This window comes from Metopolophium dirhodum, chromosome 5 (assembly GCF_019925205.1).
Source record: "Metopolophium dirhodum isolate CAU chromosome 5, ASM1992520v1, whole genome shotgun sequence".
NCBI lineage: Eukaryota > Metazoa > Arthropoda > Insecta > Hemiptera > Aphididae > Metopolophium > Metopolophium dirhodum.
The window spans coordinates 8,302,554-8,374,642 of NC_083564.1; the positions used below are offsets into that span (position 1 = coordinate 8,302,554).

The 72,089-nt window shown below is 30.5% G+C and overlaps 2 protein-coding genes and 2 long non-coding RNA genes across 6 annotated transcripts in view; all 4 read right to left on the reverse strand.

Annotated features, from left to right (window-relative positions):
* Nucleotides 1-12,698, reverse strand: part of LOC132945781 (uncharacterized) — a 13,697-nt gene extending 999 nt beyond the window's left edge. The window contains exon 1 of the long non-coding RNA XR_009664596.1: nucleotides 12,642-12,698. This is a non-coding gene — a long non-coding RNA (uncharacterized LOC132945781). The remainder of the gene's footprint in view (nucleotides 1-12,641) is intronic.
* A 17,858-nt stretch (nucleotides 12,699-30,556) lies between these two features.
* On the reverse strand, nucleotides 30,557-40,520 carry LOC132945895 (uncharacterized). The gene is made up of 3 exons (XR_009664615.1): nucleotides 40,463-40,520; nucleotides 33,991-34,117; nucleotides 30,557-30,698 (listed from the first exon to the last, which is right to left on the reverse strand). It is a non-coding gene; the product is annotated as an uncharacterized LOC132945895 (long non-coding RNA).
* A 2,086-nt stretch (nucleotides 40,521-42,606) lies between these two features.
* LOC132944594 (dedicator of cytokinesis protein 1) lies at nucleotides 42,607-59,667 on the reverse strand. 3 transcript variants are annotated; one of them, XM_061014029.1, is made up of 33 exons: nucleotides 59,233-59,667; nucleotides 57,897-58,077; nucleotides 57,741-57,837; nucleotides 57,535-57,680; nucleotides 57,224-57,347; nucleotides 56,916-57,158; nucleotides 56,618-56,832; nucleotides 56,430-56,556; nucleotides 56,153-56,362; nucleotides 55,803-56,078; nucleotides 55,559-55,730; nucleotides 55,311-55,498; nucleotides 55,128-55,228; nucleotides 54,926-55,057; nucleotides 53,929-54,108; nucleotides 53,658-53,832; nucleotides 50,656-50,766; nucleotides 49,051-49,206; nucleotides 48,618-48,811; nucleotides 48,110-48,342; nucleotides 47,818-48,008; nucleotides 47,587-47,715; nucleotides 46,723-46,836; nucleotides 46,398-46,652; nucleotides 46,003-46,339; nucleotides 45,714-45,807; nucleotides 45,410-45,637; nucleotides 45,013-45,352; nucleotides 44,830-44,933; nucleotides 44,341-44,677; nucleotides 44,156-44,279; nucleotides 43,945-44,090; nucleotides 42,607-43,856 (listed from the first exon to the last, which is right to left on the reverse strand). In XM_061014029.1, the coding sequence occupies exons 1-33, from the start codon at nucleotides 59,282-59,284 to the stop codon at nucleotides 43,764-43,766; spliced, it is 5,805 nt and encodes a 1,934-aa protein (XP_060870012.1). In that variant the 5' UTR covers nucleotides 59,285-59,667; the 3' UTR covers nucleotides 42,607-43,763. The 3 variants fall into 3 exon arrangements, with proteins under 3 accessions (XP_060870012.1, XP_060870013.1, XP_060870014.1); XM_061014030.1 differs by having other exon boundaries at nucleotides 42,608-43,856; nucleotides 43,945-44,087; nucleotides 59,233-59,666; XM_061014031.1 differs by lacking the exon at nucleotides 50,656-50,766 and having other exon boundaries at nucleotides 42,608-43,856; nucleotides 59,233-59,666.
* Nucleotides 59,668-64,018: 4,351 nt separating this feature from the next.
* On the reverse strand, nucleotides 64,019-67,966 carry LOC132945307 (UBA-like domain-containing protein 2-B). The gene is made up of 4 exons (XM_061015017.1): nucleotides 67,208-67,966; nucleotides 65,603-65,680; nucleotides 65,435-65,543; nucleotides 64,019-64,748 (listed from the first exon to the last, which is right to left on the reverse strand). The coding sequence occupies exons 1-4, from the start codon at nucleotides 67,313-67,315 to the stop codon at nucleotides 64,645-64,647; spliced, it is 399 nt and encodes a 132-aa protein (XP_060871000.1). The 5' UTR covers nucleotides 67,316-67,966; the 3' UTR covers nucleotides 64,019-64,644.
* Nucleotides 67,967-72,089: the final 4,123 nt, after the last annotated feature.

A 72,089-nucleotide genomic window follows, 5' to 3' on the forward strand; every position in this document is an offset into this window, starting at 1 on the left:
ATTATCAATTATTTTAAATAATATTTTATAATAGCTGGTATTATTATTATGTTATTAAAACATCAAGTGAATTCTATGGAGTTCTATTAAGCCGATTTTCATGATTATATTTTTAAACAAAAGCGTTAAATTTAAGCCAAAAACTGTGAAAAAAAATTACGATAGTATTTATTGGATTTTTTTCTACCATATTTTAGTAAATAAAGTCTCGTGCGATAAGCATGTTTCTCAAGACGTTAAGATATGTGGAAAAAAATATTTTGTATATAATTATTGAACAATAATAGTATCTTTGTTATTTGTTTCATTGCGTGTATTTATATAAACTGTATATAATATACTCAGTTTTTAGACACATAAATCCGATGTAGAAAATCCAAAACCCAGTACCTATAATTATTAATTATTTCATGAATTTCAATGTACTATATATAATAGATTATACATTCTTTAGTATAATTTATGATATAATTTGTAATTTAGGTATTAATAGCCAATACATGGTGAACGTGTGAAAGCATAAATAACAGGAAGCCTAGATTAAAGGTGAAAACAAGTTGATTATGAAATATTGGAACGAATTCAGCTTAGCTCCCAAGTAAGTTTTGTGAATTTTTTATTTTTCACGCTTAATATTTATAATAGTAGGTACTTTAAAAAAGTCGGTCAAATTTTCTTAGGTGGTTATTATCAAAAAAATTCAAAACTTCAAAATCTTGTTTTTACGTTTAAAATACCAATAAATAGTTTTTTTTCGCAAATGTGAGTTTTTTCATCCTTAACATTTTGGTGGAATCAGATATTACATATCATACTTACATTTTATTTTATTGTTAATAAAGTTATTTAATTTAAAAAAGACCCGTCGACGGGTGGTAATACGCAAAATCGTGGACTTCAAAATTGTATAACTATGAAACTAATTCCGACCGACAAATTCTGATTGCACCATGATTGTTCTAACACATTGAAATATATGTGTAAGAAAAAAATTTTTTAAAAATCGCCTGGGAGCTCAACCTGCACAGTGCACATCAATGCCAGTAATTAATAGTAGTTATAGATTTACCTTACATTTTAAGATGTGACTATTTTTTTTGAGGTGGGAAAAATATGTTACCCCGGGTTGCAAAATATTTAAATACAGCCCTGTACAGACCAGCATCTCTACTAAGCCCATTATCCCCCCCCCCCCCCGTACTGATGATTTTACTATTTATATAAACGTATAACAAAATTTAATCTTATAATTTTGGTATGGACTATACAGTATTGTAAGGCCAACATGATGATTGACAAGACACTGTATAATATATTAATAAAATAATATTTTTATGAATACTTTTTCGTGTTCGATGAGTAACATTCTTATCATATCGTATAGCGACAACCAGGGGTGTATTTATGGAGGGGACAGAGGGCACATATAAAAATTTCAAGTTATAACTCATATTGTCCATCTAAAATTAATGTAATAAAAAACTATAAAATACGGTGAATGGTTTTGTGCCCCCCCCCCCCTCCTTGAATACGCCCCTGTCGACGACTCAGATAGACGGATAGACTTTTTAATATTATATTAACGACTGGAATATAAATGTCCACTACTAATCCAAAAAATTAAAAACAATGCTATAGTTTTTCCAATTAAACTGTAATATATGAATAATATACTTTATGATATAAATAAATTGTAAAACTATTAATATTTCCAGTACGAGTATATTTGAGTGTTATAAACATAATTATTAAAATTAGATTATTTCACAATAATAACGAATATAAAGAAATTAACATACATTTAGACTTATATCATATCACAGTCATACATGGACATTAAACACCAATAATCAATAATATGAATAAATCAATAATCGTCCAATTACAAAGACATAACAGTTTCATAGAAACACACAAGAAAATTTGGATAATGCGCAACAAAAGTGAGGACTCGTGCTCTCATTAGGATTGTTATTGTCACTCTATATCTTGTTATTGTCGTATTGTTGTTTAACGGCAGCGAAATGTCAATACTTAATTTCTTTATAATATTTATCATTACCTATCGTGAAATAATTTAATTGCCTTACAATTTATGAATATTGTGAAGTATATTATTTATATATTACAAGACTAGGTAGAAGTATTTTTATTTTCATTAGGAATTCCTTGCATACAATATGTAATAGTACAGTACAGTAAAATTGTATTGTGACATATTTTTAGAATTTGTTTTAATAATGTTGACAAAAAATATACATACTATAAAAACGTATTATCGACCTTGTTAAAATTAATCATGTAGTGTTAGGCCCAAAACTGTGATTGACAGATCACAGAATACAGATCATTAAACAAAGATTGCATTTATAATTTAAAACGTAAACCTTATACTTGAATTTCATTAATTTTAATTTTAATCTTAGATGTAGAGTATAGACATTGTAAACTAAAATGTAAATCGCCAAAGAAGTAAGAACTAATAATACTTATATAGACAATAAATAACTCAAAAGCAAGTTCAACGATGAAAAAATGTCCATCACGCAATAATAAAAAACACACATCGTTTGTTTCAAGCCCAGAACTTGTTAAGTTTCATATAGAAGTAATGATAAGACAAAAGAAATAAAATTCGTATTGCCTATATAACGGCATTGTTTTATTTTAAATTGTTGATTTGATTTTGAATTCGCGTTGAATGAGTTTCCATACCCCTACAAACAATATATATATATATATATTAGACTCCTCGAAATGACGTTTTGGAAAATCAAGTTGTTCCAGTAAACATTTTCAGCGACTGAGAATTTGATTTGATATAAGTACTTTTTTGATATTTTGGACCTTTTACTTTTACTTTTCTCCCCCAAATTTACTCAAGCGCATTTCGAACCGCAACTTAGTGACTTAACACCATAGAAAACTCAATCGAAGTTAGTTTGGTCGGTGACGTCGTAACATAATCTGTTACGCACTTATGCTTACGAAAAATTACAAAATAAATAAGTATCTGCGCTTGTTCATTTTTAAACAACCTAAAAAAAAAAAAAACCGAAATTGGTTTTGTCAAAAACTTTGTTTGCTTCAAAATATTCCCGTTTTTCCGTATAAATTAATTGTTAGTTTTAACTATTTTAAGTTAAATGTTAAAATCAATGGAATTCTTTTACTATTGACCATATTATAGTGCTAACTAGAGTCTAGGCCACATTTTCCCACCAGTTCTAATGTTAAATATTGAAACATTTTTACTGTTAAAGGTAACGCGAGACACAAAAAAATAAATATATTATAGTAATACAATCAATCGTCGATGTATTTGGATGTTGAATATTTTTAAAAAGTGTATAATAATTAATAAACTATATTATAATTTATAAGCAATTGCAAATTTCAATAACATCAAATGATAAAAATTAATGTGCAACAGGTCCAACCGTTTACGAGCGCCAGTAGTTCTCCGTCGGAAGTCGGGACGACACCATTTTTTTATACACAATCTTTTATCAATCTCTTATTCACATCTGGCTGTACATAATATAATACCTATAAAAATATATATATCTTATTATAGTAATATTGACTCGCGCCCACACAGCCTACATCGGCTAGCACATAACTAACATTTGTAGCTAAAGTTAGGTTTTTCCATAATATAATAGTACGAGTGATGTATTGATTAATGCGTTTGTACGTCTTTATCTTTATATTTTATTATTTCAAATAATTTTAAGACGCATAAATTATAAAAACCGATAACAATTTATATTGAATATCATTATATTGTGATAGTCGTTGGTAGTACAGTACACTCAGCCATAGGTTAATTAGGACGAGCTCTAAATCTGGAAAATTAAACGTTTGTATCTATATCTATTATCTATAGCCCCGTGTTCCCTATTATTATTCAGACTACATTCGTCAAAAATCAGTGAAATTACTATTGATCAATTTTTTCGCTAGCAAAAATTAATTGAATATGTACTTTTTTATTAAATACTATAAAGTTTATAGTGTTTCTAAACTTTTATTTACGATGACACACTATTAATTTAGATCCATAAATATGGTGACACTCTTAAACAATTAACGGATTTTTGAAAAAGTATAACAAATATCAACCTATACGTAAATTGAGAATATATTTTTCACAAATTTTAATTATCTGTGGTTTTAACACCATGATATTGTCATATATTTATATTTTGAACATGTACAATATAAATGAACAATTTTTTGGCTACACGCATTACGCGTTTACACGAAACACTAGTGTGCCCGACACACCGTCTGGCTAGGAACCACTGCTCTATATTATATTGTACTGACTTTTATTTTACACATATATAACGATGAAATGTCATGTATTAATTGTTGGCTGTTAGCAATGCCACCCGCAGAAATTTTTTTTTTTTGGGGGGGGGGGGGGGGGGCAGCAAAAAAATAATACACTACTATAAGTTTTTATAAATCACATCGTAAAATAAAATTTACAATTTTGTGTCACCTTATCAGTTATCAGTTCTCCTGATCGCCCTCCATACTGCTATATAAAATGCAAATAAATGCAATAAAATGCTATACAAATTATTCTAAATGAGCTAGGGGCCGTGTCCCCCCCTCCCACCATGCGGGCGGCTTGGCCGTTAGTGGCGTAGATATAGACTTATTACAGTTGCAATGCAACAAGATCTACCAAAATATGTTTTCCCCATTAAAATGCTTTTGAATGAAGAACCAACGTTATACAATATCTACGGCCACTTTAGTATAATTTTGACTTAATTTGGAGGAGGGATTTTTAGTTTTTTTTTATTTACGAAAATACAAGCAATACCAATAACATCAATACACTTTTATTATTTAAATACATAAATTTAAAAAAAAAAACCATTAAATATTTAATTCATATTTTGTATTATGATCATTGATCATCGCCTTTTAGTTTGCTATTATCGTCTGCTCCAAGGGAAAAAACTAGAGAGCCTTTATATATTATAATCTTTATTATCTAGGCTCTCTAAAAAATACCATACATCAAATAAAAGAAGATTTTCAAAATAGGAACGCAATAAAATATGCGGTTTTTGTATCCAAATAAATATAAAAATTAATAATAATGTTTATTTGTTTTTAATGCAAAAATGTTAAACATGCATTGTATTTGTATATATTCATTTTCTTTGGTTAAGATTATTGTTTGAATTTATTTGGCTTCCATGGTTGTTTAAATTTGGACGATCTGTGGAGCCCTGGTACGCGTGGGCATTCTGGTCCATCTTTTAGATGGTTTGGACTGATATGTCTTAAATTATTCTAACTGTTGTGATCCGTTACTGAAACACTTAAACACCGCTAACTGTTATTATTTATATGATATTTATACTTATTTTTTAATAACAAAAGTGTAGGTAATAAGTTAATCAGAATAATATAGTGTAGGTATTGTAGTTATAATTAAACTATAATAAATATTGTAAATAGGAAAATAGTATAAACAAAAAATGGGTAAACTGTTTTACATAAATTATAGCAGATTAATGTACACTTTTTTAAATAGTAATTGTTATTAACACATTGTTGTTTGGCTCAAAAATATTTGACTGACACTTTTGGTTAGATATTTTATTCTGTTTGGTATTTTTTTTTTTTTTTTTGTTAGATGTGATTAATTCATAAAATATAATTTTTGCAGGACTATGAAAATTAATAACATAATCTGTAGGACCCTCGTCACAGTCACGTGTATTGTACCTATTGCTCCACACACGATGAAATAGGAAACAAAAAAAATTCAATTTTCCAACACACACGGGACAATTTAAATTATTTTTAAGAACACAAAATATACTGTTTTGTTTTAATTTTGTTGTTGTCCTGGCATATTATTTCAATGACATAATGAACTAAAAAAACTAGTAATTGAATATTAAAAATCTAATGCAATTACTTAGGTACTTCCAAAAATAAACTTGAACTGAAAACATGATTCCAATAAGAGACCGAAGACGTCAATAATATTATAACAAAAAGAAAAAAGACGATGAACAGCAGTCGACAGAGAAAACTAGGAGACTCTTACAAATTACAATGAAGCACCTGCTGCTCACCTTTTTATATCAAACTAATTTATCCGCCCTTCGAAGTTCGAACACAGTTTTTGTTTACTGTTTTAACAGTTGTGCGTGTACAAGAAGAGTTTAACAATATTATCATTATATGTTACCTATATTTCGTTATTGTTTTCTTTAATTATTATATGTTATATTATATGTAAAAATAATATACATAAACATACCTAATATTGAACAATTATATCATTACTGCTTTGTATAAGTATATAACTAATGTAGATATTCGTTCATTTATTTCATTCTTAATTGACTCAGATCAGGTCTCCTGTCTCCGGCAATCAATAACACTGCTATTTTTCTTCACTTTGTCTATGTAATATTTTTTATATCAAACCATCGTATTTATTTATATTTATATAATTAATGAATTATAATAGGGACCAAATTATAAAAATATAAATTGATGAATAAATAGATTATTAAGACAAAAAATAAGGACGATGGGACAATCACGGAGACTGAATAGTAAATACTGATAACCTGCTTTAGGCCCGTTTCACACAAGCCACATTGAGTGCCACCGCTCACCACAGGCCACGAGACCTGTAGTACGAGACTAACTTCATCTGAATATGATATTTAATAAGACTAATAACTTCAATAATGAGTATTATTATATTAATAAGTCAATGGGTGATGGTTATTCAAAAAATGAATTTCTCGAAAAAATATTTCACTTTGCCATGCCACGCCACTGATTATGTGTGATGCATATTATTATTCTGTGGTTGTTTTGGAAAAAAAACCCGGCTAGTTCCCTTTATTTGTCACATGTCGGGCCAATTATACTGGTAGTTATATATTAGTATGTTCTTATGATTAATTTAATTATTTAAATACATATTATAAATATTTAATAATATATTATATATAGGACATTATATAGGTATATTATGTTATACGTGACCGTAATTTATTTTTACAGCATTTTATAGAGATCTATCTAGACATTTTTATTCGCCACTAGAATAAGATTATATGCTACTAATCTAACTAACTATAGTATAAGACTTTACCTACCACATAGGGTTGTTAAACATTAAAAATACTAGTCATACAATAAATTTAAATAAATTGTATTATTATACAATGTATACACATAGATAATATTATTATTACGTGTATCATAATAATATAATAAACTTGCATTAACTTTATTTGAACTGTGTTAAATTGTATTTATTAGCTATAACTTATTGTTAATAATACCTATAGAAAGAAATAACTACGAAAAAACTAAATATTTAAATGTCTACTCTAAGTAGTTAATAGGTATCCCGAATTTGGTACATTTAGTGAAACGACAAGTCGATAACAATTACAAGTTATTACAATATTATATCAAACTTGAGTAAATTAAGTTCCTGATTACATTATTTTTATTGACATGATTACACATATTGTTGTATAATATCTAATATATTATACATTTTTACTTGTAAGTATCGAGAAATTAATTATATATTTTAGTGTTCTTATAACCTAATATATAAAATTCTCGTGTCACAATGTTAGTTACCATACTCCTCTGAAACGGCTTGACCGATTTTTATGAAATTTTAATGCATATTCAGTAGGTCTGAGAATCAGCTATACTATCTATTTTTCATACCCCTAAGTGATAAGGGTTGTCCAGAAAAAAATAAAAATAAAAATAATAATAGTGTATTATATATTGGTTGCTATTAGTTAATCGGGCACGTTTGCAAGTTTGTATTATTATTTTTTGTCAATATATATAATATATATATGAATGTTTGTGTGTAGATTAGGCCTCTGGGAAGAAGATAGGCTAATTTAAAAAGGTATAAATTTGGTTTTTTTTTATTCATCGGATTTTAGTACGGTTAGGTTAGGTTAGGATTTTGTATTAATTGATTATATTAATCCACCTACGGTGGAATTAAGTATAAACTATAAACTTGGTATAACTTTGATACTTTAAAGATAAATCACACACTTATGTACAAACAGCACGGGGTCCGCGATATACCGCAGGTAGATTGCCTACCTGATAATATACTGCTGCGAATCAGAATTTTTATTCCAGGCAACAGAAAAGTTAAGATAAATCTAGAGCATCTTACACCGAATATTAAATAACGCATTGAACAAAGTTTGAGTCATACACAGTTTGTACATTTAACGGGTAACGAAGTGCACGGGATCAGCTAGTATGTTGTATAATAATAATATTTTATATTGTATAAACACTGTGTTGATTTTTTTAAGGAAAAAAACCCACACCATGCTTAACAGACCTTTCTGGCTTATAAGTTATAATATAGTTATAATATAAGTTATAATACAGTAGCTTTCTAGAAATAACAACATTAAAAACAGTATAACACTATAGGAACTGTAAGTATTTTTATATGTATAATCAATAATGAAACGTACATAAAAAAATAATTGGAATTTCAGAATAATGGAACTCCACAGACGACAATAATTTGTAATCACTTTTATTTATTCACTTATTTTTATACGGAGTTCACTATAATATAATATTATTATGTATTATGTTTGGGAAACTATTAGTAAACAAAGCTACAGTTATTCCCGACAGCCTATTACTATGAGAAGCGATAATCTGGTAACGCTTGCAAAAAATACTACAAATAAAATTAATTTCATCTATACGACTTGTACATAAATATTTTGATAATGATAATATTTTATAATATTATGTACGGTAGTCGTCGATAAGATTATTTTAAGTTTTTACAAGGTTTTCGACGGAGGGATATCAGATTACACGAACAATTAATTTACTTATATCGTGTTTAAATTAGGCATAATATTAAAAATGTAAACGTGAAAATAAAAAATGTGTAAATGCAGGCTGATATTTTCAAGAATGCATACAGAATAATATTATATTAGTATCATATAAGATAATTCATAGATAATATGATTGTTATTACATTTTTGCATTTTTGAGAAACTTGTCAGCCAACTTCCTCGTGGTGTTTCTTAGGTTAGGCTAATAGATTGAATATTTGACTAAATATTGAAAATAATATATTATAATGACCTGGGATAGTCGAATTGTACTTATTGCCTAAAAATAAATGGTCGAATTGCACTTGGGTTCAAAAATGGTAATGGGCGAACTGCACTCGTTCAAAAAAAGAAATTCAAATTTAAGGTCAGTATGGACGTTCACGTAAATTATTAAAATAATATTTGTCGATTGAAAAAAAAAATAAAAAAATAATATATTATATTATTACTACAAAAATTATCAAAATTAGTTTAAAAAAAGTTATAATAATGACAATAATATTTGATGATTTAATATACATATATATTATATAATATTATATTAACATAATGAACAATGGTAGATATGTATAAAACAATCATTTTTAACTACGCCAATGATTTTTCCAATGATTAAAATCATTATCAATCCTAAGCCTGTAAGTGGGAAGGGAAATGAGTGTTTTATAAACGTTTAACCCCTTCAAATGCATGATATATTTGTTGGAATACCTTTTTTGAGCCCAAGTGCAGTTCAACAAGTGCAATTCGACCATACCCTAATGACCAGGGAATCAACTCGTACGCAGCCGTGATAATATAATATAATATATAGGTAGTTAAGTAACCGAATTTACAATTTAAAAAAAAGCTAACTATTTGTCTGTGCAGTAGGTATCGTTTTAATTAATTTTTTTCTATATCACTTTTACGATAAAAGTTATACAAGTTTGAAAATTTGTTATTTTCGTGTTTTTCTAACTTACAATAACATTTTTTGTTAAAGTTTTAATGAAAAATATGCATGGACAGTTTTCATGTTTTTTGGTTAGGAACCTTATTCTTAGTACTTTGCGACGCAAGCCCGTTTTTTTTTTTTATGATCTTGTAATTACACAAAAAGTAGGTACCAAATTATTGATTCACTTGTAACTTTTAAGGCTATTACTTAAAAATTTATAATATATATTTTAGATTAAAAATTTTTATTTTTCTTAAAATGTCATTCAAATTATCAAAGTTGAACCTTCATCGAACTACTGAAAAAGAGGATGCGTGGCTCTTAATGTATTTTCACACAATGATACGGAAAATGAAAAAGTTTGTAATTTTTTTGAAAAAAACATTTAGAAACACTAGTATTAATTTCACGAACGCCTGGTATTGTAATACTTGTAGGTTTTTAGTATTAATATATTTTAATTTCGTTTGAATTGTATCATTGGCACGTGTACAAATAATATGGTGTATATTTGTAATTTACTCGGATAAAGAGTAGGTAATTTTCAATTGTAATTATGGCAAAATTGGATCATTGTAGACGGGAGCAGTGGAGTGTTGTTGGATAGTGAACCGAGTCGAATGATTGGAATGATTTGATTTAGGTGATTCAAGCGAGGAGAAAATGCCTCAATTACGCCAACAAAACGTAATTGCGTTCAATCTGAATGATAATGATTATAATAATATTAATAACATCGTTAATGCGGATATAAAGAGAAAAAAACTATAACAATATTATTATCATTATAAATATTATAGTATATATTTTGTAGGATCGATGATACACGGTAAATATTATAATTTACAATTAATAAAAACAGGTGTACTTATATAGTACTTACAACAATTGCATTTTAATTTTGTATTTTTAATGCAACTTCTCGATGACGATCGATAATGAATTTAGCTTTGATCCCGTAAAGTGTAAACATAGGACAATATTATAATATAATCATGTATAAGTCTTAAGAATGAAAATGTACAATAAAGAGGGTTATACATATTATAATATAGTGTTTGAAGAAATTGTACACCTAATAATTTAATAAAATTACAATTCAGTTAAGTCATTTCGTTACGTATTCTTACTTGGACCGCAGGGTTGCGGGGACTGAATAAATAGTAAAAAAAATATAGTTAAACGAAATCCGTGCGTGTATGTTAAGACAATAATAATATAAAGTCTACAACAACTACCATAATATTATACAACATAATATTAATATTTATGCGTACCGCGGTAATGATAATAATAATAATAATAATAGTTTAACGTTAACGACGCATAATTTCGAAACGGTTAGTTTTAACCACGTGCAGCAGTTGTAGACGTTGTAGTTGAACACAAACTAATTAAACTGATTAAAATATCGTAGAAAATATGCGTCGTAGTTTTCGGTGGTATGAATATAAAAATGATGCGATGACATTATTTAATAACAATAATATTGCGGAAAACAAGTAGCGACGCATACAACATCTTATTGTTATGAATCTAAGTGTTTCGTCGCACTCGTAAAATGAGTTATTCTACCCCAAAGCCGTCATGAGATTTAAACGGATTTTTCGCGTGACGTAAACACACCACCGATATACGCGTCGGTAATCCAATACATGATATTTTTATTATTTCAAGTTATAACGAAATAAAATTCAACGCGCAGGCAAGAGCGACCGAATCGCGACGTATCGCTGAAAAAGGGGATTTACCGTGACGAATATTTCGCGTATCTGTCGAGGGATGACGAAATAATGACAATACGGTATACCGAGATATAACGGTGAATTTTTTTTCACGGTGTGGGTGGCATGGCGTCTGCAGGGTCTTGGCCATGTATATAATAATATTATTATATTGTAGTATGACGTCGTCCCATCTTAGAGGGGGGGGGTGGTTAGACAGTGGACACGCTTTCGGGATCTGTGTCCAGCTTTTTAAACGCCCCTCCCCCCGTCTTTGTCCGGGTTCGCGACAATTCAAAATATTGATTTATAATAATTTGTACGATAAAAATAAGTATTTCATTATCTTTACGGTCCATTTTCGTAGTTATAAAATGTACAACTCGCGATGGTACCTGCAACTGTCAATATTCAATCATCAATCATCAATTGAAATAACTTAAGTATTATTATACGTACAAATTGTTATGTAGGTACTATAATATGTTTTGTGAAAAATAGTGTCGGCTCTAAAGTTATTGTACCATTAAATATTAATATAATAATATCGTATAAAAATAAAATAACTTAAGCGTTTTATAATAAATTGGATCCTGCAATAGTGTCCTTTTTTGGACGGAACGATCACTATAAATGTACAGCAGCTAGACTACTGAGTTGTAGTTTTTATTTGGATAATTTGACAGTTTAGTTGTTAATCGGTGATATTAGATATTATTATCTTATAACTGTAGATTTATGGTTATTTATCATCGACATGGTTGGTATCTACGTGAAAATCATATAAAAACAGGAACGAGTAAAGAATATTTTTTTGGTAGGAGGATAGAACCGTTTTATATAATGCAGAACAATGTAGGTACATAATATATATACGTAGTTGTTAGTTTATTATTATTTATAACTAATCTACCTAAAACTCCTTCTGCCGATCTCTATTAATACTTAAATAATAATTTGATAGTAAACTAACATACATTTACGATTTACATAGGAATAAAAAACTATTTTACGACGGATTTAGTGGATTTACGTTTAAGACTTGCTACTTACAGGTAGGCTGAATTACATTTTTATCCACGTAGGGTTCTCGGTTCAAAATGTAAAAGAATAACGGGCAGACCTCTGTTTTTGCCCCGTTCTGGCTGTATCGCCAGCAAAATGACCGTAATTTCTCAATAAAATGCGTCCCGTGGGACCACCGGTAAAAAGAAGTTTTCGCCAGTCGTATTTTTTTTCAGAAAGCAACGAAAGTCACGACTATGTTGGGTAAGTTTTTATTTTTAACTGAGCCGTCGGAAAATCTACGACATTTGTACATTTAAACCTTCCCTCCTAGATCCAGCACCTTCCCCACCCTTACCAACCACCGTAGCCCAAAGCCCAAAGTTTTCACCCCGTAAATATCTATCAACAGAAAATCTACAACCGCGATGAATACGTATTTTTCACTTTGGGTCCTAAGCGCGTTTCGGAAGTTCTACGTCTGCTTTTACATTGCGTACGAATTTATCATAATAGTATAAAACGGACGGAACCTTGATCATTGTAATAGGTAATATCAATCATTTTCCGCATGATTGTCCCAGTGACGAAGGTCGATGAATCATTAAGTATAACTGAAATAAACATAGAACTGTGAGGATTAATTATATTATATAATATTAATTTAATTTAAACTATAAAATTCTATATTTATTTATTTTGAGTAAATAGGTTTTATATAACCCAATTATTTGTTCCATAAGTTGATCAGGCAGTGTTAATAGTAGTATAGGGTTGTACTTAGAAGAATACAAAATAAAAATAACATAAAATAAGAAATAACCTCAAATTACAATTTTTAAAGAAAAATAATTAACAGTAAAATGAGTAAGCTTATTAGTCAAAAGAAAAGAGTAATATCTATTGAAAACAAATCTCCACCTAAGTATAATAGAATCTAAATGTTGCTTGAAAGTGGATAAAGATTGATAAGCCAAAAGATGTATGCTACATTTATTTGTTCAATACTTACATTGCTACATAATATGGTATTTATATAAAAAAAAACTTTTGAATTAAAAAAAAAAAATGTATAATGAAACAAAAAAATCTAAAATATCTCAATAACGCATTCTTAGATATAACATTCTCTAATGTTGAAATATTAAAATGTTAATCTTAAATTATTTTACTTGTATGGTATTGGTAAATTAATGTTAGTGTGTGAGCCTCTTCTGTTTTAAAAAAAAATAAAATTTTCTTAAAATATAACTTATTATGTATTTAATTAAATTCTGGCAGTTAAATTGTATTATATGACTATACTATTAAACTATTTAATAATTAATATTTAATTAATACTATTTTATTATCTACACATTTATTGAGCAACCCACCTATATTATTTAACAAGGGCTGGATTAGAATAGACAATAGTACAATATAACTAACTTACATGTATACTATGTAGTACCCACTTAATTCATTACAGTTTTCAGGTGACTTGATTGGTTGAGGAAATTAAAAATTATAATGCTGCAGATACCATATAATACAATATTAATAAACAAATAGATCTTCATATATTTCAGTAAAGTCTGGTAGTTAAATTGTATAATGATATGCCTATACTGTTTGATATTGCTTATGTAGTTACGTTTAGTGAATATAGTTTTTAAATAAGTAATTGATAAACAACAATAATTAATTTAGCGGCGTCACGTCGTTATAACTATATACAGGCCTGAATATATTCGTCGGAGGGATAGATTTTTATGCGCATTACGGTTTAAGGGTCATAGATTTTTTTCATTCGATAGGTAGGTAGGTAGGTTTAGGCGTATGTGCGGATGACTAGCGGTCGTGGTTTCGATGCTTTCGTCGTTAATTTGCGGCGGCCGTGATAATCCGTATTTTTTTTTTCGTCATTTATCTTTTGCTATCACTTCCGCCTATATTATTCGTAATTAACGAAAATTTTACGATTTTTTTCGAAATTCAAGTCTTACCGCCTTTTCGGACTCTTTACAGTTCCGTTGAAACCTTATTCGCGTTCCCTCCTAGATGTATAGGCCGCTCGCGGCCGCACTTCGTTCGCGAAGATTGACATCGTGGAGAGCTCCGCCGTCGTGTCGCTATTACTATCTTATACAGGCTTGAATATATGCGCCCGAAATGTTTTGAATTTATTACTTAATTTTGTGTTTTCTGTGACAGTAATGAACGCTGTCCGCTATCCGACGAAGTCGGATTGCCTACCGGGAACACTGAGGTGACTGACCTGCTGACACCCTAAAAAGACGGTGACTATATGATTAGCATGGACGCCCGAAATATTTTGAATTTTTTTACGTAATTTATTACTTAATTTTTCGTTTTCGGTGACAGTAATGAACGCAGTCCGCGATTCGACGCAGTCGGATTGCATACCTGACGACGTGAACCGGCCGTCGAGAACGTCATTCGAGGTGACTGACCTGCTAGACACCCTTAAAATACGGTGGCTATATGATTTGCATAGAAGCCCGAAATGTTTTGAATTTTTTTTCACGTAATTTATTACTTAAATTTGCGTTTTCAGCGAATATTTCAGTAAACAAACAACTATTACATTATTTGTTCTTAAGAAATTGTTCGAAAATGTACAAAGAGCATACCATAATAGTGGTTAGGTAATATTATACTATATACTAAATATTATACTATAGCCTAAAACTTATTTAAAACTGAAAAAATAAAATCGTTTGATATTTTTTAGATGGATCATTCGGAAAATGTGATAAATCGTGATCATTCAAAGAAGACAATTATTATGATAGTAATGTTAATTGTATTATGTTCATGTGTGTTGTCAACAGCAAGTGCAGTATCATTAAAAAAACAACAAGTAAGTTGATTGTTATATCTTGCACACGACTAAGGGCCGTTTTTACAATTAACACGGTAGCTCTCCACAACCGTTGGCGTATTTCCCGATCCTATAGTACGTTTCAACGTGGCTTTCTGCATGATGTATACATGTTTTTACCGATCCTAATCTGATTCAGCGCGATAGGCTTCGTAATTTTTATATAAACACTTAAAACAAATATAATATTAAATGTTACATACATTGTTTTATTATCAAGATTTATAGTTATGAATCCAAAAAAATTAACAGTAAATACATATTTCTGTTTTTATTAATATGTTCGTCACATTATATTATAAACATATTACATAGTCATAACTCATAATATAAGTAGGTATCAGTAATAATAATATTTTGTCATATTTGTTTTTTATTTGTACAATCTGTATAAAAATATAATTACAATAAGCACAATGGAGGGGTAATACAATTATAGGGCATTGGTCATGGTTGGATCGAAGAAGAAGCTATTCATTAATAGCACTTCATAATAATAATAATATAAGTTAAATATTTTTAATCAGGCTAAATACGTGTTACATACAACGTTGTGGATTGTAAAATGTGCTGTTAAGTTACCTCATAATGTTTCTTTCGACTCAAGCTGATGGTATCAATATTAATAGTTATGTCTATGTAGGCATAGTAGGTAGTATAGGTATACTATAGTAGGTATACATAGTAGGTAGTTTATAACGATTATGATAGAAACTATTAGTGTGCACAGGGTAACTTTCAAAATCGTCTGTAAAATGTACCATAATAAGATAAAATTTGAAGTTCATAATTTTACAACTATTATTATAGGATATTCACTCGATTTCTCATGTAGCGATTTTCTTATTTTGTTGCAATTCAAAAACGAATAACTGTAGATACATTTCACTGAATGTGTCAATTGTCATCACGGTTTGGGGCAGTAAAACTGCTTCGATTTTCTTCAACAGTATCTTGTTCGAAGGGAAAGCGAATCTAGTTGGTGTATTCGGGAGATCGAATTTCTCAATAATTTTCAAAAGCGCTGAGAAAAACGGAAATTTTTACGCAAAATTGGTGTTCGATAAAATCGATTTTGGTTTTTGGTTAGGTTAGGTTAGGTTAGGTTAGGATTTTGGTTTTTGGTGTAACTCTAAAATAAATAAACGTATATACATGAAATTTTCACTGGTTGTTTATATTTGCATTTCCTATACACGATCAAATTTTCAAAATATTTTGATTTGTTTTGAACTGTTTAGGAACATTTTCAGTTAGTTTTACATCGATTTATCATATTTAATATCGGTGCAACACCGATTGCGCACTTTTTACCTATTTATATTTGAGAAAACATAAAACGATTGTATATTTTTGACTATATGTATTACGTTATTACTTATTAGTTATTATTAATGTTGCAAAATTGTATGAACTTAATTTATACTATAATTTGCTTTTTTGTTTCATGTATATATTATAATATACTAAGTTTTTGTAGTGTAAGTAAATCATCAAAGATATTATAGGATTGTTAATTTCTTTAATTCCAACAATACAAAATATTTATTTTGCGCAATCGTATTGGGTTTTCTCAAATATAAGTGACTAATTATGTAACCAGTGACCAGTTATTTAGATAAAATGTTCAGCTAACCAGATACTATAGATTTCCAGTTTCAAAACCAAAAGGTTAGCTTAGTAGACTTAGCCAGTAATCTCCCAAGGTGGGCCAAAAACTATGTTCTCGAAACAAGACGACGACTGCTCGGATAACAACGGGTACACCACTTGTAATTCTGAAGAATTTCGGACAAATTATAGTAGTAAAAAATCAAGGAGTATCCACCCTGTATGTGGATACATGGGGACTTGGATATGTCTTGTAAATGTAATACATTCATCGCTGCGCTCAGTATTCGTTGATAAAAATTATTGCAGTCATTAAAAACTTTTATTTCGCATAAATTGTTTTTATTGATTTTATTGTCATTTTCAGTATTTTGTATAATTAAGATTGGTAGATATCATTTGCACACGATTGTGCATATTTTTATAAATAAAAGAATATGATATATTATTTTTGAATTAATCATTTTTTTTTCTTATATTATATTGGTGGACGCCACTTGCACCATGGCCCCCCTAGAAATAATGAGGCAACCAGGCACGTCTCTTTAGGAAAAATTGATTGAATCTTCAATTGTATAACTCCTAATTCAAGAGGTTATGACTAACACAATCATATACATATATAAGAATAGTACATTTCATAATATTTTTTTATGAACAAATATGATTTAGATATTGTTACTTGAAATATTTGTTTTGTATTTCTTACCTATATTATAATGACCAGATATTGGTGATGCCGCTTGCACCATACGGCCTTGATCTTGTGAGGCGACCGATAACGTCACTTTTAGATAGTTGATTAACTACTCAATCACTAAATTCATTAAAGATTTATATTTTGTAGACGGTATAATTCGAAGGAAAAATAGTAAATTGAATAGAGATTGTGTGATGTAACAAAATATTTTGCAACAACAAAACATGTGGTTTACACAGGGAGTAGCAGTGTAGCACTATGGCAGGTCGTAGATGTTGTGGATTATAGACTTATTAGGGCTGTACGTCAGTATACGAGTTACGACCGTAGACTTAGTGTAAAGTCTAATATTAGTATTTTTGAAAAGTAGATAGATATAATGTATAATGTATTTAATATCTAATCATACTTCCATTTTTTTCAGGTTAAAACATAGATACTTTTCCCCCCTTCCTACACCACCGATTATAAATGTAAAAGTGGAATGCAATAAAAATACGCAGGTAAATGGCAATTATTGTCACAAATACAAAATAAATATTTTAGATTCTAAGCGTAGCGATGAATGTATAGGGCTTACAATTATTAGTGTTTTTTTTTCTGTCATCGACATTTGTGGTAGTAAAAATGCTCAGATTTTTGATATAAGCATCTTTTCTGATGGAAAAATGAATCTAGTAGGTGCATTCGGGAGATCAAAATAGAAAATTCCAGTTAGTTTTTGAAAGCGGCAGGAAAACCAAGAAATAAAGGAAAAATAAATGTGAATTTTTAATCAAAACCTATTTTTTAAAATATCTATTTTATTTTTTGGTTTAACTCAAAACAAACTCTAATAACCGTAGGCACTTAAAATGTTCACCAAATATTTATTATGAAAACGTTTACGAAATATTGTTTTCTGAAAATGGTGGCACATATAAAGGGGAAGCTCAAAATCCAGCCCGGCGCTTGTTGTGTGATGACGTACCTGTGTATAATATTATGTAATATCGTTATGTACGTTACGTTCGAAGTGCTCAGTCCAACAGCGACGGTTTTCGGCACCCAGCAACTCGACTAGGCCAACGAGTCACCCGACCGACGCACGCGTCAACCGATCTCCTGAGGACCATCGCGTCATCGTACGAGTTTCGGGATGGTTCCAGCGCCCTGCGTCATTTTTACTTAAAACACTATATTATAAAAACCAAACTTAAAAAAAGTTAAAGACTTATCGGATTCAATTATTGAAATTGTCGAAATAATATTGCAGTATAAACAAACTAATTATATTTAACATTTACAGAGTGTACAGGTACAATCGTCGTCAGCAATAAACAATATTAAAATCACCAGCTGCCTATAATAATATTTGTAGCCAGCACAGTGTTAATATATTACACAATATAATAATATATTTATGTATGTACAAGCAAACACGGTATAATATCAATTTTATATACGGCATGGAGTTTATACATAATAATATAATTATAACAACTAATAACGTCATTGAAGTGGGTAGGGTATACATATACACAATAGTATGTGTAACAATAGCGGGAAGTGAACTATTTCGCCCAAGACTGAAATTACCTTCCCACACGAGCCACACATACTATCTTTGTCACGCCTCTACGTTCATCAATCACGACCAAGGTAATTGCGGTTATGCAGTAATGCACTATGCACTATGCACTATGCAGGGATCTATGCAACAACCAGACTATAATTCTACGAAAACAATATCATGTTCTTTCAATTGTTTACGCGTCATGAACATAAGATGTAGGTAACTTAAAGTTTATGTCTTGTATGGGCCGTGGTATAGATTTCAGTATTGCCCCAACAACTATTCGGGAGGCGGTTATATTATTTTCATCCCCGATGATTTTTTTATCAGCGTACAGTCTTTTTTTTTGTTTATTTTCGAAATGATTTATTTTACACCACATAATGCGATTTATTTACAACACCATGTAAGCAGCTATGTAATATCTATATTTATATATTTACATTATTTCTCTATGTATCGAATAATTATAATTTATGAATGGTATAGGTATACATCATTATTACAACAATAGGCAGTGGCGTATCCAGGGGGGAAGGGTGTTGTAACCCCCAAAAATTGTTAAATGATAACAACGTTATTATTAATAAATTATTTTCAGATAAAATTCGTAAAAAAAATTCTGGATACACCACTGATAATAGGTACAAATCTACCGATTCATACGCCGACCTCAAACCGTTCGATATATTATAATATTATCAATTATGTATATAGATTAATATGCGTCTAAAACATTATATGCAGACATACGCTATAAAAAAAAATATTTATAGTAATAAATAATAATACTATTATTTTACTAATTTTCCCTCTATATAGCATCTGCATCGTTCGGAATAATATGTCTATCGTCATTTCGCTGAACTTGACCTACAATTGACATTTGCATTGTCATAATAAATTGTTGATGTTTGCATTAGATCATATCTGTACAATATTATTATTTATTATGCATCATGTCCATGCGTTTATAGTATATGTATAATATTATTCGATGTTTTTTTCCACCTGTTCCGATGTGTTTCCTATGTGAGTATATGATTTCTTGCAGCGAGAGAGTCACCATCGTGATTCGTGGATTTTTCCACCGGAGTGCCGTAGTCTGCAGTGCTGTTATCCTGTAAACATAATTATTGGTAGGTACCTACAACATTATCATATAATAGATAGAAGTATAGAACTGTAAAAGTTTCTTTTTATTGCATATGTGCGTGTCAAACGAGCATAAGGAAAACGAATCATGCGTTAACGCTTTTGTACGTTGTATGGTATCATTTGCGGTGTAGCGAACACGAAAATACGCGAAAATAAATTGAATGTTGGCTGTTGAGGGAAATTTAACGGTTAGGAAAGAGGACGCCGACACGTACAACTGCAGCCAATATTCACATACCTAAAATGCATAGGCGTGCGCACGGAGTATTGTCTCCAAGAACTCCAAGAAAAAGCTCATTATATTTTATCCCCTTGACCCCCTTGAAGCCCGAAGAGATCTTTTTCTCAGAGACTTTGATATTAGCTTATATTTTAAAATGTCTTCGGAATAATTTTAGGTCTCGTCGAGGTATTCAAACTTTTTCATTCCACGACTCCTTAGTATCGCTTAGTCTCTTCACAACGTTTTGGTGGCTCTCAAATTACCAATTGGACATGGAAAGAAAATTTTTTTAATGTTTAATTATTTATTAAGACAAAAAATCTAATAATATTATTATGAATAGACAACTGAAATTTATAATTTTACGTTTAGAATAAAATAATATATATGGATCACCATCATCATTATTTCCTCTTTTATTGTGCCACAGCTCCGCTGCAAATATTCGCGATGCATAGTTTGAATCTAATATAGATATTATGTAGATAATATTATGTGAGGTGTAAGAACTTTTAATAGTATTACGGGAGTATCAGCGTCGCGCCGAAGAAAGTTAATTTCTTGTCTGGCATCAAGTTTACAAATTGTTCAGTAAGCCACCGAGTCGACTATTAGGTAGGTACCTACCTAATGAATAATGAAACACAGATTAAAATGTTTAAAAATATCAATTGTAATAGTATATTTAAATTTTACTTTAAATGTTTTTTGGGAAAAAGCTTAAAACTATTAAAGAGTACCTGAGTGCCATTGATACTGGTGAAAACAATTGCCCATACTAATATTATCGACTGGAAAACGGTCAAAACCAAACCGATATGGCTTGAAACACAGCGGTCGCTCTCGACATCGGGTGTGTATTAATAATAAATTTCGAATGGACGTTGATTTTTGGGGGTTTCTCTGCTCGAAGAAAATTGATTGATTTGCATTTTGCGATTTCGCAGAATTTTAATACCATGGGTTGGGGACGGAGTGGCCGACCCGAGTTCGATACCTTGGCCGCGGGCGGCATTTTTCTTCGGGCAAGTCATGGTGTCCGGAGAACAAGTGCCGCCATCCCCCCACCCGGGGCACGGCAGAAACCTACGAGTGCCCCATTAGAAATTCTGCCAAAACACAACACACACGTGTACCAACCTACCCAATTTAAAAACCTACAGTGCCCTCCCCCACACCCAATGGCCTATGTTGCCGCGGGTTACCCAATAAAAAAAAAAAATACCATGGGTTATACAGGTATGGGTCTCTCGCCTATACCACTACTCTGTACTGCCGAGCCATTGTGTTTTTCGCAAACATATTAAGGCATGATTTAACCGGAAATGTAATAGCATGCGCTTTGCACCATATAATATCAGAAAGTTGTTGATTCAAAACAAGGTTATATTTTATGTAAAATATTCGATGCAGATTTTTGTCGTCTTCCGATTAGTATAATAGTTAATAATTTTCGTTTATTAAGGACCTTAAACACTATAGGCGAATAGTTTGCTGGCGGACGAGATTTTAAATCGCAGCGAACGTACATTCGCTGGAAATCGAACATTCTATTTTAGATTTTAGAGGATTCACTCCATGCAAGCCGAGCGGATACAATCCGACAGCCAAAGTCCGCGATCGATAGCGCATGTTTAATTTTAGGCTCTATAAAAAACCTATTCCATCAGTTTCGTTTCGTTCTTTGTCGAAAAACTGATAAATAGATAAATGTCATTATGCGATATTATACATCACCGAAATTGCTACTTGTTAAATACAAAACTATTTCAATAACAATATAGAACCGGGTTTTTCGTAAAAGCCTTAATTAAAAGTTGAATTGTAGGGAAGAGTTATATACTCTTCGTGTAGATGGTGCACACTATATACATATAATATTAATATATTATTATTTAATACGATCGCTCCGAACGAAACTCACCTTTGTCGTTATAATATTCGAACTAGATAATAGTATTTATATCATAAATATTATGATTATATTAATCGAGTGTTGAAATGGTGGTAAGTATATTTTAAAGAAATCTGTGCGTTTCGGTGCGTGCGTCACTGCGACGATTGACGACCTGAAATTAACTTATAGTCTTAAGCTGGTTGGAGTTTCAGGTGTAGGACGTGAATTGTGACGGGCAGGATGAATGACGTGTTGGTAAAATGTTGTGACTAATACGAAAGTGGAAAACATTAACATTCGTTTGTCTAGTGCCCCGAAATAAAATGTTGTTAGGTTTTAGGAATGGTCGGCGAAATACGTCATTGCCAATTGACAAAACTTTGGGAAGGATTAGAAAACCCAAAAAAGAGATCTAAATTAATTTCAAAAGAAATATAAAATAATAAAATGTTGAATAGTATACCATGACGAGTATGACTTAACTACTTCATTTACTGTTTAGTATTAATTCGTATTTACAGTTTAAATGCTGGCATTGTCGATACGTATTTTATTGTCTATACCAGCGAGGTTCTCAAACGACCAAAACAGTCAATCCGTGTTACGCATAATCAGTGCCGGATCTAAGACATTTGACGCCCGGGGCTAATAAAAATGTAGCGCCCTTACATAGTATTAGCTACGGAGGAAAGGGTTTGAGGGTTGTCAACATAAAACAAAATTTTTAAGCAGGTACACATCAAAAGTATATTTTTATATTACAAATATTTTTTATTTAAATAGTTTAAAAATTATTTAAATAATTTTATTTTAATTTTTTTTTAGATGTTTAAAACATGTTTTAAATATCTCAATCTTAATTAAACTCATTACATTTAAGTATTTAACTATAAATATATAATTTATTTTGACAGCTGTAAAAATTGCTTACCGTTGGTTTCTGTTTTTGAAAAGAAATTTACGATCTTAGGTAGTATTTATACATTTTTTTCAAGTTCCAGTTTTCTTTTTCTATTTTCAGCCCCACTAAGCTTTTTTTTTGAATTCATTATCTTTTTTTTTTTTTGGTAAAGAAATGTTAAAATAAAAAAAATTGTAGAGATGAAATAAATCTGACAACAACTGTCGACTATAATATTCGACATGAATAAAATATGAACAATAAAAATATTATCGTACATTCCAACATTGTAAATGCCTATTACAAAACCTATGCATTTATCGTCGATCGCCAGTTTGGGTTTTTCCGAAACAGACTGAAAATGACTAGGCAGCTATAAATATAAAATATGTCAACACCGGACCAAAGTATAAACAATAGATAAACGTATTCGAATATCTAATATTATTTGTAGGTACTGTATATAGTATTATAATTTATACATATTTTATGAGATATTTTTAGCTTCTTTTTTTATTTTTCATAATCTTAAGAGCGCCCTAATACCAATAGCGCCCGCGGCAAGAATACCCACTTGCCCCCCCCCCCCCCCTTCCTAGATCCGGCACTGCGCATAACCTACCTGGCTACCTGTGATGGCACTCGGCAGACCACGAGGTAGTACGAGAATTTAATTAATAATATACAAGTTACAGATGCATTAAAAATGATCATAATATTTTGACGATTTATCATTCTAAATGAATGAAGTTGTATTAGTTAGCGGTGTGCGACTGACCTGCAATACACGACATTAATTAATTATTGTGTGGTACGTGAAAAAATTAATTTGAGGCTTTTAGAACACTACGACTACACACTATAAATTATAATAATATTTACGTCAATGTGAAATAAGGAACAAAACAATATGCTGATTTAATTATTGGATTATATATTTTAATATAATATATTTAATCTTCGACAAAAACATTTACGAAGTTTGATCGAAACTTTAAAAATAATCGTTATAATAATATTCAAAATACAGATAAAAATATAATATTATAATATACTTTATTTCTACTTAAACATTCAACTATAAAAACAAAATGGTGTTCCTATTAAAATATCATTATTATTATTTTCACATAACCGACAGAGTCTTAAAAATAATCATACTTACAAAATACGATATTTTAGTAATTCCCTACTCGATAACTGTGCGTTTAAAAAAAATAAATACTCAACTAATATTATGATCAATTATGCGCTTTTACAAAATAATAATAATAAGCTGGATTAAATTACTCATAAAAACGAAATGGCATGATAAATTATTAAATCATTAGAAAAAAAAAAAATGTAAATTCCACTGTAGTTATAAATACAAACGATGGTTGTTCTCAGTAATATTACAAGTTGCAATAATTATACATTATGAATATTATAAAAATAATAAAATATTATAAAGGATGATCCCGGGACAGCCCCGTACAATTAGCGTAGGGTGAGGGGACACTGGTAAAACAAAAAAAAAAAATAACAATGAAAACGAACGTTGTGCGAACATTAAATTATCCTAAATAGAACTGGGTGTGCACGCGGCACCGGCTATTTACGAATTATTATAATATAACCGTCGACAATCGACTACAACTGCGGAAAATAACGGCTGTAACAGTATAATATTTCTCGTATTTTGTGCAGTTTTCCGATAATGATCGGAGGAGGGTTGTGTCGTTGTTTGCAGTAGTTGTTTAATGTTTATTTTCAATTTGGAAGCGTCACGTCATCGCGTCGGAAAAACGATATCGAGGCTACTACGTTTACGAACAAACTGCGTTGTGTAATATCATATAGTTATACAATATTGTGTACCGTGACGTGTGAAAAACATTTTATAAACCAAGCATGGTCGGTGTTTTAGCAATTTTAAAATGTCTATTCATTCGCCGTCCGTTTTCATAATAATATTATTTTATTATTTTTTTCGACTTCTCCGCCATCGAGTATAAGCTATATTTTATATCATAAACAACACTAAAAACAAGCTATACGCACAGATTGTATTATACATTTTTACGTTTATATTATTGTTATCGTTGTACGATGCACCCGAGAAAATACTTTTTAGACGCAAAAATTCCATATCCGTAAAACCGATCGCGTCTGTCTCTCGACCCGAAATAGATTGAAATAAATTCAATTACATTGTTATAAAGCAACTAAAATAAAGAAAAAACAGTGTCTTTCCTTGACGCGGCCTATTTGCCGTTGATAAATTGTATAAAATGTATAGGAATGCGATTTATCTTTTTTAAACGAAATAGACATTTTAGCGAAAGAGTCGACTTCGAATGAGATGGGTCTTTGTAGCAATTGCACAGACGGAACAGCAACAAGTTTTTTTCGTGTCGTCACGTCAAATAGTTGAATGTGTAAATAGTGTAAATACGTGACGGTGGTTACGCCGGGAAAATGGTTATTTCCTAAATATATTTTTTATACTGCATATATTATTATCTGTACCTATATTAATTTCCCTATTTTTTTTTCTCAATTTTATTCATACTTTACATACTCAATATTGTGGGCTGTATCGGCGTTTTTTTTTTAAAGTGTTTTATAATATATAACGCGTCTACATAAGCTATAAAAGGGTTCCAAACTATAGGTATATTATGATAAAGTTGGCAGTGGCCACATGAAGACAATAAGGGCGTTTTGCACTTAGTACCGGCCACATAAATCATTTTAAAAATTTTTTTTTTCCGTTTTATTTGCTTTGTACAGATATTTTAATAATAATTATTATTATTATATTATTTATTTTTTATTGGTAATCGATACTCGAGGAAGGAAATTTAAAATATGTATTTTATCATCTTTTAATATAGGAGCCTACCTAAACCAAACAAACAATATTATTTTATTTGTTTTATATAACTTAAATACAAACTATAAAGGAAATGAAAAATTAATGTTATAAACCTATTAATTTGTTTTTAAAACATGTAGTAAAAGTAAAATGTAAATAAAACAACACACATTATATACGCATAACTTATATAGTTTATAGTTTAAAACCTACATGGTTACACGGGTAGGCAATAAATTATAATATTCAGTTTATATTATTGATATTTTTTCAACATTTCTCGATACGAATATATTTAATTAAATTGTTTAATAGTGGCGGCCAAGATTTGTGACATAATATCATCATGTTTTACCATGTATGAATCGTATAATACATATGTTGATTCATATTATTTGGTTAGGAGATCATTAACACTGGATTATGTAAGACGGAATAAATAAAAATATTAATAATACCTATAGAATGACAGAATAAATAGAACCTGTTGTCTGAAGAATTTAAAAATTATTTTTATGATAATTCGGACTTTGACGAGGACTGAATATGCCGATAAGTTAATTTGCTATCGCAAAAAACTCTCATTTCAAAATATATAACATTTTACGTTAAATGTAAAAACTGAGAAGTTACACAGCTGCTACTCGTGAACGTATTTCGAAAGGTAGAAAGTTGTTAAAAAGATAACATAAAATAGTAAACATTTTAATCGCTTTTTTTACTTTTAAACACTGTACTCAAGTTAATAATGTTTCGTGCTTTTCTCGGATATTTGAATGCAATTTTGATTAAGTAAAAAACTGAATACAAAACGAGACACGCAAAACGTGCATTATTTTGTTTAACGGTTATTCGTCTAAACAGAGAAATGCCAAGAATATGGCTATACATTTTATAATAAATCCATATTCCGTCGTATAGACAACAAATCGTTAAGTGCCAAACAAAACGACTAGACATAAAACATAGGTGTCATTGAAAAAATGATTTTATTTTTATTTCATTGGTTTTGGTCATTATTCTGCGTGTTTGATCAGTTACAGAACGGACTACGCGTGCCATTAGCTTATTAAGAGTATTGACGATGTTCGTGAAGTTTGTATTAACTTTCGTAATTCTAAATAATAAACTCAATAAGAATAATATTACTAATTTACCTTTTGACCTTTTGACTCTATGGCTTATTTTGAACTTTGATTTTCTAGGTCTCAAGCAGTCTAGCCCCAGAATAGTGTAACTATTAATTTATTCCGAGTTACGACAGTTCCCATGCTTTATCTAAAATGAAAAAAGGTGGTCCTAATAATATCTTAATTTTTTTTGAAGTATTAATAACAATATAACGTAACGAACTTCGGACTGTGGATGTACACTGCGTACATATCACCAAGATATCGAAGGAAACTTACATGATATTTTGGTCTGTGATGGATTACTTCCATTTCAGTTCTATGGATTAAAATAATACGAAATTTAATTTTATATAACAAAAAATAAAATTTTAATTTTAACAAAATACGATGTAGGTACGTATATCAATATAATATACCCACGCGTATTCTATATCAAATTATAGTCGAAAGTAATATTAAGAATTGTTATCTTTTATCTGACGACTGGTACAATTAATATAATAATTAATAACAAGTAAACTGTCAAGTTTAACTGGTTATTTACTTATTCAAAGCTATTTACAATAACTATGAGAAATAAATATTAATTTTGTGTTGATTTGCTTTTTTATAATCCGTGTATTTTTTCCAAAATACGGAGTGGAGATCATTGTGAGAATAATTTTATTATTAGTGTTTTTAACCACATCCCATATTATGCGAAAACGGGAGAAGGGGCTAAGCTCTCAAAATGTTTTTTGTGTTACGTAATATTTCTTTATGATTATCGATTAGTTAATGACTATTGATAGTTATAGTCTATAGACACTTATAGTTAATATTTATATCATATAAGTTGTGTCTACATAATATAGCGAAAAATTGTTTATTTGTTGTTTGTATTTTCGAATTGTTCGTAATTTTATTTTTATATATTTATTAGATGGTTCCTCATAGTATACTTGGTATACTTGTGGTAAAAATGACTTTAAATTGGGAAATATAAAATAATGTTTATCTAAAGTCGTTTAACCAATTATATATTTCTATATAAATTATTACAAGTTGCAATAACTGCACCATCAATCAGTTCGGTTATATTTTAACGTAGCTTTTCTATAATAATAATATTATATAGGCGACCGTGGCATGGCTCAGAATTTCAATGGTTCAAAATCGTTTCAATTTCCTGTGTCTATCATCTTCATTCCTCAATATTGAAATCAGTTTTATTAAAAAGTATTGATATTTGATAATGAAGACATAGTTATAAAATTTGATACAAACATTATACTTGCAATAATAATTGTTTTGTGATATTTTAAAAATTATAAAAAATATTTTTGAATATTATAAATTATAATTCATGTAAATAAATAATAATAATCTTTATTTATTCTTTATTTATTATGTAATTATTTTTTTCTAATTAGTTGTTGAAATAATATAAATATGTTATCTGTACAATATAGTAACAACACAAAATAATACAATACAAAATTAGGTACATTATATTATTAATTAAATTATTTTTTCGTAAATGATTAGGGGAAGTGGGGTGACGGAGCTTTGTTAAAAAAAAATAGCCCCTCAAAATCGTAATGGATTTCCGCTTATGCCATACACGTGATAATAATACACTTAATTTATGTCCTAAAAGATTTAAACGACTATGATGATAATTAATATGCATGTCGTGTCGCCATCACACACATTTAACAGTGCATTTATTATTATTACTGTCTATAGTCTATGGCCTATGCCTATAGCTTCATAATGGCTCATCTTTTTTAATTTATTTAGTGTGTAGTGTATAGGTATATATGTATAATATACTATACAAATACCTATCTACTGTTATATTTTTTAATACGTATAGGTAACGCAATCACTGTTCATTTATTTATTACGTAGGTGCCTAAACTTATCATCGTTAAGTAGATATTATAAAGGTATAAATTTAAAATGTATAGCTATTTTCAACGATGCGTCGTACTTTTAATACCTAGGTAGGGACTTTAAACCTTTTACATTTCATGTCAACAATCTTGCATAGGTACCATACATTTTTTCAACGCAGTTAAATTCAAATTACCGAAACATTGGACAATTTGCAGGCAATTTTCTGTCGTTGTGTGTATTTTAGCTTCAATTTCATAATAGCACTTATAGCTGTATCTATAAAACAATGTAATATAATATATTTATGTATGGGGGGGGGGGGACGAGTGGTGTGACTATACATATTATATTCCAGAACGAAATTAGTTTTACATAATATTACAATCGGGGGTTTTTTTTTTAAGTCATATTCTTTTTTAAACGACAAAAATTGTCTCGCAATATTATTCACGTTATCAAATGTATTAAAATTGTTAAGTTTATGAGGTTTAAAACGATGATACAATGTTGACTATTGACTTGCGTCGAAATTAGCGAAACGATTGTTTTTTGTATAGCCTATATATTATTATCCGGTTATTCAATATATTATTACCTTTTTAAAACAGAAAAATTGCTTGATTTTAAATCCATAAATTTACTATGAACGATGATTATAATGCGCTCTGTTTGTAATTTGTTCATTGGTAGAAAATCATATTGTAGATTAATATATTATATTATCGAATAAATAGGTACGTAATTATGGTTATTCATTTAAAGTGTAAAAAAGTAAATTCGAGAGCGGTCGATGGGGTCAAAATCATAATACTAATGGAGATAAATTAACTTCCTCGCCTATACACAAGTCACGTCAATACTTTTAATGGTTATAGTTTGTAAAGCATTCGTCCCGGTATTGGATTAGTATGCACCCGAATAATGTGTAGAAAAATATTGATTTTGCTTCCTAATGTAAGAAGAGAAACCAAAAGTAAAAAAAAAATTCTCCATTTTTAAATATATTATATTAATACTTCGAAATATTGATGATTTACCCTAAATACACCATTATCATTAATAATAATTATTATAAAATCGAAAAATTTAATTTCAAAAAAAATAATATATTATGTATAAATATATCCACACTATATCTCATTCACATAATTATATCCGACTCTATGTAATCTACGTAAATAAATAACTTGAACAGTTCGGATACTTCATAAATATTCCCAGTGGTGGGTAAATTAGTGTGGCTCGATTGGGGGAATCGAGCTTGGAGGGCTATGAATCCCAACATTATTACGAAGCCATCTGAAAATAATATAATACACAACTTAATATAACAAAGATGTTTCTGAAAAAAAAAACTATAAATGCCATTTATTATTAATATTTTGTATAATCGTTTGTATAAACGAACATTATACAAGACGTATTATAATTAGTAGGCCATAAACAACGGAGAAAAATAAATTAAAATCAAGTATACCACTTGTTGCTCCAACCGTGGGCCGATATTATCTAGATAAGAATTCGACCATGAATCGTGTTGTTAGAACGAAAAAGTTGTTTACTTGATGTCGTGGTATAATAATCGCGTATTGTAATATAATATTATGATTTTTATTTTTATACCGTCGATATCATGAGTATTATTTTAGACTCCCACAGTCCCTGCACTGCAGAATATAATGTAAAATACTGTATAATAAACAATAGTTATTATATTGTTGATGGCGAGAATCGCAGATATGGAATAAATCGAGTCGTAACAATTATTATTATTATTATTATTATTACTTTATATTATCTACAACAAAAATATTATAATAACCATAGTACAGTCCTGTACAAATTATTCAACGTAATAAGTTTGCTATTGTGATATTTTGTGATTGTTTAAACAGTTAAACTGTTTATATATTGAAAAAATAAACTTCATTACCGGATTGTGTGAAAATGTTTAACACGATGAACAATATTTTTGAAATAATCAGTTTGTTTTTTTTCATAAGTTATTTTTATTTCAAATATACAATCTATAGTCTATACAATGAAATTCTCAATAAATTCATAATTTAATAGTACAGTACAGACATGAAATATATTTTGTTTAAAACCACCCTTTAACGCCAAGTTTAACTTGTTTGAATTTTTGTCTATAAACGTGTCAAATGAATTATTATTGTACATTTTTAAATTAATTTTCGTTATAAAGTTGATATAATTAGTTAAACGAAATATCACGATACCTCTTCCTTTTTTAGTCTTCGTCAGTGGTAAGATGATTAATTATATTATGGTGGTTAGGAAGATAACGGAAGTCTCCTATGAAAGCGCCTATGAAAGATGCGTATTTCTTCTTCAATACCAGCTATAGTTTTGAAATTATAAAACAAGTCTTACTTTCTTGATTTTTAATCAAGTAAGTATGGTGATTGAAATGAAAAAAGTCTGAATTTTGAAAACTTCAAGAATTTGTGTTAAATAGGAAAATAATAAAAATGTAACTCAGTAATGATGGGTAGGTGGGTAATTTAGCTAGCTTTAATATAAAATATTAATGAGAGGGATTTTATATCACACCCAAGTGGTATAACCACTTGAATTCATAAAAACGTCGCCGTGAACAGTCCCAAAATTTCTATTTTTTTACTTTTCCTAAACTATAATATCTAGAAAGTTGGTTGATAACTCGTTAAAAAGGGATTATCAAGTAGATACTAAATGTGGAATTAAAATTTTTCAAAAAACTTATTGAATTTTTCACAGATAAAAAACGAGTTATTTTTCGTTATATTTTTATTTAGCGAGGTAGATTTTCGAAGCTGGAGAACGGATTTTGTTGTTTGGGGTCTTGTTAGATTCGCATTGGCTAGAAGAAGTGCAGTGAAGATTTTCAGAACTTAATTTCTAAACGTTAATTTACTACAAAGCTGTAAAGCTAAAAAACATCAAAAAACGCCCAATAATATTTGTTTTAATTTTTTTTTAATGTTCTGTAGTGTATTAACTATTAAAGATAAAGCTCTGAAAATCTTCACTGCACTTTTCCTAATCAATGTGAATCTAACATGACCCCAAAGAACGAAATACGCTCTCTGGTTTCGGAGATCTATCTCACTAAATGAAAATGAAAATGATTTTTTGTAGGGCTGTTCACACCGACATTTTTCCGAATTCAAATTGTTATACCGCTTAAATTTATTGTAGTTCATTGCATTGAGTTGTTATCAGCTAATAAATTTCTAAAAATTAAAAATCAAGAAAGTTTACATGCCGATCCCCGATTTGGCAAGCGTTTTTTTATTTCAAGTAGAAACCTACGCATAAGGGATAAACAACGTTGATTTATGTAGAATAACGAAAAGTCCATTTATATTAATAAATATAATAACACATTTTTTCTTTGCGTATCTCACAAAGTGCCTACCAGTGTCAACTGCACATTATTTTTTAAACAACACAAAATGTGTCCCGCCCCTGACACTAAAAAAGTATATATTATACAGAATACAAATATTAAGTTATAATGTAAAATGTATATGTCAGAATAATATGTCTACTCTCTAAAGTATCGTTACATGTTATTCGTTATTAGTTTACGACTTATAAGCCATTAATAATTATAAATTACGACAGTTCATAACGTATATAGGTACCTACATTTTAAATAGTATTTAGTTATGTCAAATTATAATAACTATCCCACACGGAATAAAAGTATTTTGTGCAAAGTATGATATATATTTTTCAAATATTTTCAGAAAGTATTCGGAACGTTTAAGAATACTTTGAAAATATTGTCATATCACTTTGCGGCGTGAGTAAACCTTTTTTCTCCATAATATGTATTTATATTGTATTTTCAATGGTGATTTGATAATAATTAATAGGTAAATTAATATAATACACGAGACTTGATTATAAAATTGTCTTTAAAATAATTATAGACTCAATGGGTACTTAATTAACAATAACTAATAACAATATCATCAATAAATAAATTATGATTTATTTAAAAAAAATATGAAATATCGAAAAGAGATTATGCCATAGTTATGGAAGTATGCGACAATAAATTAGACTAAAACATAACATTTTTTATCGTTGAATACATACTTATTTATCAAACGGGAGGGCTATATTTTGTTGGACAATTATTGGTTGTGACGTAAAAATTCGGAAAATATTCTTTTAGTGCAGTTTATCAAACGTTTGCCCGTCGTAAAAATATTGATGAAAAGAGCGAACTACTATAGAACGGCGCACGGACAACGGACACAGGGGCGTGCTCACGGGGGTGGACGAGTGTGTCATATCTCCCCCCCCCCACCATTCGGCAAGTACATGATAAACCAACGAGACTGCTGATTTACTGCTATATAACGCGGTCAGAGAATAGTCAACAATTATTCATGTCCTTGCTTTCAAAAAAGCAGAACACACCAATGGTCAATGGACCACATCGGTACGATTTGGATGGGGAGATAATAATATGAAGTGCGCATAGAATATTATGCTTTTTGGTAAATTGGTTATGTTTAAGCAACCATATTTTATATAGGTATACCTATACAATATTATACCCGTAGTTACTTACGTTATTGCATATATAGCTTAAAATGATTGTCTTTACATATGTGTGCGTTATGTGTTCCCTGTTCAGCTTTTGCGACTTTGAGTAGTACCCCCGCGCACTACCCTTCGCATCTACGTCATATTATGATCTGAAAAAAAATGCGCTCTGACATTAAAAAATCAAATTGCATTGAGATTATTTTTTCGGTCTAGTGGGCGGCGGCGGCGTGGGGCTTGCGTTCAGAAACTAGAAAGCAACGTATTACGTCCGTAATTTAATAATGCGTAGGTACATAATTCTCGTTAAGTATATACAACGGCGAGGTTCATATTATATAGGTACCATAATATACATTTATAGAACTTACTTTAAATTTCAATACGATCGTAATATCATTAACTGTATAACTCTCCACATTTCAGTCTTTGCCTATACGTATATACTATACGAGTTTATATTATGGTAATATTATTATTGGGGGACGGAGTGGCCGAGCGGACTAAGGCGTCGGTTGCGACGCGCACCGACGCCAGTTCAAAACCTCGGCTAAAGACTGAAACCAACAAACACACGTGTGGTTTTACAGTACCCTCCCCCACAGTTAAAAACCACTCAATGGCCTAAGTTGCTGCGGGTTCATTAAAAAAAATTTAAAAAAAAAATTATTATTGTATTAAAGTGTATTAATTGTTTGGCACGACGCGACGGCGGGGAATGAATGAAATCGATAAATTTCGTCGGCAAGGTAAATATTAAAAAGAATAATAATAATATAATGTTATTAACGTTATTATTGTGTCGTATGTACCACCAACTGCGTTTTCGTTGAAGTCGTCATCGCATCGAGTAGTACAACGGACGTCATCGCGGAATATTACAAAATATACGGAATTACGTAATTCAGGGTTCCATAAAAATAATAATTATAATCCGCAATAAAAAAAAAACACACTCTGGGTTACAGAAAAAAATCATAAAACCATTAATTATAAATATATTTTTAAATCAAGGGTAAAACTAAATTGAAAAAAAAAATTCAATGCGTATAGGGACTGTATACGTTTTTGTATCTATACGATATATGTAATTATAATTTATAAATAATATGTATTTTATATTTTTTCATATAATATTAATATATAGGTAGGTACATAATATTTTCTGTTAGCATCGTATGTACCCATATAATATTTCCTGTGATATGGTCTATGGTCATATGGACAATCCCCGCAGGCCGGGCGCACATTGAGACGCAGCGCAACGTTTTGTGATACATAAGTTTGAACTGTAGAGCGTTAATTGAAAGACAGGGCAGGACAGAGAAGTTCAGTGCATGCATGAACCCGCTGCGACATAGGCCATCGGGAAACAAGTTATCATCTTACATAGCAGACTTAATTCTAATTATTGAGAAATATAAAATAAATATTGGCTAGTTTAAGCAATTATTAGGAACGATAAGTATATAATATGTTGCAAAAGTATATAGGTACATTTTTTTTTTAATTTACAGCTGTTTATATAGATTTGGTTTTTGATGAAATCGGTGGTGGCTGTGAGTGAGGATATGGTGTGGCCAAGGGATCCTGATGAATGTTCTAGAAGTTTTGCGTTTGTTCAGAATTCGGTGTAATATGAACGACATTCCGTCATTATGCGTTTAATCGAGGGACTTCTTACCGCATGATGGGCATATTTGGGGGGTGGGGGGTTGCAATTTATATTTTTTTAGCTTACTATAAGCTTACTATTAGGTGGCCATGAGTGATTTGGGTGTGGTGTGCCTGATCCGAAGTTTTTAGGAAGGTCCGTACAGTTGATTCATAGTTAAAATCAAACAATGTTGAAACCTAATTCCAGGATTTATTTTTCGATTATTTATATGATTTAAAACGATTAACTAATAATTCGACTATTAGATATTGTATGATTAGTCACATGATATTGTAGCTTAAGGCGCTCGGTGCCGATGCAATTTTATCCTCAAAAATACACTCTGCGGGAATAACGATACCGCCTTGTAGAATCAACCAAATTTCATAATTTTTTTTTTAATTACTAGAGGGGAACAGCCCGCATCTATCTCTGTTTTTCAATATTTTATTCTCAAACATTGTATTATGTCTAAAAAAAATACAAGATAAAAAGCATTTTTTTACAAATTTTTTAATACAATTATTTGAAATAAAATACAAAATCAGAGATCGATGCGGGCTGTAGTAAGTATTCTTCTTTCAGATAAAAAAAATGGTCATCAAAATCCGACAATTCTACAAAGCTTGAGAGTTATACCCGTAAAGTAATTTTTTTCGATATAATACACCCTATCAACCCCCCACCCTAAATAGGTATCAAGTAGTAGATTAGTGGAAAAGTCTTATAATTGAGGCGACAACTAATATATAAAATTTAATTTTAAAATTTTATAGAATTGCGGAAAATTTTAAAAACTTGCACCGGGACCCTTAAGACGAAATACCTACTAAAATAAGATTACCATAGTTTCTATACTATATTATAGTTCATAGTTACACACTCGATAATCTATGTAGGTTCCTACTATGAACAGTGGTGTATATAGTAATAATTGTTTTCACTATGGGCCAATATAGCATTTTTTAAAGGACTTAATTTTGTATAACAATGACATATAGGTATCTAGTATATTAATACATACATCATGACATATTTTTCAAGCTATACCTACACTTGATTTATTACAATTATAAATTTATATCATGACATTTCACTAAAAACAATGGCTGCTGGGTGCCCCCTCCCACTTATCCACGATCCACCACTGGTTATGATGTCACGACGTCACGTCTTATTTGGCACAGTGACTTTGAAAATTTTATTTGAAAATCGAGTTATGAATATTATAGTAATGCGCGCATTTGTGTTAAAAGATTATATAAATTCCGCAGTAACGCCTCGTACACGAGTTTGAAGAAAATATCATGTCCACGGAAACGGGGAAATCGGCGAGATCCGCACTATATATTGGCATGAATAGTGTTTGAAATTTGGGGGGGGTGGCTGAAGCTCAGGTCTATACTTGAAACTCTTATGATGCTTTTAAATTATAGTAGTGAAATCATTAGTTTTTTTTTTTTTTGGGGGGGGGGGGGCTATAGAAACTCTAAGGGGGGCTAAAGCCCCCCCAGCCACCCCTATTTGTGCCTATGGCACTATATAAGCATCATCAGCCTGGTACAAGATGTTTCTACAGAATTCAATAAAAATTAACCAGTTGCGGTTTAATAACTGCAGCAGCTGTTTCTATCCGGGGTACAGTCGATTATCACATGAAATCGGTCGTTTAAAATTATTACATTGCATGATATTCAAAATAGGGGTGATTATTAAAAAAAGTCAAGTTGTGTAGCGCATGCTCTAATTATTTGAGTTAAAAAAATTGTAAGTCAAAGGAATTTGCGATCAATGGTCTACAGTTTAATGTTCCGCTAACAGAATTCGAAAATATGTAATATGGCTACGGGAGATATAATAAAGCGTATTCCCTGCGGTTTCCGTGGGTTATGCGTGGTATATAAACATAAGTATATTTATTATAATATATTATAATATGATTATATGAATGCTGGATTATTATGAGCTGTACATGTACACTATATTTAATGATGCATATGGTTAAACATAATATTGCATGTCTTCCAAAAAACCGTAAAAAGTAAAAAAAAACATGAATAATTCCTATTGTGTTACACGCGGGTTGATGTAGCAACTTATGTGACAGCTGCTGCGCAATATTGTTGTTTAATCATAATCCGATTCTGAAAACGTCCTGAAAAGAGTACGTTTTTAGACGCGTAGTTTGAATCTTTATTCTAGACTTTTTAGTTCTTATATCGATCTAAGAGTATGTGTCGATGATTATATTAACATAACCAATTTAATCCAATATTGAATTATTGATTACCCATTATATTATAATCAAAAATATTTATATTTAAAACAACATCTAGGCGTAATATAGACTACGCAGGAAATCGTTGTAAGTTAACTGATACAAATTAAGTGTATGCAGTGACGGATTTAGGCAAAATAGGTATGCATTACATCGGTGTTCAATATTGTCCGTAATATTACATTTTAGCTCATCGCAATTATTTCGTTCGCCGACCGAATGTGATTGGGCACAGACATTTCCTTTTGCAACGTATTTATAATATTTCCTGCTATGATAGATATAATTTCCAGTCAAAACACATGCTGTTTAATTTAAACGTTTATTCCAGTAAACATTAATTGAATATTATAATATTATATAAGTAGGCATGTTTTTATCCAGTCTGATTGCATAGAATCAAAACGATTGCAGGTGTAATCAGCTGATGGATTTCGAACGACCATTGGCGTCACGATTTAAAATCGTGAATAATATATAACACCGACTGAAGGTGATAAAATACTAAAAAAAATAATTAGGTATCACAGTTTCTAATATAGGTATACCATATTATAATATTTTACTTATATATAGTACTAGTATCTTACTCGATAAATCACTAATTATGAGCAGCAGTGTATACAATTGTTAGAAATTTATTGTTTTCAGTATGGGCTACATAGTGGTCATGTCCTGCCATGTAAGCACCACTGGTTATGATGCCACTTATCCGTGACCCCCACAAATAATAATAAAAAATAATAAATAGCAATGCGGCGCATTTGTACGAAAAATTATAAATTCTGCAAGTTTGCCTCGTATATAATATGTATAGGCATCGGTTTGAAGAAAATAATATTATGTCCACGGAAATGGGAAAATTGGTTGGATCCGCACTATAGGCATCATAGTTTCATATTTCCGGTATATTTTTTCATCCCCAGTCGTGCTGCAGTTGTTCGGTCGTAAGAACTGTCTGCTTCAGTATTATAGTCAGTCTACAGGGACCGCCTTCTCCTCCGCCGCCGCCGCCGCAGACACCTACATCGCGCTCGTTACAGTCGTCTGGACGAGCTTATTATCCCTCTGTATTACACGCTGCAGTACATAATATATATATATATATATCTGGACGACCAATATGATGTGAAGGAAATAAAACGACAGTTTCGAAACGACCCGTCGGCGTAGTGGGTACCTCGACGTAGAAATTTCCACGCAGTCTAAATATATATATATTATATAAGTATATAACAACAGAATCGTTTTTCGCCGCAAGCCTCGTCCGCAGTCGATCCGTAGTTGTTCACAAATCTGGCCGTCCGCCTATATAATAACTTGCTTGCAGCTGACCGTGTGCGATGGCCGTCGTTCAACCTCCGTAGTCAGTGCCCACTCGTCGACGTTAGGGGAGGGCCGTGGGAGCTTACCGCCGCGGGTATACGACCTCCGATAAAGCGTCCGCGGCTGAAGACGTACAAAATATGATCCCATAATTGAAAAATTCTATCCGTTCGCGTTAGGACTGTACGGGAAGCTCTCTATATTTAGTTTATAGGTACACGTTTGCGCGTAAAGGTATATATCCATATACGTTTTACGCCTTTTTCGACGTGTGGCCACTTCCTATACCAATTACCAGCTAACCAATATGTACCGTGGTCATATATATATCACTCCTACGACGGTCCTTCGAGGCTCCAGATATAAGTTCTCCCGAACGACATTGCGGTGACTGACCATAGTGCTGGTGTGCCTATAGGTATATTGCATAAACGGCTTACGTGAAAACTACGACGATACATTACGGAGGTTTCGAATACATTACAAATTGGATCGATGTAGAGGTCGAACCCCTCGTTATGGCTGGAGTGGCTTGTACAGAAGTCAAAATAAGTGAGGGCTGGCGTCAATCTGCAGATTTTGTGCGGATGATTTTCCACATAATATATACTACGCGCGAACAAATAAAAAATATGATAATATCGTAACAGAGCTCAACGTCAAAAAAAAATGATTTATTTTTTAAGTACGTATAAGTGGGATCAGAATGACATATATCATCTACGTAATAAAATACTAGGAATAGACAAGGGCGTAGGTAGACATTTTTTATCGGGAGCGGGAGGGCATCCAAAAGTGTATTTTTAATTTTCATGTAAATTTAAAATATCGTTAAACATTAATATATTTTTCAGCTATGGACAGGGGGCTCCCCTCCCCCTTGGGTATTAGATGTCCGACTGTATAACCATACAAGTGATCTATATATACCTAACATACAATCATTATTTTTATTTAATTCCATCGGAACCGTATTAAAATAAATTATACTATAACTGTCTAAAATTCGAAAACTTTTAGAACGTCAAAAATTAAAAATAAATAACGTTACGCACATCGGATAAGCTGCAGTAATGAAATTATCCGGTGTCGAGAGCACTGAACCAAAATTATGGTGCACACCAAATTTACAATTAAAAAAAATAAAAACAGTTATAATAATTTCTACAATGTTTTTAGTGAATAATTAAAAACGCTTAGACGGTAATGTAAAACGAACAAAAAAACAATACTTACAAGTTTACGCTGACGTTCGTGCTTAATGAGATTTTCAAGGCCCAACTTTTTGTAAACTCTGAAATAAATGTATCGTAGGTATAGAATATAGATACCAAGTTAAGTTAAGATAAAAAAATATTATTAGAAATTTTATAACTCCCATCAAACGTTCGTGAAAACTATCTAAATGCCTGTCAACCACAATACGTGCTATAATAATAATTATTGACTAGGTATAAAATGAGCATTATTAGAAAAGAATCAGTGGATAATATGGTCAACAAAGGGGAAAAACGGGACTTATAATATATCTCACACTCTCTTGCCAATAATTCACGCCAAGGTTCTTATAAATTAAAATTTATTGTTTTTACACTTTGTCAATTGTTTTGCTAGTGCCATTAGGCAAAGGGCCAATACGATAACGAAAAATTAACATTAGGTATACGTTTTTTTTTCGATTTATCTATTATTCAAATTGTTGTTAAGAAATTGGGCAATTAAAATTTTTGATTTTCAATAAGAATACTTATTTTAAATCATTGACTTAATTAAGCGAGTTATGACTTATGAGAATTTTTAAAATATATTTTACGTAGGTATTCAAAATTTGATTGAAAATTAAGATTCTGGTAGCGTTACTGTGACGTGAAAACCCGAGAATGCACAGATAATGTTCTTGTCTTTAAGTTTGAAAGTGGACCATCGTTTATTTATTATTACTTTTAAAATTGGAACTGCTGAATACAAATTTGATAGGTAGGTATGTCACATATACGTTCGTATAAGCCAGAGACAACGTTCACATCATGCTTGACATGTTTATTACCTAATTTAATTTTCTTGTGGGAGCTAAAATTTTAAAATATCTCATTTTTTAAGTACTTATTTGCTTGAAACAGATACTTATTGGATACCGATTTTCAATACCGCGGTTTAAGCAGTTAAAAACCGAAATCGAAATCGTAAAATATAAAAACCGGTATTCAAATCAAAAAACGAAATCAGAAAAAATAAATACCGATATCCGAAACCGAAATTAAAACTGGAAAAAAAAATAACAAAAACCGAAACGAATATCGAAATAGGAAAAAAATATTTACCGCGGTTTCAAGCCCTGCAGTTGTGTTAGAACTTACAATACGTTCACCCATTTTTTTTTTAGTGTACCTGTACACTGTACATTACAGCCTACAGGTATACAGTGGCAGAATTAGAATTTATTTTTTTGTGGGGGGGGGGGGGGGGGGCATTGGCTTTTTCCAAGTTTTACGACACAAATATTTAAAAACGGCTCAATTTATGAAGCTAGATGCGGTTAAGCTAAATGCCCCTCTGGCCCCCTTAAATCCACCACTGCTGGTATAATACTATGTCTTATTTTATGCAGTACACGGTCAACATAGTTTATGACGTGATTCGAGTGTATGTTACAACGATTTTCATTTAGCACAAAGTTTAAAATATAGAAACCTAATCGTATATGGCAGCGTTACACCACAAAACCACTCGTTGCGAGGTTTTGTGTAGGCAATTTTGATGAAATTTACTACAATGTATTTGAATGAAATCACAATTCATTCAAGTAGAATCTGAATACCACACTAATTAAATTCCATACTTGCGCACGTGTCACTATTTACTGAAATAATGTAATCTATTACGTGGCGTAACCGTGTTATTTGAAGTTATTAACACGAAACTAAAACAGCCATGTTTAAGGGGTGGCATGTTTCCCAAATTCCCGAAATGAGAGCCGTCTCTCTCTGGCGTTTTATTACTAAAATTACGTTATTTTACAATATTCACATCGTATCAGTACTTTCATTATAATTGCCACATCCATTTTGTAACATAAAAGACCTAAGGTCCTTACACAAGTTGTTGTACTTCTCATGCAAGTTCTAAGGAATTGTAGAGGTTACTTACTACAATTCCTATTTAGGTTTTCCAAATGTGTGTGAGAACTTTCTCGTATAGAGGGCTATAAATAAATTTTTTTTTTGGGGGGGGGGGGGCGGACAGGACAGGACTCTTCCCTGTACTCTTATATACTCAACCATCCTAGTTATGCCAGTGATCATTCACTCCTATTAATAGCATGCAAGCTGTCAGGAAATAGGTACTACATACACTGAAGTCTGAAGCTTTTATGTAAAATATTTTTATTATTAATATTATAAATTATGATATTTCGTAGACAATAATAATAAATAATAATACCTATGTTGTAGTTAAATCAATCACACAATAATACTTAAAACATTTATTCCTTTGGTAAATCTGAATGACTGAACAATATTGAATATACATATAATATAATAGAAATGCAAATAATGTTCATATCATCATCGAAAAAAAAAATACTACAAAATATTTAAGTATAAAATACACAAACACACGACAAACACAAAAATAAAAATTCAGATAGTAGTAAAAACAATAAATTTGTTATTACTTAAAGAATACAAAAATATATATAAAATTACAGAAATATATTAGTGATATATTATAAAAATACAACAACCATTGGATTTGTTGCGAAATCTGTGTAAAAATAATTGACAAGCGCTCTGGTAATTTTTTTTGTTAATGGTAACTGCATGTTTACTGACATAGTTTTTTAGTAAACAGGTCGTTTTGAGCAACTTGAATACTATTGTCTTAACATTATTATTAAAATATGTGAATATATAAATTTATTGGTGTATATTCGTATACACTATGCATGTAATATATATTCATATACGACAAAATATACATATTACAAAAGAGGAGAGAAAAAGCAGTCTATAAAATCAGATAGTACATTTCGCAAACAATAGTAAGATGAAGTTTCTATTCTACACAATTTTCACCAACATATTATTTTATAATATTCTTCTACTAACACACAAATATATGAATATAATAAATTAAAACAAATAATATCTGTAAATGAGATTAAAGTATTTTTTTTTTTTTTTTTAGCAGATAATACATATATTGCACCAATAGGTCTCAATACAAAACAAAAAGGTTTACTGATAAAAAAAAAAAAATGAGGCTGTACTCATATTAATATAAACTAATACAATTTGATCAGTGAATTATCAAAGATACATAATATTTCACAATTTTTTATTTAGTATAAATATTTTTTAATTTAAATGTATAATATAGTATTATGTATGTTATATGGTTATACTAAATAAATTGTATGATCTTAATTAAAAAATATCAGAAATAATAAAATCATTCTTCATTGGTCACAGCTTCATTTGTTTTTTTTTATATATATATAAAGGAAAAGCAATAAATAAACGTTATTTACATATTTTTATACAGGAGCTTTCATTGGGGGTTTCTTGGGAGGAGGTGTTGGTGGCCTATTGTTTTCTTGTGAGTTGATTAATTGTAACGGCTGTTCTGACTGGATATGCAACAATAATAAACTATTTAGTATTTTACTAATATATAATATAATAATATGATCTACAGAATAAAAAACGAATACTGACCATAATGTTGTTCACTATAATAGGACTACAATAATCCGGTAGACCCAAACTGTCCTTGTCTGAGAGATTTGAGTAATCCGCTTCTCTGGTCTTTGCAGGCAGTGGTGGAGGAGTGTCATCATCACTTGCCGTCGAATCTGTTGCTACTTGTAAGAATAACAGTCAAAATGTAACAATAATATTCTATTCAAATATTATAGTGTTTACTTACCCAATGAATCTCTGTTAAGATTGTTCATGGATGGTAACTTTGAAAATTGATACTGACCACTATTGGGTCGACTTAAACGTCTCTCTTTTTCCACTTCTGAGCGTAGTGGCCTCTTGGGTGTCAGCTATAGTTTTATAACAAAACAGTAGTTATTATTTTCATTGAGAAATAATTATTATAATTACCTCTTGTCGTAACTCAATGACAGGTGTAGGAGAAGAAAATACACTCAGGTTACTGTTTATAGAACTCAAAGACATATTGTCCGCATCAGGCAGTGCATACCATTGACTATTGCTAGAAGAGCTGTTAGAAATGCTCAAATCTCTATCATTTGTTGTTGCCATTTTTGATACAGTCCTATTACGTCTTTTTTTTTCTTTTTTATCTTTCCTTGTAAGTGCCCCAATAGTACCAAATTTATTCGAACCAGACACTAATACAGGTCCTGCAAAGATAGCCAAGCTGGAAGATAATGAAGTTGTTGACATAAGAGATTGCTTAGTTATACCATTTTGTCCTCTGTAAATAAAAATTAATTATACCGATAAATACATAATATATAACAATTATCCGCAAAAGAAGGGGGCTAAAGCTCCTTAGCCCCCACTCTCCTTTGATTCATGCTTGCGATAATGATACCTTGCCCCCTCCCAATTAAGCTACTAACTCACTCTGTTGATCCAATACTAGAACCAGAATATCTTTTTTCGTTAAAACGGCTTCCTGCAGTTGTGTGTCTTCTCATTTTCACCACATCAAATTTAATATCACACGTCTATGAGGAATAACAATATATAAATACTCAACAATAATTAAAAAATTATTACACAATTTGTGATTTGTATTCTATGTACCTTTTTTCCATAATTTTCTTCAATATGCACTTTCATTTTTTCAAAACAGTCTTCAAATCGTGATTGTAACGGTGTCAACGATGGTGGAGCACGTGCGCTATGTACTTTTACACCAATATCTAATAATGGTATTTGGGAAGCAACCAAATCCTTTAACTTTTCGATAAGTTGTTCATCTTCTTCGTGATTCACCGAATATTCAGATGTAAAAAATGCTTTTTCGTACTTTGTCACTCCACCCATCACAGCTGCATCCAGTATGCCATTCAATTTCATAGTCAAAGGATTCAATGGCAATGTTGAGTCATTTCGATGAGCTATTATCAACTCTCTTAGATACCTATAATAAAAAACGATAATTTGAATACTAATTTGAGAATACTTTGACATTAATTACTTATTTGTTTCCTGCATAGTCTCAATTGCATTTTTAAGTGGACTTATTTCATATGTATCAAAATGTTTAACTGGAAACCATCGTAGTATGCCAGGTAATGAATAAGTCGTATCTAACACTGTGCGTTCAATCCATAGATTTGCAAACTCGTTATCATCATTTGAATTCACTTTAGGATCTACACGGTAAAATGGTCTTGAAAACTTAAATCGCTTCACGTCATTCACTCTAAGATATTAAAATAATACATAAATATTTATTTATAAATTATATTATTACATTGTCAATTACTGTAATAGTTTACCTATAATGTCTAAGTATTTGCTGGCTGATCGGTTTTCTTAATAAATGTTCTTTTCGTTCATCCATTACAGGTTCAACATTATTAATTTGAATATCTGTATTAATTATAGTGTTAAGGGAATTAAATATATTGAAATATAAAATTATTGTTATATTATTATATTATTGTTTGAAAGTGTATTATTAAATAATAATTTATTTAAGAACATTAAATATTATTTAATAAAAACATGTTAGTCATGAAAATTCACCACAATTTCAATAAAAAAATTTCATTTTTAAAAGGATACATTGATTGAAAGATTCAGTAATTTCTGATCCAGGTTTTGATAATGTTTGCATTAAAGTAGCGTTAGGAAATTGATTCAGTGTCCTGTTTGAGAAATCGCTTAGACGTTCATATTCTTTACCTCTGTATATAAAAACTTTGTTTTGTATGAATGAAGGAAAACCTTTGCCATAATATGCAACTCTGAAATACTCTGGTTCAGGTCTAAGCTGCTTCATTATATTATCATAGAAATTTGACATACGTTGTAATAATGAGCTTAGCTGTATATAATCATATGTCTCACTTTCACACTGTCTAACTAGTTCTTTACACATGCACACAGCACATTCCCACATCTGAAAAATAGTGTAATACAATTTCTGTAAAACTGTTTGAAGTTAACAAATATCTTACTTTTCCTTTATTGAAATAATCAATGATGTCATGGTACAAAGCTTCCTTTAATTGTCTATGTGTGTCGCATGTTGGGTATCTCAATGGAGATCGTAATAAAGGTGGCAATGGATCATTCGACCATGATAGTAATTCACTGTGTAATCTAAGAGTATATGCAGCTTCGGCGAAGTCATCACATTCTAAATGAAGAGAACACAGTTTGTTCACATATCTGATGTACATTTCTTGTCGTTTTATATCCATATAAAAATTCTAAATGAAAAGAAAAATTTGTTTAACTCATAATATTACATTTAAATTAGGTTTTATATATTTTTTTTACCAATAAGTTAACAGTACAGTTCATTCTATTTTCTTTGTTTTCATCATTTATGACGGCTCGGTATTCTAGCAATCGTTCCAGAAGACCGGTAACTATTTTAACAAATCGATTACCCTAAAATTCAATAAAAAGTCAGTTTAAAAATGTATAATATGCTTTATTTTCTTATTTAGATATTTGTGAGATTTTTAATTATAATAACATCATGTAGGTGCAATAAAACTGCCGTAAAATGATACTTATATATTAAGAAATAAGAAACTTTTAAGTTTAATAGAAATAAAAACAAAAATATTACAGAAAGAATAATATACTTGTTTTTGTGGGTATAGTACTGTTATATGTCAAGTGTATCACTTTTTTCAATCTTTTTAATAATCAATATTATTTTTCCTGAGATAACCTTACACATTTGTGCTTTAATTAAATGGTTATGCTTCTGCATAAATAATAAGTAATATATTATACAAATTGTTCAATTTTAGTTCATGAGAAATGCTAATAGACATTTAAATGCATTACTTTACTTGACTTAAACAATATAACTATACTAATATTCACAAAGTTATAAATAATAATAAATTCATGTGTCATTAAAAAAAAATTGGTATCGGCATAATTTTTATTGCATAATACAACAAAATAATAGGAATTCAATATTTCTGTAGCTGATTATAAATATTCAAATCTTGTAAGTTGTAACTATTTTTTCATAATTATAAATAGTCAATTTATTTTGTGTACTTAAAAATATTGGATTAATTAGGTAAAAGTTTACAGCTAATGAATGACAGTACTTAATATCCTGAGGAAAAATCTACTTTCTAAAGTTCTTTAACTTTGAGAATTAAATATTTTAATTACTTGATCTCTCATAGTAGAATGATTTTCACATTTCCTTAACATTACAGACTCGAAAAGTTCTTTGAACTGTTCATCGCCTTTACCACCTTCAACTAAGTGATCAAGTTTGGCGATCATTTCGTTTTCAAACTGTCAAACATAATAAATTTAGTAAGCCACATGACAATATTTACTATTACAAATTCATGGAATAGGATGATAATTTAATATAATTTAATAAAATAGACTTACGTCATTGAATTTAGCTTTAATGTTACTCGAGTCCCGTTTGTTTGTGTGACCATCGAAACATGAATAAAACTCGCATTGCATCATATCAAAAAATATGGGTATGGTGGCTTTGCGCAACTCGACTTCGGGCGTCAACGTCATCTCTAGGAAAGAGCCCACCAGACTAGGAACAAAATTTACTTTGTACTGCCCTATTAAACGATGAAAACCAAATTTAGAACTGAAAATTAACTCAGGCACCCAGAACAGCATGGTGATACAATGCCACTCCAGTGTTCTACGCTAGACTTACCCAAGTTAAACCACATGCTTAGGATTTCAAATCCGGTTTCCCTACGCATGTCCTTGTACCGACTGATGATCCTCCAACGTTTATTGGACGAGAACTGTTCCAGCTGAAGAGATGGCTGCGTCAAGAACGTGACAGCGCAATGGAAGAAGTTATTCCAAGCTTGGTGTTCAAAGTCTTTGAAGAAATAGTCACGGATCGTGTGTGAAAAGTATCTCAACGACTTTAATATCACACTGAAAACATAATTTCATTAAATATTAACAGTGAATCTTGTGCGCTTAACCTGCAATTTACAACATCTCGAAGGAGGTGATATAAGCAGTATACCGAAACTCGAATGAGATTTTGAGAAGGAGGTGGAGGAGGAAGAGGTTAGTATTTTGAGGGTTCGATACACATTATTATTATTATTAAAACTTTTCACGAGTTAATATGTAATATACTATTATGTGATGTATTTTTGACGGGGAAACTGGAACAGTATTCACACATTATAGCGACGTCTTACCTATTCTGAAGCATTATCATCTCGCACCAGTCTTTGGGAAACACTGGCCTTATAACAAGATCTTTGAAGACGAGCAGTATTTCCATGAGAAAATCTAACAGGTCGATATTGGTGGGAAAGTTTTTGATGTAGATATCGAAGTGTTCAGCAGTCATCTGGCGCAACGTCGATATCATGATGGACACAAGGTAGCCCTACAGCACACAAATACAAAATTGCTTGCCGATATTAAATGGAAAATAATGATTATTTTAAAAGTGAACACTTTTGTCGCTATTCACTATTGTAACATATCAGTGCTTGTTAATGAAAATAATTATAGTTTCGATTATTGATTTGTACACATCAAAATTTTTTTAAAATTAAAATTATTTTGCTTCACGTTGATAAAAGAAATATATTTTTAAAAAAATCATAACCAGAAAACACTTACCACTAAAGTTCCTTCGCGGTTCATCGCTATGGTGGTTTGAATTACAGTACGCATGACAGTGAGCATTATTTCGGTTATATCACGAAACGTTGATCCCGTGTCGGCCACGTACAGCAGATCCATAATGTCGCCTAATAGTTTTACACACATTTCGACCTATACACAATGGACACAGTCGTAAAAATAAATTAAACTTTTACACAATTTACTATATTTTCATCAAATTAGATGTCCGCGAGGTCTACAATACATTGTTAAGTTCACAGAAACAAAAAACAAAAAATACCTAAAAATAATACACAACATTGCAAAATCGTAAAAATTCAATAAATTGTTCGATTTGCATACAAATAAAAAAGTCCATCAACAAAGCAAATATTTATGGTGTATTTTAATATTTATACGAGAAATAAAACTAAGAAGTTTGTGTAAACAAAATTTAAAAAAAACATTACCTACTCAAATCATATCACTTTTAAACAGCACTTAAATTACCATAAATAGAAACAATATACAAAATAAAAGGGTTGGCAAATAATTTTTTCATAATAATATGTTTAAGAAAAAAAGAATAAATATTAAGAGACAACAAAATATGAATACAATATAAGATGAAAATGCTTACTAAGAATACTTTAAGTTCTGATAAATATATTTTTATCGGCTTTGAATTTTTTATAGAAATTCGATGCCGGCTGTTTTTTTACAAAATATATCTGTTTATAGGCGGCAATTTTATTGAATTTTAAAGGGATGGCTGATTAAGATCTTCTTTCACATAATGAGCCAATTAACAACATAAGTCATAAAAAAATAATATTAATTATTTTAATCTTGGGGCTCTGAATATATTATTTTTGTTTTTGAGGAGGAATCCTATTCCTTATGACCTAGTAGATCTTAATAATATGCCAATTGACTATCTTAATAATCGGATACAACTTCTGAAAACATATTTGAATACATAATAAAGTTCACTTGGTAGCAAATTTTCCACTTTTTTGAAATAGAACCCTTCAAAACTTGATTTTTTAATTTTAATTATTAAAAATTGTAAAATTTTAATAATAAAATTCAAATATTTTTTTAGACACTTTATCAGATAAATAAGTAAATTTATGCAATTGGCAAAATATTGATACTTTCAGTAAAAAAAAAACAAATAATTAATATTCGTATACCGTGTTAAAGAAACGTCACAAGTGCGTGCATGTGCAGGAGCACCCAGGCTATTACTTTTACACTACGGACACACACTATGATAACTTACTAGTTACTAATTACTACCCACATATTTATATGATATGCACGCACACTTAGGAAATTGCCTATATTGTACTCTTAAAAATGGTCGGTAACAAATCCACATTATAAGAGTTTATCTTCTAATTTAGTTTACATTTTAGTTATCCAGGGATTATTAATTACTAAATTACCAAAATCCATATAGACATTTATTTTTAACTGTTATGTTATAGGTAGTTATATAATTTATTGGTGTCATAATACTAAGTTTAAATATTAACCTATTTTAAGTTTAAACTTTTAAAGTAAACAACCTAACACCATTTAATGTGTATAAATATATAATTATAATTAACATACTTGATCACTCATGTCAGGAGAGTCTAGTAACTTGCGGCCATTTTCTCCCAGCACTTTGGCAATTTTTGCTACTGATTTTGTTTTGTTTCGAAACTCGATGCTAGTTTTCGCCTGGTGGAGTTAATAAATACTACTACTAAACATCACCTAACGAAGATTTTTTTTTCTTTTTCATTTAAGTACCTTATATTGATATTATGTTGAACAAAAACAGAAGTAGATCAATCAATTCTTTAAGTATAAAATGAGCTTGTTTTGTTTATGACCAAAAATATATTATATCATTTAAATTACATAAAAAGTAATTATTAATTTGATGTTTTGTTTTTTTTTTCAAATTTTAAGTCAATAAACTTATTATTTTATTATTATAATTATCAGGGAGAAATGCATTATTTAATGGTTTATTATATAGGAGTATGATGTCAATATTTTATGAAAATATAATGCATTATATTCTCCGAGGCAAATGCATTTAATGATGTTGTTACTTGAATACTTGATGCTATATATGTTATCTATTTCAATAATATGTTCAATTATTTTTTATCAATGTATTATAACATACCTAATTTATTAATAAAAATTTACATAAAATATTGTACTTAAGTACCCAAACATTAAATTAAATAAAACAAACAGCATATTAAACAAGTTAGGTAATTATACAATGCAATGTTTTTAATTAATAAAAACAAAAATGTATATTAAAATGCAAATAATAATTGTATATATTAATGAAACATTGACAAAGATTTAATCACAGCGCCTTATTTTTTAAAAATAAATTAAGACTATTTTTACAAGTATGTGTAGAGGTAATTTAAATCGGCTTTCGTTAATTTTTAAAATTGTATAGTCAATTTATAGTTCTTAATACTGATTAGCACAAATTTACTCTCATGTAGTCGAATTTAAATTTTAAATTAAATTAACTAATGTTTCTAATATGCAGCTATTAAATAATGCATTTCATTTAAAATAGTTTTCAAAGTCCATAATCAATCTCTAATAAAATTACCTATATTAGGGTTGACAGTATTGAAATTGGATATCGGTATTGCTATACCGTAATACTGGAATACCAAAAAACAGTGATACAAAATTGTGGTATTAGAACCAGTATACTAAGGTGTCCCGATTAAATTTTAAGAAATCCAGGACACCAAAATTAAATGGTTCTCATAAAAAAATAGGTAATTATGTCTATATATATTTTTTTTTTGGTATTTCGTTAATATCCTGGGGAATCCAGGCTAGGCTATAGTATAACGAAAAATAAACAGTCAAAGGTGTCAATCCATATAATATAGAGTATTACTTCAGTATTGAACGGTGTGTTGGTACTTCAGCATTATAGTATACCATTCAAGCAATAACCGGTATACCAAAACAAGATGGTATACCATAGAAAACTGTCAACCTTAACTTATACAAATAGGTACAGATACTTAATTGAAAAAAAAAATCCGTAGAGTTAATTTTATTTGTTAACTAAAACCAAGCCAATATTATTAGTCATTAGTCATCACTCATTACTATTATAGAAATATTAGTATATCAAATAAAATTCTAATTTATTAATTTTTTTTTAAATCCCAAAACAAACATGCATTAAACATATTATTGGTTTGTTTTTAATATAAAATTGTATATAAGCCATTCAAGTAATTTGATGTCATTAATTATGACATTAAAATTAGTCAATGATATTCAAAATCTTATCTGTTATTATTTTTAAATTGTATTTTCTTTCTTAAGTTAGGTATATCATACTTAAAATAACACTAACATTTGCAATAAAAAAAAGATAATATGTAGTTAATAACATTAATTCAATAAGTGAATAAATATGAATTATTAATTAATACCAAAATACATTAACCAATTGTAGAGCGAGAAGAATTCAAAACTGTACTTTCTTCATACTGAAGAAATAGCAAAGGTCAAGAATTTGTTCACATAAATTATCAAGATAAAAATAGATTTTAGATGAATAAATATAGATTTGGTAGTTTTCTGAATAATTTTACCCACATTTAATATTAGTATTTGCAACATTTAAATAATTGAAATTGGTAAATTTAATTTCAATAAAAGCACAAAACGAATCAAGATTGCCAATGTGCTGTGAGTGGTAGGCCAACAAGCAACCACGAGGTAAACTCTCATAACACTGAAATATGTTAAAATATTTATACAATTATATTATGTTAACACACATTTTTAGTTACACACAATTCATTCCATTTTGTTTTTATACACATGAAAAAGATTTCCATTTGGTTAGAACAAAAATTAATGTATAATATTAGGCTTCCTCAAAGATAAATTTTTGAATATCGATATCGTTTTGAATTGTGTGATATTGAAAAAAAATGTTTATATCTCTATGACTATCATAAATGCCAATACTCAAATGCTCAATTGACTGGGTACTAGGTAGTAACTAGTGGATATTATATTAACAATTAATTGTTTTGAAATATATTATTCAAGAGCTTTGGCATGAAAATCAGTTCTTGATGTACATTGATTATCGATACCTAAATTTCTGGAAAAAAAGTTTACGATATCAATATCAAATTGAAATATCGATATCGTTGAAGAAGCCTATATAATATACATTATATACACAGTGTCTAGAAGGTTTTAAACATTTTATAATATCTGTCCAGAATATTGATTTGTTTACAAACAGTCTAGACACTATGTATGTGAGTATGCGCCAATATATATTGTTGGTTAAAATATATTGAATATTAAACTGTGCCACAATTTGTATTTAAAACACAAGCATGCACGTTGCAAAACTCAAGATGCAACAAAACATTAATGAAACATAAGCAAATATTTTCATTAATTCATTATAACTTAAACTATAAATTTGAATAAGACATTTTATGACAAAAAATCAATCAATTAATTTAAAATTATTCTATGGTTGAAATAAAATATTTGCATACATTAAATTAATGTCCAGTTTTAAATAGAATACATACCTCGTCAGAAGACTCTAAAAGCTCTTTAATTCTAGCAAGAATAGATGGAAGTAATATGGCACGACAATCTGAGTTTAAAAAAAGTTGGCTATGAACTATATCGCTCATAGTAATTAACTTTTGTTTCACTAGTCTGGATGGAGGCAAGTTACCAATGAGTTCCACCAGTAATGTACTTAAACAAAAAATTTGAAATGCAGCAATAAGTGATAAAATAGTTAATACTAACAACACTCACATAGTATTAGTAATAAGTAATACAATTATATACCTTAATTGAGTAGTACTAAAGACAGTCATTATGTCAGGAATAGAATAAGGAATATATTTAAGACATGCGCCTTGTAAAAATAATGTAGCATCCGAGTTACTACACATTAACTTTGATAATAACTTCAACATTTCATACATAGACATTTCAAAAGTTTGTTGTCCTTTGCCTTCATACAATCTATTTAAAAAAAATAATAATAAATATATAACATATAATACACTGAAAAACAATCAATACAACATAATTACAATCAATAGCAGTAATAGATAGGTAACATTTTTGTAATTGAGAATATACATAGAATGGCCCAAAATTACTTTTTGACACATGAAAGACTTAATTGATTGTTGTCATAAGGCATTTAATAAAATATATATAAACAAAATTTCATATACAAACACAATGTATTATGGGAAACTAATGATTGATAATGAATTATTTTGGACAGGAGTTCAACTACAGTGTAGTGTCCTGTCAATTAAAAAGTGCCATGTTTGTTTATAGCCAAGAAAATGATTTGCATATTTTAATTAAATATTAATAGATAATACTATAATAGTAATATAGTATGTTCCAGGCTTCCAGCTGTTTGTTTTTGTTTTTAATTTTATAGAATTTTATAAGTATTACCAATGAAGTAATAAATATGACAATTGCTCCACTAAACCATATTATGTTATATGCAACAAAAAAACATTGTTACTAATTAACTCATTAAACAGTTTGTTTTAGAATTAGTTCCTCTTAACTTTTTACAACTGATTTTAAAAATTAAGGTACTAAGACTCTTTTTGTCACCAGACATCAAATATTCTGCATTTATGGAACAAGCCTAGTCAAGCTTATAGACCTGTGTTATCAAACATAAAAAAAAATACTAAGGGAATTTGCCTATTAACCTAGGGTGCTTATCCACCAAAGGTTATAATTATAATCTTAATATATAATTCAATATTAAGATTAAAAATAAACTACTAATAACAAAAGCACTTACTGAGAAAACAAAAAACGAGATCTGGCAATAAACTTCATGATATACTTGAATGATTTCATTATTTTTAATAAGAGATCCTTGTCAGTTTGATCCAAGTTACTTAAATGGAACTTTAAAACTACTATCAATTTACTAGAACATACAATAATTAAATTTATTGTAAAACATTTCATTGCTAAATATATTTAAAGTTATAACTCACTTATAGGCCAGTGTTGCAGAAAAACTTTCTTTAATATATAAATCTAGAACTGGTTGGAAGTGCTGATATTTTCTATCAGAAACTAATCCAATAATATATAGCTAAATACATAAACATTAAAATGTATGAATAATGGACATAATAATTAATAATAGAAATTGCTGTTTAAACATATTTACTAACCAAACATTCAAAAACCATGTTATCAAAGAGATCAGAATCAGAATTATGCATGAGAATGTTGAATAATGCATCTAAAACATCTTGTAAGAACTTAACTACTTCTTCACCGTCAACTATCATCAAAGCAGATAAACTAGTACGTAATTTATCAGGATGACTTGTCCAATTCAACAAACCCAAGAGATCAACTAAATAAAATAAAATAAAAACACTATATTATATAATATATAGATATTTTACTAACAAACCATTTTGTGTTAGTTTTGTTGAGCAAATATTTGACTGTATTATAAATACATCTTTATTAGCTAAGGATAGTCCAGGGACAGATATTTGATTATTTGTTTCAGTTAATTCATTTTTCCTTGAAGCAAGACTTAGATATGATATGTCCATGCAATCAAATTTTTTATGATCAATCTGTAATACAATATATTTGATTTTACATAAAATATTTAGTTTATAGAAAAATAAAAATCTCATACTACATACTTTGTACACCAACAATTCATGTAACGTGTCCCTCAAAGTAGTGCCATTATCTTGCATCAATTTAACAAATGATAGTGCAAATGGTTTTTCATTTTTATCTTTGGTTTCATTTGATGATCTATGTTTGAACATGAACTTCAAGTGACTACCTTTAAAGTCCTCTATAGGTATGGCTAATTTTACAATTTCATACCAGCGAGGTTTATCTTCATGATAATAAACAACAGAATTAAAATCAGAAAGAGGTTCAGAGTCCCCGCCAAGCATGATTACACCCTGAAATAAGTATTAGATATTAAAGGTTCAATATTTGATATTTATACCTTAAATCAGAAATAACCATAACTTACTAGTAACTTAACACCTTTTTCATTACATGCAGTGACAGTAACTTGTATATTCTTGTCCGATGAAGACAAACTTCCTCTTGAGAACTCTCCATTTACCAACGTTAAGTAGAGATCATTTCTCACATCTCCAGGTAGTATAACTTCTGGAAAGCCCATTTTTCTTACTAAGGCAACATTACCAAGTACTAAATGTGGACATTCTTCTCGCACCTACCAGTTAAGACCAATTAAATAATATAATATAATAAATAAAATAGTAGAATAATTATTAAAATACCTGTTTAATATCCCCATGAAGCAATTTAAAACTGACATACAGTCCTTGACCTTTGTGTTCTTTATGAGAATAGTCTCTAAGATTTAAATACCTTTTCAGGGTGTTTTCTAGGTTATCTTTTTCACATCTAAATAAGAAAACAAATTCAACTAAACATTTAATTTTAAATTAAATCAAAATATATTTACGGTAAAAATGGCATAAAATGATGTTTGTCTTCATCACTCTCCAATTTTTGAGTAAAATACAAAGTCAGATCCATAGCAGCAACACCCCAGGGTCTGCGGATTTGTGTTGTAGCCCAACTCTTTTTACTATTACTATCATTATCCATACCACCAATTCTTATTATATAACACACTAAGTATACCTTCTCTCGAGTTAAATCTCTGGTTCCTAGGTCCTAAAAGTTAGATAATGAAATTTGTGAGTATTCTTGTACATGTAAGTTAAGAATTATAAAAAAAAATCCAATTAGAATATTACTGTGAATAAAGCTCTGAAATTATGAAAAATATCAGTCTGTGACCATCCTTGGTCCATTTTATTGGTTGCCCATCGTATAGCAAAATTTTCAGAAAATGATTTACCACTCTTCGCATCATATAATGTTAATAGTAGTTCAGCATCATCCATTATTTTGCACATGAAATTGTGTACAGATAAATATACAGTGTAGTTATACAAATAGTTGATTTGCTGAATTGACTTTTTATACACCCCAGCAGTCTATAATTATAAATATTATAACATTTAAAAACAATCTTGTTACATTCAATATACACAAATTTTACATGAGCATTTTGGATGCGTTCAGTGGCTATTTCATGATGTTTGTATAGCTGAATGGTTGGTGTATGTAATGGATTCAAAATATTACCCTGTTCATCTCTAACCACCATATCTAGTCCTAATAATCTAAATAAAGAAAAAAAAATTATTAACTTTATTACTTAAAAGTAATAACACAAAATATAAGTTAAGTCATTTCATCAAATATTACATCATAGACGAGTCACTGTTTGAATAATAATAATAATAATAATAATGATGTTTTTTTTAAAATTGTTTAAAAAAGATATTTTTTATATTGAAATTAGTTTACTTGTTTCCAATATCTATGGTAGATGTAGCCAGTCTTTGTACTTCTTTTAGCTCGTCTACTGGAAGTGTACCAGATAATATTTTACTTCTAAAGTTTATTAATTCGTACATTTTATTTTTTACATTTTTAAAATTTGAGTTGTGAGACTGAAAAAAATTTTTTTAATTTTATAATATTTTGTATAGGTAAAAATGATTTCTTCTTACTATGTATAATTGTTTCCATATGGCACCCCATTCTCGAATAACGCTGGTTAATTCATGCACAATTTGTGGTTGTTTCAAAACTGTCAACTCCGCTGGCCTAATAATGATAAAAAATTATTTATCAATAAATAATTAGTTAAAAAAAATTAAACAAACCCAAATTTTTCAACAACATTATCCATGATATGAACAAATTTTTTAGGAAATATCCCGTGGGTTGATTTATTCTTAAAAGAGAACCCGTAATACCATTCAGCACTTTCTTCCAGGACGTGAACACATTCACCCGCCAACAGTTTGATACGATGTGGTCCACTTTGAAGATAGTTATGAATGGCTACAAATCAAAACAAATTCAGGTCACAAATTAATAAATTATATTAATAAATGAAATGGAACGGCAGCTAATAATAGTAATAATAGTTGGAGTATAAAACAGTATAGCTCGTCCCCTTTTTGCAGTCATGGTGTTGTTTTAAAACACTCAATTATAAATATTGGATGTCATTGAAATTTGCTAACAAGCTCATCCTGTATCTAGTAATGATGGGAGTAACAATATTTTTTTTTTATTTGATGGCCAACACACTTAACAAAATTACAAACAGTTTTTTAATGAGATAAGAGAACATAATTAACAATACATTTTGTAAATAGTGTTTGAGAATTTAATAGCAAAATTATATTTTGCAAAATAAAGAAAATTGCTTTATTCATGTCACTGATTAGGTAGGATATTATTTATAAATTTCAATTTTTATTTTTATTAAATTATTGGTTTTGTACATTAGTCATTAATTTGACCAAAATGACTCATTGAAGTAAATAGAATTCTTATAACTCTATCTATTACAGTTCATATGAAAATGTAATACTAACTACAAACTAGTAAGTTCCTATTAGCTATTTACGTAGATAATACATTTTTATGCCTGCTCATCAAAAAGTATTGGTACAGCATGAGGCACTTATTAATTATTTTTATTCCATGTTTTTTTGTTAGGTATTTGAACATATTATTTGTAAATAAAAATACTTGAAATGGTTTACAATTTATCTAAAAATAAAATAAGTTCCTAATAAAAATATCCAATATAAAACATTAAAACTACCCAATAACATTGAATAAACATCACAATTAGTGATACTAATATGAATGTAATGTATGGAGGACATATTATGAATAATTCAATCAAAATAAATCGGGTATTTATGTCATATGGAATAATACCATCAGTGTGTCATATCATGTTCCTCCTCAGTGCCAAACAACAACCGGCAATGTGTTGCATACTAAAGAGAGAGATTTAGCCAAGAGTTAGTTTACCCGCGTTTACAGCAATATGCAAACGAGTAAAACTCATAGTTTGGACAGCGCACGAACAGCAAAAACAAACAACCATGTTGATAGTTTCAAACTGTTTAACTGTGTAAATGATGCACTATTCTGTTTCAAGGATTATCAATCGCCCAAACCAGGCACTATACTCACCGATTCCATATCTCTTTCGGTCGCTGACATGAGTCCAATTTTCGTCAGTCATGTCATCAAACCGTCATCTGTCGATTCGTTGCGGCGATGTTGCAAGGGTATACGCGCACATATGTATCCGAGGAGAGGACACGGTGTCGAAGTCTCGATGACACCACCTCTAGTATGGTCAACAAGATCCGGTGAATATAGGCGGGCCGATCACCACCACCACCACCACTACAACCACAACCAGCGCACGAAGGAAAAGAAGAAAAACGATGGACGAAGGGAAAAGCTAGACTAGACGTGTGAAAACTTCGCTGCGACCGAAGAATTTGAATATCGCGGACGCCGAAAACCGACGGACGGCCGTTCGAAGGAGCTGCTACACTCGAATTTCACTATTGTACGCTTAAAATCATTTTGTTTACGTTATCAGCAGCACGACGACGACGACGTGCCCCTCCAAGCCGCGGATTAGCATATTGCCATATTGGATACGAAACGATGTGCCTTATCAGTTATCAGTAATATTTTTGAAGCAAGCGCCTTCCGACATCGCGGCAATGTAACTAGCCACTAGCGCTTAAATAGGATTGTTACGTGGTACCGGGAGAATAAGGAATTAAGTGACATTAACACACGTACATAGGGATTAGCGCTAGTCGTCTTGTTTACTTTTTTGTCCACGGTGAGAAGGCGCTTGTTTCACTTATATTATCATACGTCCGTTGCGTATAGCGTATTCTGTATATTAATCCGTGCTCCAGGCTCACCAGTCCCCGGTTGCCACAAAATTGAAAATATTGTAACCATTTCATGATGACAAAATAACCATAATCACCACATTACCATATGACATATTAATATTATTACCATCCCAAATATCATATTAAAATTTAGGAGTATAACGGGCTCACAAGCATAGTGCATACTGCATTTTAACAATTCATGTTTTATCAACAGAATATTATTTACGCCTTAGATGTTTATGATCTGAGATTTATGCCTCCTAATATAGTATAATTATCACGAACTAAAATAATATGTGTCTAGTATATTATTTTAGTTCGTGATAAATATAATACGCATTTACAATATTGGTGTACTAAATACTAATTTACTATACACGAAATAATATCGTGTACAGTGTACTACCTAGACTAGGCATTGTATAAGAAATAAGAAGTATGATCGACACGGACCGTATTTCCGTCCTAGTTCGCACATGTGCATCACCTATTTGTGCATATTGCATTTCATGAGAAATAAGAATAAATGTATACGCGTGACCAGTGTTTGGCAAGTTCCTTATAAAAAGGTTTTCGAAAAAGAGTTCCGTTCCTCGTTCTTTTTTTAAAAAAAGGAATTCGTTCCGTTCCTTGTTCCTTAAACAAAAATAATTCATTCCTTTGGAAAATGAACGAGTTCCTTTCTTAGTTCCAAATAAAATAAAAATTCTTATTTTATCACTTGTTTTTTTTTTCATATGCATACTTCTTTAATTTATAATTATAATATATAACTACAAGTATAGGTACATATTTTATAATTTTATTTTAATATTTTCTTCAAAATTAAATTGTTGGCCAACGTATGTCGATTGTCTTAACGTCGATACTCGGTAACGATCACTAATTACCAATATACATTATATACATTAAAAAAAAATCTTAATTTCAATTATTTACATAATTATTTGTGTAAATTATTGGAACTAGAAAAGAACGAACAATTTTGTTATTTTTCCTTGAAAAAAATAACAAGTTCATTTCCTCGTTCTTTTTTTATAAAAAGGAATTCGTTCATCGTGCCGTTCTTTAAAAGTGAATCCGTTCCTTTTGGAACTCGTTCCTACCAAACACTGCGCGGGACGTCGCCTTATGTTTTTTGTTGATTGCCTATATAAATTATACGTTGCCCCTTAAAAAATATACGCAGTCTTTTCATTGACCATACTTCTTATTCCTTATACTATGAGACTACTAGGTATACCTACCTAAACAGTTTTTACGTGCTATTGTTTACTTGTAATTAAAATTATAACATATAATTTTTAATTTTTATCTTATGACGAATAAACATATGTTATCAATTTATCAAATAATTATAATATATGTATATGAATGGTAGGTATACATCATAATGACACGCCACCGTCATTGCAACAGTTGTAGGTACAAAATATCTACCGATTCATACAATCATACGCCGACCTCAAACCGTTTGATATATATTATATAGGTATAATGTATTAATGTATATAGATGAATTCGTCGACAACAGTATACGCAGAAATACGCCATAATAAATTGTTGTCATGCCTGCACAGAAAGTTTGGTTTTCGATGGCGGTTGGAAGCGTTGGAAAGCGTCCTTTTTCCGTCCAGCGGGCAGTAAAGCGGGAATTCCTAAAAGTGCCGGGCGGTAAAGTGGAAATCCCAAAAAATGCCGGGCCCGGGCGCACATATCACGCGCGCATCCCCTGCACAACCAGACACATGAAATCTATACCACGGTCCTTACAAAACATAAACTTTTGGTTACATCTTATACTCATATTATAACCTCCATGCGCGACGCTTTAAGTAAATAAAACCAAATCGTTTCTTTCCAGTGGCGCAACTATAAATTTGGGTCCCCCGGAGCAGTATCAAGTGTTGGCCCCCATATGTTTATAATATTACCATAATTATAAAAAAACAACAACATACAGTCATTACCTACTTATTATAAATATTGTTTATTTACGTTATATTATGTATACAAAACTACAAAGTAGCTATTCAAATTTTTTACTTTCTTGATTTTCAATCAAGTTAGTGTGGTAATTGAAATGAAAAAAGTCTGAATTATGAAAACTTCAAGAATTTGTGTTGAATAGGAAAATAATAAAAATATAACTCAGTAATGATGAGTATATAGGTGAGTAATTTAGCTAGCTTTAATATAAAATATTAATGAGAGACATTTGATATCACACCCAATAAGCGGTATAACCGCTTGAATCCATAAAAAGGCCGGCGTGAACACTCCCAAAATTTCTATTTTTAACTTTTCTCCTAAACTATGATAGCTAGAAAGTTGGTTGATAACTCATTAAAGAAGAATTATGAAGTAAATACTAGATGTGGAATTAAAATTTTTTTTTTAAATTATTTTATTTTTCATAGATAAAAAAAGTTATATTTCGCTAGATTTTCATTTAGCGAGATAGATTTCCAAAACTAGAGAGCGGATTTTGTTGTTTGGGGTCTTGTTAGACTCACATTGGCTAGATGAAGATTTTCAAAACTTTATCTCCAATCGTTAATTCACTACGAAGCTGCAATAAAATTTGTTTTAATTTTTTTTTTCATGTTCTGTAGTGAGTTAACTATTAAAGGTAAAGTTCTGAAAATCTTCACTGCACTTCTCCTAACCAATTTGAATCTAACAAGACCCCAAACTTGTACTATACACAAATTGTATTTACGAGGGTCGAGGGCTCCTCCAAGTCCCAGGGCCCCGGGGAATTGCCGCGGTGTCTTGCCATCCCGTAGTTACGCCACTGTTTCTTTCATGAAATATTGTTGTCGTAAAATTGCCTATAGTCTAGTTATTGTATAGATCCCTGCATTACTTTTGCCGTGATAGATGAAGGCAATTTAAGTCTTGGCCGAAATACGGCCCTCGGCCGCGACTGAAATAGCTCACTTGCCACACAATATGCTATTTTATAACTACCTATTATCATATAAATTGTCTTGTTTTTTTACTCCCACAGCCGATCAGTAATGTAGGTGGTAGGTAACATTAAATTAACGCCACAGCAGTGGCGGATTTGATTCGTCTTCTAGGGGGGGGGGGGGGGCAAGCTTGTTTTAGAATTAAACCAAAATCGATTTTGAGTAAAATTTCCCGTTTTTCCTTAATTTTTCTTTTGTTTACCACGGCATTTTTGAAAACTACTGGAAAAATTTTACTTTTGACCCCCCCCCCCTCCACCAAAGTACCAACTAGATTCACTTTCCTATCAGAATCTAAAAACACATATCATTGTAAAATCAATATATTCACCGCTCCGCTCAAAATCTAAAATTACAGAGTAAAATACTAAAATGTGTTCTTATTAATGTAAAACTTGCCGCATGTTATATGCGTACCTAAGTAAGACGGAGTAAACACAATATGCGGATATGTATATTATTATTATGGTCTCAAAGCCACTGTTGTCTACTTGTCCGTGACGACACAGACTGGTCTCTAAACGGTTTACCAGACGTCCTTCGGACGACGATATTTGCATAGGTAGTAATAAAAATTGCGCACGCGAACGGTTTTTAATTTTCCAATTACGTGCAGAGCCGTTTTTGTTTTTTTACTGCAGTGTGAGAGAGGGACAACATAACAATTACCCACTGGCCACTATTATAGCTATTAGGAGATTATATATTTATTGTGTTCAAGATACATCATGGTACTATTATGAGCCGACCACATGGTCGTTTAATGGGGCAATGATAAAACCGAAATTAAATTTGTCTCTTTACTACTATTATAGGTAGGTACTTAGGTAAGTAATAAATATTGTAATATATTTTAAACGTGCAAATTATTATTACACAATATTTATTTATTTTTTCAAGCTGTTATACATTGTGCAATCGCATCACACACACTTAATAATATCGTCTAATGTAAATTTTATTTGCGATAAAACACAATATTATATTATACGGGCATGACGAGTGATGACTATACGGAATCGTTTAACCAGAAACACACGTTGATAATGGGACAGTGATAGAATAAAATAAACGTAATTTTCAAACAAAATAATGTATTCACTTTATTACAATTATTTTTTTAAATTTTTTAATTATAATAAGTTTAGTAAATATACCACAACAGTTATGTTTCATATTATGCACTGTTGGAACATATTATTATTGTTTTCGTGTAACATATTTGTTATACTCGGTACGCAGTCATAATGAAATTTTGAGTTGTACAAACAAAAATAAGATATTAGCTATTATAATATAAATTATTTATGTATATAAAAAAAAATATATATAATAATAAAAAAAATAATGTCAAGTTTGATCTTTCTCTTTAATCAAAAACGAATATAATAATTATGTTAAGCATCTTGCAATAACAGAGTGGTTTTTGATGGAAATTGAATTATGATTACAAAATATTAAACTTAATTTTAAATTGAGTATTTATTATATGTTTCATAAATTACTTATTCTAATGAAAATATCTTCTAACAAAAAAAAAAAAAAAATGATAATATATATATAATAACAATCAAATGATAAAATATTTCTAAACAATATAATTCTAGAGTAAAAAGTTACAAAAAGCACGTGTCATTAGTGGACACTAAAACAATAATATGGCTAAGTTTATATTAAAAGTAACAAATGTACATGATTGTTCCCTATGTGTTGTTTGAAACTGTGTTTGGCGCTAAATGTGCATATGGGTGCCTTTTGGATTGACTGTTTTCTAATGAGGTTCTATTTTGAGGAGAAACAGACATACCTAGAACATACAATACAAATAATTTGTATTAAGTATTTTAATTATGATTTAACACAAGAGTAATTAATAATATGTAATTAATGTTTACAAAGAATAAAAAATAATGTGGATAATAACTTATTATTTTTTTTTTCATAACTTCATTTTATAAATATATAAAAAAAAAACTATGAAAGTTTTAGTTTTAATATATTGGATTAAAGATAAACAATTTACTTCGATAATAATTGAGGGAATTCAATTTAAAAATAAATCAGTTTATTAACTAAAATTCATTAAGATCCAAACAACAGTTAATCATTTTCATCTTGTTTATTATATTATGCACAAGTAATATAATAAAATCATGATTTATCTCTCGATAAGTAAATAATAATTCAAAATCACCTTTAAATACAAAACAAAAATTAACTCTTTAGATTTATAAATTATTGAATCACATTTTTAACAATAGGAAGCACCATTTAAGACATAAAAAAAAAAATATACAACAGTCCGGACCCCAGTATTTATTATCTATTTCTAATTTCTATATATAATCAATGATATTATTTATTTTATTTCATGATTAGAAATCCCAAGGTGCATTGGTGCATTAGTTAACAATGAAAATATACAAGTAAATGTAATAGAAAAATGAATAGGCACAAAACTAAGTTGAGTTAAGCCAGCTTAATTATACTCACTCGGTGATGATCCCAATTTTGAATTTTCAGATGAAGTTGTCATACGTGAAAAGGCAATCAGAGTGTCAGGGAAATTGGGTGGCGTAGCAGGAGTATTACATGGTGTCATCTGAAAAAATTATGCAAATATTAAGATGATGTTGTTAATTTTCAATAGAAACAACTCACTTGTCCAAATCCAAACTGTGCTGAATTTTGACTGCAACTCGATACAGAAGAATCTTGAAAAAATATGCTCAATGCAGTCTGAAATAACAAAATATTCAAGGTATTCAAATAGTCTTACAAGAATAATAACATTTATTACGCTTACATGATGGCGTTAAAATGGTTTTAGATTCATTGATATTTGTATATATATCCAATGTGCTTACACCTGCAAGAATGTAAGAATCTATAGTACTTAAACCGTTTTATCGTTAACATGTAAACATAAACTAATCTAAACAATAACTAACGTAAATAGTATAGTAGGTATTTATTTTACCAATAGTACCTAAGACCATTTTGTATTTGTTATGATTGTTAAAAATATGAGCTTTTCTGGTTTCTTAGATTATATTATATGATGTTTACCTACATAGTCAAAAAAGGTCAATAATACTATACTTTTAAATTCTGTACAACATAACTCTAGGATAGGTAAATATTTGGTAGGTAAGCTAGATTTATTTCTAGATTAAGTATTTTTCAGTAATTAGGTACCTAGTTGTCAAAGGTCGTATTATAAGAATTGATACCAAACCGAAATCTTAAGACTTTTTAAAAGATTGTAGATGTTTTACTAAAATTGTTGTTAAATTTAATATTAGTAATAAAATATTTTGACGTCATCAAAATTTAGCAAAAACATACGAAACACATAAATACACAATGAATAGGTGGGTATAATTTTTTTTGTCTCATTAAGCAAATTTGAAACAGTCTGTCATAGGTACAAGTATTATTATAAAATTGAATGATTCAACAAATTTAGAGGACAAGGTTACGGGAGTAGATAAAATGATATTTGTTTGCTCATACTGAACAAATTCTCGAATGTCGCATCGAGCTGGTTAAGTTGACCACCAATTGACAGTATTATAATCTAACAAATTGATGGTTGAAGCAAATAAAAATGAAGGTGACAATTGTCTAACAAGCATCAAAAAATCATTAAACCGCTTAATACACATAAATTTACGTCATCGCATTTCATGAAAACATTAATAAAGATATTGGTACACAAATTAATGTGATGTATTTTCAAATTTAGCAAGGTAAGCAATTCAAAATCAGTGTTGATATAGGAAGGTACCCACAAAACATTATGAATTATTGTCCAATGGAAGGATTTGATAGCATTAGAAGACAAGGTTACGGTGGAGAGATGACGATATCGGTTCGTACACAGTATCAAATTTTCGACTAGCGCATCGAGCTGGCCCGGAAAAGAATAGAAAATGTAACAAAGATGCGTAGAGAAAGGAATTTATTATGGAGATGGTCACTGAGCAGTCGCTTAGAGTTCAAGGTCACGGGGTACAAAAACCCTAAGAGCCACTACGATATACCCAGGTGGGTAAGGTTTAGAGTTGGAAGAAGAACGACATATTATGAACATATTTTTGATTTACATCGATCGGGACGACGCCGAGAACGATGCGAACGGGACGTACGACGTCGCACGAATAACGCCGACCGCAACGATGGCGTTGTACCTACTAACGGGCGCCAAAGGCCACCGACGGAATCATAATGCAGTAAAATATCATAACGCGAACTGCGGCTTACCTCGAACTGCCAATGGGCGGCCTGCAGCAACTGCTTGGCCTGGTCTCTGGCGCATCCGGCGGCCAGCACGAATTGGTTGATCATCACCTGTTCGCGCAACGAATCCATTTTCGTTCGGCGCAAAAGTGTCTCCGTGAAACCTCAAACCTGTCGGCTGTGCGGTGTGATCGCACGGTCGTTGCACCGTTTTTTCAACTGGCGCGCGCACCGCTTGGCGTCCGGGAAACGAATGTAAAATGCCTCGGGAAGTCGGGAAAGCAGACACGGATCTTCCCGATTACACGGTCGTCGGGGGTACACCGCCACTCCGGTAGCGACACTAATATTATGGTTATTACAAAACTGAGGGATTTCTACGGGTCGTTTCTTTTCCACTTTTCACTCGGTTTTATCAGCAGCCGCGCCACAACAACAACAATAATAACAATATTATGTGCGCGACGAGCAGCGCTTAACGTATACGGACGGGACGGTGACGCGCAGAAGACTCAGCCGATACGCACACGCACGCACGGCAATGATGACGGTGTGAGAGGAGGAGGAACAAAAAAAAAAAATAATAACAACAACAATAATAAAAACAGTCAACAGTGGCGCTGCCGCTGCGTACTCGTCGTCACACACAGTACACACACTCGCGCACACGCACGCCAACACCACTACTCGTGTACGGGAACGCACAGGCGCAAACGCCCGCGCCCGATATTCCCCGCCGCCGCCGCCGGCCTACCGCGCGATATTATTATTATCCGCCGCACACGCGCACAGCGGTACACTGCACGACCTATCGTAAAATATGTACCAGCGGGTACACGACCCCGCGCGCGCGCCGATCGCGTCGTTTCGTGTTGTATCGTGTCGCGCCGCGTCCGCACAACAACCGCGGCCGCCATGTCGGACCGATCCGTATTATACACGAAGCAGCTGATCCTGATCGGTCAGATCGAAGTATCGAACCCCGCGCCGCCCCGCAGCCGCGTGCATGGCGCGCGTAAACGGTAAACGCACGCAGCCCGGGCGGCGGCACGTAATGTCGTTCAAAAACATTACCACAGTATTAATAATACTATTATCATCGTCATTGTTGTCGCCGGTTACGAATTACGATATTATTAATAACAGAATCGTGACCATTGGAATTTTCCTATTCGCCCAACCGGCAATATCATAAGGTTCAGCTTATGATCTGGAATAATATATTATTATAATATTAAATGGTCGAATTCCGTTCGATAATTCATACGTCTAATTGAGCCCAATTGTTCAGCAATTGATGCTCTACCGCTCTATATAGCCGTTTAATTTTCCCACGCAGTGTGTGTACAGGCATTTCTAACATTTTTGAAGTCTGTAAAATGGAAAGGAAAATGTTTTTCAAAAACCGTTCCGCACTAAGTTGGGTTATTTTCCCGATCGAATAAGGCGTATAATCGGGTCCGTACGTCCGCCCAACCATACCCAATGCGGGAGGGATGCTCTTGGAAAATATATATAAATGCAGTGGTGGCGCGAAATTGTGGAGGCTTTGAAGCATATTGTATATTTTAAATTTTTTTACCACCATACCCTTTATTGAACCAAAATTAGCAGCAGGGGTCATTAATAATTATTAATTATAACATTTTCCATGATATTTGTGTTGAGGCCTTACGATTATATATATATTTATACACCCACCCACCCATTTCAGACATGAAGCAATTGCTTCAAATAATCATATATCCCGCCGCCACTGTATAAATGTATAACACGTGACTTGTATTTCTTGAAAATCTCGTACATTTTTTTATGTACACTATACAACTTCTGAGAAAATAAGCAAATACTATATTATAATTTATAATATAGTAGGTAACCCAAGGTCTGCACGGAGTCGTTTTTTGAATGCGACGATTCCTTTAAAATTCACAATAAATAATACACCATTTTATTAGGTCTAAACTGAATGTCGGCGCACTATTTTTTCTTTCTCTGTCCCAAGCGCGCAACACATGTCACACAAGGCCGTATCCAGAATTTTTTTCGGGGGGGGGGGGGGGGGGGGTCCAGCCAACAATCGTATTTATATGTTACGGTTTTTAGCGTGTCATTTAAATAGTTAAGTTATGATTTTTTTTCACAAAGTTGTTCCAAATACTCCTCCGAGTGATTAATTATTTCCAATTGTATTGTTACTTAAAAAATGCAAATACTGTTGTTTAAGAAGCCGTGATTTTATTCGTCGTTTTGGTAACTGAACTGTAATCCGTTTTTATGTTTGAAATATACCTTTAATCTCTGTTGTTTGCGAGAAATATACATGGACCGATTATACGCAATCTGTCGTAAATAAAGACTGGCCAAAGTCATAAACTACAGATTAATATGAATATTTTTACATACATACCTACATAGTTTTAATATTATATACATGAGAGTTATATAGAAAACACCTATCACTTAATTTTTATACCACGGTCCATGACTATCTGAATTATATAATTGCGTTATCGTTATCGAAAAAATGTAGTTACAACTTTTACATTACTATAACGATTAGTTAAAATGTATTGTCTTTATGACTTTATCTAGTATCAAGATATACGCTGATATACGTAGCACCGCAGTTAAAGACTTTAAGTGTGTTCAATTTTTTCCGGGCGAAGTCAGGTGATACTAGTCCCATATAATTTTCAGTGTACAAACGACACAACACAAATTATCATTTATAAACATAACATATTATGTTATTATTTTACCATTAATAGGAAATAAATAATAATATTACATATAAAAATAAGAAATTGTAAAATCACAAAAAAATATATATTGCAAATTATAAAAATAAGAGTTTGTGTTTTGATTTGGAAAAAATTATTGTATACCATTATTTTTGTGCGGGTTAAATAGGAATTATGTAAAATGTATTGTTTATAGAAGGTATTATATTAGTCAACAATACAGCTATGCAGACTGCAATAGTGCAATCAGAGCGTTCACATGTTCTATTGTGTAGGTATTGAAGATTTACTATAGGTATACTGGACTTGATATAAAACCGTTGTAACTTGTAGTCAAATATTGTAGAAATAGTTTACAGACAAAACATTTTTGGTTTTACGTGTCTAGGATAAGTTTCAAGATGAAAGCGTCATTATTCATATTATTATGTACGATCTTAACAGTTTTACAGGTAATATTTCCGGAATTAAAAACCTCGAAAACCTTATTTCCCCAGAACGTATTATTCTGGAACGTATATATTCGGAAGTTTTGTAAATTGTCCATCTTAAACCCCTTAAAAACGATGGTGAAAACCTCTTAATTGAATTTAGGGGAAAAATATGTGGTCAGATTTATTTAGTCAGTTAAATTTATTTTATGATTATCTTGTGTTAATTATGAAAAGTATTGATTTATGATCTTTTTGTTTTTATTTATGAAAAGTATTGCTTTGTGATATTTTTGTGTTATAATCATTTTTAATATGTTGTGAAGTTAATTATGAAGAAGTTAGTGCTTTGAGATGTTTTTGTGATGGTTTTGTGTAATGTGTACTGGACGGACCCATATATAACTAAAATTACTGGAGCAATACGGCCGATTGGGTCAAATATTCTTACAATAGTGCGTTTGGTTATGATTTATGACTCTTGAGTGTATCCACAAACCGCAACGGATTTCGCAGTCTCCTTTTCTAAGAGGTAAGTATCTACCTAGCGACTGACAATCTGTTACTATATATTTTCAATACGGCTGTGTAGTTGTCATGATAATTGACAACTGTAAATATTTATAATACAACCTTTTGTTGTACACGAATATTAATAATATGAATGCAAAGTATTTTAATTATTTTAAGAAACGATGACTTTCTCAAACATTTTACTACTGTTGATTATAGTGGCATTATTTGAACATAACTCAACTTTATATATAATGGATTTATATACAATGGCGAAAAATTTAATTCCGAATATTATCCGTACGCAATATTTATTCACTTAACAAATTACACTTACGGAAATATAAGTTGTTGCACAGGCTTAGTAAAAAAATTGTTGGTATTGACAGCTGCTCACTGTTGTTATGGTTAGGTACAATTTACTTGGTATAAAAGTAAGTATGACTTCGTTGAATTTCAATTTTATTTAATTACCTACATAATTTATGATCCACTAAAACATTTTAAATTCTTAAGCAACTAGTTTATAAATGTCAAAATAGGTATGCCAAGGATCATCATGGGTTGATAAACCTGACTGGCATTATTTTGTCAAAAAGTACGTACACGAAAAATATAATCCAAAAGTTGAATCAAAAGATAACATCTGTGTGTTAAAAGTATGCACCTATTACCTATATATTTTTGTTAAACTAAGAATATTCTTGTGTATCTGTTTTAATTTAAATGATAACAATTTTGTTACTTTTGCAAGCAGAGCCAAAGAGTAACTCCCAACCATCCCATATTGCAAATTGTTCAATTAAGTTCATCAGAACACTCAACCCTCCCCCCCCTCAATCAAAAAAATTATAGTTACACGTATGCTCAAACTCCTCATTTGTAGTAATATATTTGTAGAAATAAGTAATTGCTGTATAAATATTGTCAGATTTTAATTGTTGTTCGTGAAATAAAATAATTTAATTTTAATTTATCACAAATTGTATATTTTCCGTATATAATATATAATAATACACTATATTGTTTTTTAGTCTATTATATAGTATCTTAACCTAACCTAAGTACTTCATACATATTCGCAGATTTCAGTATTAATTTAGGTATTATAATTATGGTGACCAGGCGTACTTATTTTAAAGGACAGTACTTATTTTTGAAGACATGTCCTATTGTCCTAAATAAATTGATGAAGTACACCAAAAAGTACTTATTTTA

What these genes read in the sequence shown, in the direction of transcription:
- LOC132944594 (XM_061014029.1), bottom strand. Translation starts at nt 59,284, where the DNA reads ATGACTGACGAAAATTGGACTCATGTCAGCGACCGAAAGAGATATGGA. An exon ending in AACAAAACTAACACAAAATG is followed by an intron (nt 55,499 to 55,558) that starts GTTTGTTAGTAA and finishes TATTTTATTTAG; the next exon opens with TTGATCTCTTGGGTTTGTTG. An exon ending in TCATTGAGTTACGACAAGAG is followed by an intron (nt 44,280 to 44,340) that starts GTAATTATAATA and finishes ATAAAACTATAG; the next exon opens with CTGACACCCAAGAGGCCACT.
- LOC132945307 (XM_061015017.1), bottom strand. Translation starts at nt 67,315, where the DNA reads ATGGATTCGTTGCGCGAACAGGTGATGATCAACCAATTCGTGCTGGCC. An exon ending in CCGCCCATTGGCAGTTCGAG is followed by an intron (nt 65,681 to 67,207) that starts GTAAGCCGCAGT and finishes TTGTTATTTCAG; the next exon opens with ACTGCATTGAGCATATTTTT. An exon ending in AAAATTGGGATCATCACCGA is followed by an intron (nt 64,749 to 65,434) that starts GTGAGTATAATT and finishes TGTATGTTCTAG; the next exon opens with GTATGTCTGTTTCTCCTCAA.